At 34.2% G+C, this 71,090-nt stretch overlaps 8 protein-coding genes and 1 pseudogene across 21 annotated transcripts; 5 read left to right on the plus strand and 4 right to left on the minus strand.

The window, feature by feature from the left end:
* Positions 1-5,381: 5,381 nt before the first annotated feature.
* Positions 5,382-8,859, plus strand: LOC141711546 (putative polyol transporter 4). The gene is made up of 2 exons (XM_074514080.1): positions 5,382-5,800; positions 6,955-8,859. The coding sequence occupies exons 1-2, from the start codon at positions 5,584-5,586 to the stop codon at positions 8,322-8,324; spliced, it is 1,587 nt and encodes a 528-aa protein (XP_074370181.1). The 5' UTR covers positions 5,382-5,583; the 3' UTR covers positions 8,325-8,859.
* Positions 8,860-9,862: 1,003 nt separating this feature from the next.
* On the minus strand, positions 9,863-13,048 carry LOC141711547 (lanC-like protein GCL2; annotated as a pseudogene).
* Positions 13,049-14,194: 1,146 nt separating this feature from the next.
* LOC141711549 (lanC-like protein GCL2) lies at positions 14,195-16,950 on the minus strand. Of its 3 annotated transcripts, none has more exons than XM_074514082.1 (7): positions 16,705-16,950; positions 16,402-16,613; positions 16,152-16,193; positions 15,520-15,628; positions 15,315-15,431; positions 14,918-15,232; positions 14,195-14,727 (listed from the first exon to the last, which is right to left on the minus strand). In XM_074514082.1, the coding sequence occupies exons 1-7, from the start codon at positions 16,885-16,887 to the stop codon at positions 14,389-14,391; spliced, it is 1,317 nt and encodes a 438-aa protein (XP_074370183.1). In that variant the 5' UTR covers positions 16,888-16,950; the 3' UTR covers positions 14,195-14,388. The 3 variants fall into 3 exon arrangements, with proteins under 3 accessions (XP_074370183.1, XP_074370182.1, XP_074370184.1); XM_074514081.1 differs by having other exon boundaries at positions 16,152-16,199; XM_074514083.1 differs by lacking the exon at positions 16,152-16,193.
* A 1,127-nt stretch (positions 16,951-18,077) lies between these two features.
* On the plus strand, positions 18,078-34,220 carry LOC141711550 (uncharacterized). 11 transcript variants are annotated; one of them, XM_074514090.1, is made up of 9 exons: positions 18,078-19,283; positions 20,063-20,412; positions 24,112-24,182; positions 24,257-24,396; positions 31,085-31,133; positions 31,405-31,522; positions 32,599-33,600; positions 33,709-33,800; positions 33,958-34,220. In XM_074514090.1, the coding sequence occupies exons 1-3, from the start codon at positions 19,275-19,277 to the stop codon at positions 24,152-24,154; spliced, it is 402 nt and encodes a 133-aa protein (XP_074370191.1). In that variant the 5' UTR covers positions 18,078-19,274; the 3' UTR covers positions 24,155-24,182; positions 24,257-24,396; positions 31,085-31,133; positions 31,405-31,522; positions 32,599-33,600; positions 33,709-33,800; positions 33,958-34,220. The 11 variants fall into 11 exon arrangements, 8 of the variants coding, with proteins under 8 accessions (XP_074370191.1, XP_074370189.1, XP_074370192.1 ...); XM_074514088.1 differs by having other exon boundaries at positions 20,076-20,412; XM_074514091.1 differs by having other exon boundaries at positions 20,076-20,412; positions 24,123-24,182.
* An 11,605-nt stretch (positions 34,221-45,825) lies between these two features.
* Positions 45,826-47,245, plus strand: LOC141713805 (clathrin light chain 2-like). Its single transcript, XM_074517378.1, has 3 exons — positions 45,826-46,193; positions 46,630-46,783; positions 46,871-47,245. Exons 1-3 carry the CDS (start codon positions 45,826-45,828, stop codon positions 47,243-47,245), a joined length of 897 nt encoding a protein of 298 aa, XP_074373479.1.
* Positions 47,246-47,959: 714 nt separating this feature from the next.
* LOC141711551 (tetraspanin-19) lies at positions 47,960-51,936 on the minus strand. Of its 2 annotated transcripts, none has more exons than XM_074514093.1 (6): positions 51,502-51,935; positions 51,083-51,182; positions 50,165-50,245; positions 49,984-50,088; positions 49,337-49,532; positions 47,960-48,276 (listed from the first exon to the last, which is right to left on the minus strand). In XM_074514093.1, the coding sequence occupies exons 1-5, from the start codon at positions 51,651-51,653 to the stop codon at positions 49,338-49,340; spliced, it is 633 nt and encodes a 210-aa protein (XP_074370194.1). In that variant the 5' UTR covers positions 51,654-51,935; the 3' UTR covers positions 47,960-48,276; position 49,337. The 2 variants fall into 2 exon arrangements, with proteins under 2 accessions (XP_074370194.1, XP_074370195.1); XM_074514094.1 differs by lacking the exon at positions 47,960-48,276 and adding an exon at positions 48,296-48,913 and having other exon boundaries at positions 51,502-51,936.
* Positions 51,937-54,504: 2,568 nt separating this feature from the next.
* LOC141710552 (uncharacterized) lies at positions 54,505-56,051 on the plus strand. The gene has a single exon (XM_074513116.1). It carries the CDS (start codon positions 54,909-54,911, stop codon positions 55,905-55,907), a length of 999 nt encoding a protein of 332 aa, XP_074369217.1. The 5' UTR covers positions 54,505-54,908; the 3' UTR covers positions 55,908-56,051.
* A 1,255-nt stretch (positions 56,052-57,306) lies between these two features.
* On the minus strand, positions 57,307-60,206 carry LOC141711552 (uncharacterized). The gene is made up of 2 exons (XM_074514095.1): positions 59,902-60,206; positions 57,307-57,763 (listed from the first exon to the last, which is right to left on the minus strand). The coding sequence occupies exons 1-2, from the start codon at positions 60,170-60,172 to the stop codon at positions 57,537-57,539; spliced, it is 498 nt and encodes a 165-aa protein (XP_074370196.1). The 5' UTR covers positions 60,173-60,206; the 3' UTR covers positions 57,307-57,536.
* A 7,512-nt stretch (positions 60,207-67,718) lies between these two features.
* On the plus strand, positions 67,719-68,273 carry LOC141713808 (uncharacterized). Its single transcript, XM_074517379.1, has one exon. The coding sequence runs from the start codon at positions 67,719-67,721 to the stop codon at positions 68,271-68,273; it is 555 nt and encodes a 184-aa protein (XP_074373480.1).
* The last annotated feature ends 2,817 nt before the right edge of the window (positions 68,274-71,090 follow it).

The following is a 71,090-nucleotide window of genomic DNA, read 5'->3' on the forward strand; positions in this document are numbered from 1 at the left end:
TGAATAATTAGGTTTTGGTCTACATTGTATGAAGCGAAGACGCGCCCTGTATATGTAGGATGCGTCCATGATTGTGTAGGCTGTATTTTGGGTTGTCATGTAAAGAGATGAGGAGGAAGATATTGAAAGGAGGAGGACGCGTCCAAGGCGCAGGACGCGCCCTGATAAGTAAAAATAATGGGATGAGTTGTACAGGTAATAAGGTTGCCATGCAAGGAGAATATGTGTATTTTACAAGGGGAGGACGCGTCCTGCCTCCTGGAGATGCACACTTTGGGATGGTTGAGCTTGTTCTCATTCAAGACAAAGCAAATAGAGATACTTGGAAGATATAACAATATGTGGAGTTTGTAGCGTCAGGACGCGCCCAATCGTTCAGGACGCGTCCTATGTGTGAAGAATGCATGATGAAGAGTAAGTTTAAAGCAAGACAAGCTGGAAGGAGTAATGGAGGATTATTTTTACTAACGTATTTGTTGCAGGTACTCTTTGAAGAATTCCCTCCTTGAGACGGTCAAGGAGGGGGATGTCCGTGAAAAGTTTGAAGGCCTCCAGGGGTATGCCTGATGATTGAAGGCCTCCTCCTGTATTCAACGGGTGTCCTCGTTGGGGATGCGGGGTTAACTTTGGTGTGTGCTTTGGGAACTCTGTTCTTGTATTCAACGGGTGTCCTCGTTGGAGAACTTTGGAGTCATCCTGCACTTTGCACCCAAGAGCTTGGGATCACCTGTCCTGCTATCTGGTGGGTTATCCTCATTCGAGGGACAGGGACGCGTTTGGCATTTGGGGTGAACCGTGGCTATACCTGCGTTCGTAATTCAAGGGAGATAGCTGTAGCGGAATGTTATCCTTGCGCAGGGAGATGCATTATCCGTGAAGTCCTGCGATTACAAACGAGCCTTGGGCCTTCGCGGTTGGGCCTCATAGTTGGACATTCCTAAAGCTAGCGGAAGATGGATTCTGGACCGGGCCTGGGAATAAGAAGTCTAAGCCCATTAGATTTCTTCTTCCCCAAGAACTACGTGGGCTTGATTCCCTATAAATAGGGATACGTAGGAAAATTGTGAGGGGTCGGAAGCGAGAGCCATAAGGAGCCACCACCAACCCTAAGCAATCTCAACCCCCAATTTATCACAACCACCTAACTCCGCTCACTTTTCAGGCGAAGAACCACCATCGTAGATCTTGATTCCGGCGACGAACCTCAAACTTTGTTGATACCAAATTCCTCCGTTAACAAATTGGCGCTAGAAGGAGGGGTGCTGATCAAGATCATAATCTCAGGAGGAAGAGATGTCTCGTCACGATGAAAGTTCTTTGACGTAAGAATTGAAGGATAGCCACGGAGGAGTTGCATACAACGGCCACGAAGGAGATCCGTAAAATAAATATTTTTGGCCAGGGGGGTCGAAGGAGATTTGAATGTAGTATTCACGGCCACGAGGGAGATCCATGGATGATGATTTCCAGCCATGAGGGTTGAAGTTTACAACCATGGCCACAAAGGAGCAAAGTTGGATGAAAAATTCGGATTTGGTGGGTTAAGCGATTTGCTTACACTGTTTGGGCCGTATCTCGAGTTCCGTAAGTCAGATTTGAACGATCTTACAGCTTACGCGAAGCTTATTGAATTATCTTTAATTCAGAGATGATATGGATACGACAATCCAAGTTGAACAGCCCGTAAACAGAGGAAAACAGCAGCTACGAATTTTTACCAAAAAATCCTATTTGACTTAGAAAATTGCAAGAAACCCATTCCATTAAGAAGATTGGGAGAAACCTATTTGGTATAGAAGATTGAAGAATCCTATTCTAATTAGAAGATTGAAGAATTCTATTCGATCTAGAAGATGGGAGAATCCTGTTCTAATTAGAAGATTGGAGAATCATATTCCATTTAGAAGATTGGAGAATCCTATTCCAACGAGAAGACTGAACAATTCTATTTGATTTAGAAGATTTGAGAACACTATTCAGTTCAGAAGACTTAATCAGGCGCAAATTTGAGGACGATCGGAAGGAGAACACTCCAAGCAGAAGGCATTACTATCATGAGCTAGTCATCGCCTTTAACAAGATCCCTCAAGGTAACACTCAACTAGTTTTGTTGTATTTTCCATTACTTGTTTTTGGGACTTGTGCAGGAAGAGGATTGGGAAAGAAATTTGACATGGAGAAAATCCCCACAAACTCTTAGGACGCGCCTTGATTAAAAAATTTGGGGCTCAGATGACTTCCAGGAAATTCCAGAAAAATTCACCGACTGGACACGTCCGTCCCTCTAGGACGCGTCCTCCAGGTAACATTCCAAGTTCCATATTAACTGTGTTTATTGTAGGTAGGAAATCTTATCAGGAAAAAATCTCATGAGTTACCAAGTGCTGCATCTCAATATATTAAGGCGCGCCCTCTGCATGTGAAACATTCAGTGGAGAATTGCCCTCCCAGGGCGCGCCCTCAGAAGAAAAAGTCTATGGAAGTTTTCAATGAAGATGTCATGATAATCAGATGAGTTATAGTCACTACTTGAAGAATGGCTCGATTGGAACTAATTCCTCATTTTTCAAGACGCGCCCTTTCCTTAAGGCGCGCCCTCGAAAAAAAATATTGATAGTGAGGTGAACTTTTTTTACCACAAGGAGAATCTTAATATTGGAACTTCAAGAGAAAAGAATCTATCAGAGTAGAGGTACCATGAATCCTAGGACGCGCCCCTTGATTGTCAAGGTGAGGCCCCAGGACATGAATGAGCTCCTCCATCTAAGGATATAATGTTATATCCTCAACAGTTATAAGTAAACTCTCCAAGGCTATCTCTCTCAAGGCGCGCCTTCATTGAAATGCCCATGTGATCTTCCTTGACATTACATACATGATTTATAAAGAAGTAAATGCAGTACAATGATCTTCCTAGTATGCAACTTCGCACATATTTATTACCTAATGGGCCCTAGGTACAAGTCTTACTCACACCTATAGAGAGGGCCCCTCCTGGCTGCTACTATGATAATTTACCATATTTGTTTGTCATATTAATTTCTCGTATAGTTGTAGTGGTCTGGCTCTTTGTGACGCTGGTTATCACACAAAGTCATAGTGGAAGTCTTGGTAGTATGCTCACCGTCTAGAAGCTTGAACCTAAAATTTTTGACAGAGTGACACTGAAGACTAATAATGCGATAGTTGGGCATACAAGAGGATTCAATGGTAACTATTCCTTGTCCAGTTCACAAGAGTGCCACAACAAGGCTTCATGTCTAGTTCACGTGAGGAGAAAATTTTCTTTAAATTTCTAAAGGCACTGGCAGAGAAATTACATAAAGCAGACTGGGCCAACCTAATTGAAACCCACATTATATTCTGGACCGGATTGAAAAATGTTATTTAATTTTTTATTTGGCCAACCAAATATTTTACTCTTTAATCATACAAAAAAAAAATTTAGCACTCGCCAAAAAGTGGATTATAAAAAAAATCTTAATTTATACTATTTTTCCAAATTAAAGGATTGAACTCTGAATTACCAACCCGGTGTAATAGATGCAGTACATGAAAATGTTCATGCCATAATATTATTCTTAGTATCACTATTTTTTGATATATTCCTTTTGTGAGTTAATTTATTCACGATCCTTCTTTTGATTTTTCAAGTATATAGAAAAATATTTTTATATTATCAAAAGAAAAAAAATATTTATATTACATATTCCTTTTTTAATTTTTGGTGAAAATAAAACTGTATATTATAATCAACTTAAATTTTCACAACCAGAATCTCAAAATAGTCGCAATTAAAATGAAATATTGATCTCAATTTTTCTACTTATTTTTGATTAAAAATCGGGATTCAAAAAAATTCTCCACTAATATTTTTTCTTTAACCGGATAGGTCAGTGGCTGAAATAAGGACCAAGGATGGTGTATGGTGATGTATTTAGGGAGAGGAAGGTTGTGTGTGGTGGCTGAACTTATATAATGACTCATATATAATTTTCTTTATTATTTGTCAAGTGTTAATTCCTGTCTTATATAAGTGGCTACGTAACCTATATATAGGGATATATAAATAGGGATCAAGTACATCGAACCAATGAGCCAAGCCTTTGGCCCATCTTTTATCAACGACCCCAGCTCACCGTATTTTAGCGATGGAATCATGATGCGAGCTCACCGGCTAAGCTCGTATTTACTATAATTCCAAGCCCAATTCTTCTATTTATATAAATGGGGAGCTCACCGGCTAAGCTCGTATTTACTATAATTCCAAGCCCAATTCTTCTATTTATATAAATGGGGAGCTCACTGGCTAAGCTCGTATTTACTATAATTCCAAGCCCAATTCTTCTATTTATATAAATGGGGACCTGTTTAGGACCCATATCAAAAGATGGGTATTACAGAGTGAAAGCGGGTGTGAATAAATACAAATTTGATAAATTTTCACTCAATAAATTAGATAAAAATATTTTACCTACTAATCAATTTTTTTTCCTATTTAAAAATTCGGGAGCAACCCGGGTAAAAAAAATTCGACAGCAAGGTTTGAGTTTTTTTTTTAAATTTTCGGACAGTCCAGTTTACTTCATACTTGCAGTTGAGTTTTTGATTTTTTTTCCAAGAATAAAATGTCTGAAAAATGATCGTGGAGTCTTATATGTATCTAATTTTTTTTTTCTAAAATATACCCCCTCTATTTTTTATTATATGACGTTTGATTTTTCTGCACACACTTTTAAATGCTTTGATCGCATAGTTAAAATAATAATTTTTAAAATTTTCTTTTTATAAATTATAGTTTTAATTATATATTTTTATTCAAAAAAATAAAATTTTAAAAATTTTTATTTTAACTATGCGAACACTTAGAATTGTGTGCGGAAAAGTTAAACCTCGTATAATAAAAAATAGAGGGAGTATGTCACAAATATGAGTCGGCATGGTGTTATTTATGAACGTATATGCATACACTAACCTTAAATTGTAGGAAAGTTGACTAATCTGTTTATCATGTTCTTCTTTAAAAACAATTCATGACTATTTACTAATCACTTGACACTTGTAACCCTGTGCTAGAAAGAATCTTATATTTTAAACAATAAAAATAATAAAATGCCAGCTTTCTTAATATTCGCTAGAATTTAGAGAATTAGTAATATTTTTTAATAGTTTAAATCTTCAACTAATAATTTGCCTCTAAATTAAGTCGATAAACAATTGATCTTTGCATGTTTCAACCCTCTTGAAAATGTCACATACTACAATTCAAAACATATACCGACAGCTGTTTCTTAGAAAGCTCCTTGTGGTCTAATTAAAGTGTGGTCTGAAAGCGTGTGATTATTATAAATATAATTATCACTTGATTGGTCATTTAGACTTTCTTAATTCTTACATGACAAATATAATACCCCACTTGTAACTCAATCTTGGTCCACTTTTTATTTCAGATCTAAGACTTAATGTGGTTCATGTCTTAAAAGAGTTAAAACTAGATTTGTTAGACTTGAAACTCCATTTGTAAGAATCTCAACTTTTCTTGATTCTGGTTCAGAAGAGGAGAATTTGTCAGTGATCAGAGAGATGGGCTTGGTGGGCCTCCAAGAAAATGGGAATGGTGAGATGGGCTTGGTTAAAAGTAAATATAAAAGAATGGATTCTGAGCTGAGTGACTTTGATGATGATGTTGATGAAGCTACTCAAAATCATCATGTTCAGCTTGAGAGGAGCAAGACTACTAGGAAATATGTTTTTGCTTGTGCTGTTTTTGCATCTCTTAATTCTGTGCTTCTTGGCTATGGTAACTTCTTATCTCTCTACATATTTTATTACAATTCACAACTAGTATGTCTATAATAGGAATGTATGAGACTTTGTATGCTGTGATTTGGCTTATTGATATGCTTGGTGTGTGGAAGCCTCTTGACTTTCGTGGTTTGTACATGTTAGATCTAAAATAGGTTAATAATCAAGTTGACCGCTGCATAATTAGCAAAACTTCAAATTTATCATTGACAAATTTAGGGTCTCAAATAGGCCAATTTAAGTAGGTAGGTCTCAAATTGGCCATTTTTTAAGTCGGTCATAAGTTAACGACATCTCAAATTTACCACCGAAAATTAGCATTTTTGTGTAAAAAATGGCCAATTTGAGATACCAAATTAATCGATGATAAATTTGATATTTCGCTAATTATATAGTGGTAAATTTGATACTTAACCCGATCTAAAATTTTGACCTTGTCAAAATTGATGTAAGCAGTTATGATTGGCAAAGTGTGTATACAAAATGTGTAGTTTTTCATGATTTTGGTTTTTTAGATGATATAGTCTCAGCTCTCAGTTGTTGCATTTTCCTTTACGATTTCTATTGCAATTGAATTTAGCAACATTGATTTGTGTAGCATCCGTATACTTGTTTTCTTTTAATCTCAGTACTATGCTCTTGTACACAAACAGTTCAGCTGGATGTTGAAGTGGATATTATAAGCACCTACTTCATTTAGGAACTGGAGAAGTTCTTAGCTTTAAACTAATTAGTTTTGCATTTGAGAGGAATTTTGCTATATATTACCTCTATAAGTTGAACCTCGATAAAGTAATAATCAATAAAGTAATAACCTCGTTAAAATAATATTTTTCTCCGGTCTCAACATAATGGACACAATGTATATTTATTCCCGATAAAGTAATAACATCGTTGAAGTAAATATTTTTTCTTGGTCCCAACCATATTACTTTAAAGATGTTTAACTGTAGTTAAAAATATCTTGATCATTCATAATACCAAATTGATCAGGCTTTAAATCTTGTTTATAGGAAGAATTATTGGCTACCAGCTTAAAGCCAGTAGTTACCGTAGTTCGTAAATAAGAGGATCGAAAAATTTAACAGTTGTTCAGTGTACACCATTCGGCAATATATTTGATTATTGTTAACTATCATTCTTTTGCAGATGTAGGGGTCATGAGTGGAGCTATTCTATTTATTCATGAAGATCTGAAAATAACAGAGGTCCAACAAGAAATCCTTGTTGGTTCTCTGAGTGTCGTTTCAATCTTTGGTAGTTTACTTGGTGGAAGAGCATCAGATTCCCTTGGTAGAAAATGGACAATGGGGTTGGCTGCAATTATCTTTCAAGCTGGTGCAGCTATTATGACCTTTGCTAATTCTTTCGAAGTACTAATGCTTGGAAGGCTGTTGGCTGGAATTGGTATTGGTTTCGGGGTCATGATTGCTCCCGTTTACATTGCTGAGATATCACCATCCATTGCTAGAGGCTCCTTCACGTCTTTCCCAGAGATTTTCATAAATCTTGGAATTCTTCTTGGGTATGTATCTAACTATGCGTTTTCAGGCCTTCCAGCACATACAAACTGGAGGATAATGCTTGCTGTTGGAATTCTTCCTTCCATCTTCATAGCAGGAGCTCTGTTTATCATCCCCGAGTCACCAAGGTGGTTGGTTATGCAGAATAGAACCGATGAAGCAAAGTCAGTGCTAATGAATACAAATGAAACTGATGCAGAAGTTGAGGAGAGACTTGCAGAAATACAAAAAGCTGCCGGGACTACAAATGGAGATAAATATGAAGAAAAAGCTGTCTGGCGCGAACTGTTGAGTCCTTCCCCTGCCCTTAGGCGCATGCTGTTTGCTGGATTTGGCATTCAGTGTTTTCAACAGATTACTGGAATTGACGCGACTGTATATTATAGCCCCGAGATTCTTAAAAGTGCTGGTATTGAGGGCAACTCAAAAGTTCTTGCTGCAACTGTTGCGGTAGGAGTCTCAAAGACTGTGTTTATACTAGTTGCCATTCTACTTATTGACAGAGTAGGAAGAAAACCACTACTTTATGTGAGCACAATTGGTATGACCATATGTTTGTTTACTCTAGGCCTCAGTCTATCTTTACTAGGAGAAGGGTCTGGGTCTCTCGGAATTGCCTTGTCGCTTGCATCTGTTTGTGGGAATGTAGCTTTCTTTTCTGTTGGAATTGGCCCTGTGTGTTGGGTTCTGACATCTGAAATCTTCCCTTTAAGACTGCGCGCTCAAGCAGCAGCACTCGGGGCAGTAGGAAATAGAATTTGTAGCGGCATAATTGCCATGTCATTCCTATCAGTCTCACGTGCAATTACAGTGGGTGGAACATTTTTCATCTTCTCAGCAATATCAGCCCTTTCAGTTGTTTTTGTCTTCACCCTTGTTCCTGAAACGAAAGGCAAATCTTTGGAGCAAATCGAGTTGCTATTTCATAAAGAACATGATAGGCAACGAGGTGAAGTGGAGCTTGGTGATGTTGAGCACCTTGTTGCGAGCAAGTAGTTCTGTTTTTACACTATAATACTGAAATGTTCGTAGCTAGTATATAATCCCATATATAGAGTGGAGAAACGTATTCAGATTACAACGTTGCCAGTACCCACATTCCAGGGATAACTAGAGAAAGCATCATCGGAACAAGAACTGATCGTATTATGGCCGAATTGATCTTGCTGCTTACTCGTGACTCAAATCTATATATCTGAATTTTACGGTGAGTATGCTGGATATCACTTTCTTTTTCCTCCCAATATCAGATTACATAAGCAGATGATATCTCACCTGATAATACTGCAAGTTTTTCTCTTGTTGCCTCACAAATTTTACAGAATATGCCTTACCAGTACTGCTATCATGTGTAATTAGTTTGGGGGTTGAATCGGAGAAGTGCAGTGATTTGGTTGAAATGAAATAAAAGTTGAGAACAGAATAGTAAAGTGACTTATATTTTAATTTGTTTTTCTTGTTAAACTTACTAGCATAAATCCGTGCGATGAACGGTTCCCATTAATATTTTAAATTTTTATTTATCCAGTTATATTATATTTTAAAATATTTATATAAATATATAATGATTATAAATTTATAATAAAAATAATAGAATAACATGTGGTCGTAATTTAGTAGAATAAATAGACTATTTCTAGTAGTTTAACAATTTAGTAGTTTAGCAAATATATAACACTATTATTTATATCTATTAATAATAGGATAAGTTGTATTCGTAATTTAGTAGGATAAGCATACTATATTTAGTAGTAGTTTAATAATTTAGTAGTTTATTAGATATATAACACTATTTATCTATTTTTGTAATAATCAAAATTAGAGAATTATCGTTGAATCAAACCGTTGAACCAAATTATCTCTATTCCGGCTATTATAGTATAGTATAGATGTCGTTCGATATAGCTTAACAGTAAAAACTAACCTGGATTCAGCAAATTTCTGCTGAATAATAATGAAAGTTGTCCAGTTCCGTTCGATACAGCTTAACAGTAAAAACTAACCTGGATTCAGCAAATTTCTGCTGAATAATATTGAAAGTTGTCCAGTTCCGTTCGATATAGCTTAACAGTAAAAACTAACCTGGATTCAGCAAATTTCTGCTGAATAACATTGAAAGTTGTCCAGTTCCAGATGTGCCCGGAAAGTCTTGCAATCCAACAGTACTTTGGCCCGGAAACTAACCCTGGAATCAGATGGTAGCAATAGACAACTTTCAATATCAATACAATCCAACCAACCAAACTATCAGGCGGTGCCATAAAACAGACCAACAGTACTTAGCACAACATACATTGCTCTTACTACCTGATAAGAGATGAACAAAACATTAGGAAAAAGGGGATAAGTTTTAGACGCCTTACATTTAGTTGAATTCATAAGCCACAGCGGAACACTCAACTCTACCAAGACGACCACCACAGAAATTAGTTTTAGACAATGGCTTACATTCAGTTAAATTTAAAAGCAACAAGCGGAACAATAAAATTTACTAAAACAACCACTACACTTAGTTTCAGAAGCCACACGACACAAGAGTTCAAATAGATAATTCATAAAACATCTAATTAAGTTTTTAAAGTTCATAAGCTGGAAATTTGGCCTCGGTTGGTTGTACCATGTCCAGAAAAAGATAAGCCATGCCACCAAGTCCTTCAAAAAGTGAGTATGGCGCATCTCCTCCATGCATTTCTCCTGAAGATGTAAGCTTGTGAGATCTATCAAGTAAAAATGATGCAAATGCTTTGGAGCGGTAGAGGAACTCCTTATTTTTTGTCAGTTGGTGAAGTGTCAAGAACACATAAGCATTTCCACTGATACCATGGCAAAGGCCGACCCTTCTGAGTAGACCACGATTCCAGACGACCTCTGCCGCAGCTATGGCTGCTTCCAAGAACTCCTTGTCTTCGAAAACCTAGTTAGTTGTTTGCAGTATGTTATACGAAAATTGGGAGATAAAAAAGTTATAACTCTACCTTTTTAGGAAATCTTTCTGGCATCACTGTCCTAACGGGATTCTAGAAAATTGCATGTTAATTCATAGTTACTAAGAGCAGAACCCCAGATTGTCACGAGGACCATGCTCGGACTTTGTCCTTATTTGTAGACACGTTGATAATACTGAGAGTTCCAATTGGATTTAGAATTAGAAAGAAGCATATCTAACAACAATTTATATCTAGAATGTTTCTAAGCACGTAAAGTACAGCACAACCATTTCCATGAAAAGCAATCATTTTCTGCTTCCCAACGACTATTGCAAAGTCAGTAACCAATTGTCGTAGTAGTTCTATTTTCACATATAGCACAAGAAGTAATAAAACTTTCTACTCTCAACTTATGGATCGATATAAGCTCAATGATCACCTACAAGGTTAGTACTTTAAAATGCCGAAGAAAATATGAATAGCCTAATAATTTTTTCTGGAGCGGATGTCTGGATAGATTTGTGCTCCATAAAAATGTACCGGATCCACTATATGTATGTAAAAGGAACAGCATATATTCTGAAATTAAGCCCATGTACGTATATAAATTGCTAGTTTAGTTAATATTTACAGAGTTGGACTCGGCAAATAATAAATTGGTAGATTTAGCAGAAGATAACATTTAGTTTTACTTTCAGGTTTCAAGCAAATAAATTTTGCATATATAATTCGGCTTTCAAGGAAATAACTAGCGGTGGTACCTGCGCGGCTTTGACTAGTGTAAGTGCAACTCCTGGAGCTCCACGGCACCACTGCACAAGAACATCTCTCTCATCATCTTCAGCTGCAGGATAGTTCCCACTGGGCAGCCTATTATTAACCATATACTTAAGAGTGGCCTTAACATCCTCGAGTTGATCCGACTTTAGTTCTAGATCCATCAAGACATACATGATTCCTGCTAAACCATGGGCTGTACCCCAGAACTTCTGATCCCTAAATTCATACATCAGCGGGCACTTATCTTTCGAGCCCATTTTCCTTCCATTTTCTATAATTTCATCAGCAACTACACCCTTCACACACAGAATCAAAATAATCATTCCACTACATGTTACACTTGATCCATCCAAAAACAAACCGAGATGACAGATACAGCAGATTACAGTCTTACCATGACGGCAGAAGGAACCGTATCCTTGCCTATATGCTTATTAAGATATAAACATGTCCATAAATACCCTGCTCTCCCACGAAATAATTCATCAGAGAGATCTTTTGGCAGCTCAATCTGTTTTAAAGAAATATGTTTGTCGCTTAAATAAGTACATGCCAAATATTAGTAATCAATAGTAGAACCGCAGCAGAGGTGAAGATGCTAGGTACCTCCTTAAACTTGGTTAAGTAGTAATCAAGCATCTTACTGTCTTCCATAGCCTTAGATATAACAGCTCCAACTGCACAAACCCCAGCTCGTCCGAAAAATGTCACATGCCTATCATGAAAGAAAGAAACACCATGAATGTCACGTCCTTGTTCAACTTATTGCAGCAACTCGGGAAAGAAAGAAAAGACAAGATAGGGACATAGGACTTTGCAGGGGCGGATCCAGGATCAAAACTCCGGGGAACACCGATCATATTTTGTGAATACACCTTTATATTTTTGAATTTTTGGGGGCATTTTCATATATTTTCAAAAAATTTAATGATAAAAAAACATAAAATTTTATTTTAGGGGGACACGCGTCCCTGCTCCTTACTAGATCCTCCCCCGGGACTTTGTACTTATCTAATGGCAATTGGCAACAATCTCAATGTTAATGGTGCATGAAATACAAATAAAAAGCTCAAATTAAAAGCTCTTCAGGAAACACAAACAGACACAGTGGGAGACAGAGTTAAGAAATATAAACAAAGGTTACTCTGAGTGGGAAGAAGCAGAATCGCAAGCCTTGACAATCTGAAAAGCAAGTTCCAGATCACTCCTGTTGTTAGTAACTTGTTAGGATTTGAAGAGCAAAAAAGCAGTTCCAAGAGTTCCAGTATAAAGACTAAAGTCTTGGACATTTTGCCAGCTAAATCCCCATGTCTCAGTCACCACCTAACCAATCCACAAACACATAATTAGCTACGTATATTATGTAAAATAGTCTTGATCCCCGACAATCGTATGTATGTCATGCAGAAAACCAACAAATAGATCCATTTTAAGTCATAGGATCAAGAAATGGACGGCCAGGATAAAAAAAATAAGATTGTTACGGACCAGGATCCTATAAATAAAGAAAAGAAGGGGTGTTACAACCTAATCAATACATGACAATCGTATGTCACGCGTAAAACCAACAAACAGATCATTTTTAAGTCATAGGACCAAAAAATGGACGGTCAGGATTAAAAAAAAAATACGATTGTCAGGGACGAGGATCCTGTAAGTAAAAAAAGAAGGGGGTTACAGTTTCTTTAAGATCCAAAGCAGCTCGTTTGAGTCTCAGAAAAGGAGTGATAAGGCATGCAAAGAAGGCGGTTGAGAGACTCTCGAGTTCCTTGAGCTACTACGTCTTCTCCTTTTGTTACACCACTCTCCGTCGGCGTTTCAGCTACGAAATCCGGCATGTCATTTTTAAAATATCGATCAGCCATTGTCTTCTCTTTTTTTATTGAAAGCTCTGTCAGTATATTGCAGCTCCTCCGCTATATATTACTCATTATATAGTCGCTAGCGAAATGAGTCTAGTCCTGGTCTTCAACTTCAACAGTGGCCCCAGAAAACGTGCTTGTTTTGTTGTCAGAGTTTAAGTTACTTGTATTGCCACGCCGCTGGACACTAATCTTATTCTCCTGCTTACACGTGGTATTAACATCTTGAACTCATTTTTCTCCAGTGTTCTGAAAATCCCCGGTTCAACCGTTTGATTTCCGCCGATTCAATTTTTGAAATCCGGTTAATCTTTACGAATTTTTATTTATTGAAGCATATATAATTATTTATTAAAATTAAAATGCTATATTAATTTAAATATGAATAATTATAGAAAATAAGATGTAGTAAATATATATTTATTAATAAATAACTAATATGATCATAATAATATATTAAATATAATTTAATATTATAATATATCCGATTATTATTCTGATTAGTTCTTCCGATTAATTCTTTATTTTTAATTAATCCAAAATCAGTATCTTGATTGATCTTCTCCGATTCCCAATTTTTACAATATCGTTTATCTCATAAAATGCTCAATAACCTGAATTTCCAACTATCAATTCCGCAACTAAAATGGAAAAATAATGCTAGGTTTATCAAAAAAATTCAAAAAATTCTCAAAAATGCTTCACATAGTAAATGGATTTTTTTGAAAAATATTATAAAGCCAGCGTATAAAGATTTTTTTTGAAAAGCTAGCACACTCAAAGCGGAATATTACCAAGTTTTGCTACAATTTTTTTATTTTATCGATTTTCTTAAACTTATTATAATCGAACGAATACTCAAAAATCGAAGATAAGCCAATTCTGATTTAACTCAAAAAATTGATCGATTAGACGCAGCCGAGTAAAAACAATTAAGAATAAATGATTTTTCTCAATGTCAACCGGAACTTACACGAAATTTTAGCCCCATTGCTAATCAAAGAGTCAAAGAAATTCTTAGAAGACGTTTGGATTAATATGAATGGGAAATGAAATGAAAACAAAGGGATATGGTGATTTGATTTACCCAGAAATAAAATTATCATTCCCCGTCACTACATTTTCCGGGGATTACCATTCTCCGTCACTAAATTGACAATCCAAACCTTATAACTTGAATTTAAAGATCCCATTGCCATTAGTTAGGGACATGCCAAACACTTTCACTACTTTCACCAGTAGAATTCGTACGGATCCACATTTGCATAATAAACATTATACACTATATAATAACATATGACCAAAAGGATCAGTACAACTTTTTATACAACGCATACCATTCAGCTGAAGTTTGAAAGCATTACATTCAAGCCATATCCAAAATCTACAAGCAGAATACTTAAAACTCAAAAGACAACCAGAAAGTTAGACAAAAGCTTAAAAGCCATACAGCACTTAACTTCAGAATACAGTACACATCTGCTAGCTTTCTTAAAGTTCATAGCCTGGAAATTTGGCCTCAGTTGGCTGTACCATGTCCAGAAAAAGATATGCCATGCCACCGAGCCCTTCATACATCGAATACCGAGTATCTCCTCCATGCATTTCTCCTGATGATATAAGCTTATGTGCTCTATCCAGTAAAAATGATGCAAATGCTTTGGCCCGGTAGAGGTACTCCATTTTCATTGTCAATCCGTAGAGCGACAAGAACACATAAGTGTTGCCACTGATACCATGGCAAATCCCGACCTTTTTAAGTAGACCGCGATTCCAGACTACATCTGCTGCATCTATGGCTGCTTCCAAGAACTCCTTATCTCCAAATACCTGGTTATTTGTTGGGGCATTCCTCGACTATATTAGAAAAATTCAGCACGAACCGACATTGTAACCGCTAGTTTTTTACAAAATATTTCTCAGTAACATCAACCCAAATAGATAGGTCCTACTATAATGACTGTTGATTTTGTTCTACAAAATTCTGTTTTACTCTATGAAAGTATATTCGGTGTAGTACCTGAGCTGCTTTCACTAGCGTAAGTGCAATCCCAGGAGCTCCATGACACCAATGCACAAGAACATCATTGTCATCTCCTTCAACTACAGGATAATTCCCACTTGGTAACCTGTTATTAATCATGTACTTAAGAGTGGCCTTAACATCCTCGCGCTCATCGGACTTCAGTTCTAAATCCATCAAGACATGCATGATTCCTGCTAAACCGTGAGCGGTACCCAAGTACTTCTTACCCTTAAATTCATACATTAGAGGACACCTATCTCTGGAACCCATTTTCCTTCCTTTTGCAATAATTTCATCAGCAACCACACGCTGTCACATTTTCACAACATGAACTAGTCATTTTATCCAATCAAATAGAATCTGTATAATACATATTACGAAACAGTCTTACCATGTGGGAAGAAGGAATTGTACCCTCGCCTATATGCTTATTTAGATAAGAACATGCCCAGAGGAATCCTGCTCTCCCAAACAATAATTCATCAGGGAGGTCTTTTGTCAGCTCAATCTGCTTTCAAAAATACAGTTTTTCGATTACATAAGTTACACTCCAGACATTAATATAGGCACCACAACATAGTCAATATACCAAGTACCTCTTTGAACTTCGTTAAATAGTAATCAAGCATCTTAGAGTCGCTCATATGCTTAGATATTACAGCACCTAAAGCATAGACCCCAGCTCGTCCAAATAACGTCACATCCCTACGTTAAATTCAGATTTCAAGGTTAACCACGGGTCATAGATAATACTCCCTCACAATTTATATGTCTTGTTTGACTTTTTGTGGTCAAATTGACTCAACTTTGACCTTAAATTAAAGGTCAACCTTTCTTTATTTTGAAAAACCGAAGAATACGTATTAAAATAGATTACATGTATTTTCTAATAAGATAATTTTTATAATTTTTTTGAACATATATTATATGAAATTTTCAGTCAAAATTGGGTCAAGTTGACCGCAAAAAATCAAATAGGACATACAGATAAATTGGGACATAAGGAGTACTTATTACGTTCCCAATTCCCCCAAGACTCATTCGAGATATTTATGCTTTAACTTGAAGGAACAAAATTAAGTGAGCACATAATGAAATGTGTACTACTTTGTAGCTACCTTCATTTTCTTCATAATTCATAGTTTCATACACGTTTAATATTTAACTGGAGGAGTTCATACCCAAATCCCACAAATTTGTGAATGATTCACTATTATTGCTTACTAACCTGGTCATAAAAGAAGCTTTTTTGTGCAATTTCAATGACGTCCTATTCCTTCCAACCAAAGACAGGGTAAAATGTAGACAAGAGAACTATTTATCTACTTCCAAAGTAGTTAACCAAAGGGTAGCATGCTTAATAGAAACAAAAAACGCAGAGAGAGAGAGGGAGGGAGGGAGAGAGCGAGGGAGAGAGGGAGAGAGAGAGAGAGGGAGGGAGGGAGGGAGCGAGAGAGAGAGGGAGGGAGGGAGATTACCCAGAGTGGGGAGAAGCATCATCACAAGTCTTTTTTATTTTCTCAGAAGCAGAGTCACAGGCCTTAACAATCTGACAAGCGAGTTCCAGATCACTTGTATTATTCGTAACTTGATACGACTTGAACAGCAAAAAAGCAGTTCCAAGTGTTCCAGTATAAACAGTAAAATCTTGCACATCTTGTCTGCTAAATCCCCACGTCTCAATCACCACCTATACAATCCACAACACACATCATCATTCATAACCCTATAAACCTTTTACTTGCATATTATATAGAAAAAAAACCCTTTTTTTTTCTTACAGTTTCTTTAAGATCCAAAGCAGCTCGCTTAAGATTCTCAGAAAAGGAGTGATAAGGCATGCAAAGAAGGCGCACCAGTGATTCTTCAGTTCCTTGACCTACTACTTCTTCTCCTTCCTTTTCTGCCCCCGGAGTTTCGTCGACGAAGTCCGGCATGTCATTGTCAAAATATCGATTCGCCATTTTTTTTATCTATCTCGAGCTTTAATCACTTTTTTTTGACAGGTTTGATCGGTTAGTATAAGCTATATCCTATATATGGATATATGGATAAATTTTGAGTAAAGAGTACACTAAACCTCTCCTCCGGCTTACACGTGGTGTATACGTGTCTTTATACTGTGAGCCAGTAATATACTTAAAAACATTTTTATCAAGAGTAAAGTTCCGGGGAGTATCAGTGCGGGAGAATTCGGCATAGCTAAAAATATGGGGATTCGGATGTGAGAGGATTTATCAAATATTAATATATTAAAAATATATTTTTTATATATTTCAGTTAAATTAAATTAAATAATAAATTTCATAAGTATATTATAAGTATATTATCGTTAAAAATATATATTACTGCTACTTGATAATCCAACTGATGCATTTTAGCATATTTAACCAATTAAATGTTCAAGTACTTGTATTATCTTTTCTTACTCGTAGATGAGAGAAAAATTCCCAAAAATCCCCGTGCACCAAGGAATCTCTGAAAATTCGGTGTGCAGTACTGTAAGTGAGTGAATAATCCCTGGTTTTCGGGTAAAATATAATAGATGTGAGTGAACTATCGTAAAAATACGGATTAGAGGCTGAACTACGAATATTATAGGTTGTGAGATTGTGTGGCTGAACTATAACAAAATGTGCAAATAAAGGGATGTAAGTTAAAAATATTTAACACCATTAGCATCTTTTGTGAAATGTAACGAAGGTGAGTAACTAAACTGTAATTTAACCAATATAATATATAAACATACACATTTATAATTCGGAGAAAAATTATATCAAGATTACTTTTTTATCGAAAACCTTGGAGACCATATATGTTCTGCAATAAAAATATTATAAAATATATTATTTTGTGAAGTATGTTCTATAAGTATCACTAATTCATTAAAATTATTAAAGATTATTTAATGTTAATAAATAAAATGTCTGCAAACTTAACATGTTTTGAAAAATAAAATATTTTTGTAATGTTTTACATGCAGTAAATATGATATTCAAAATTTTGAATAAAATAAAATTTTTTATAAAACATGATTCACAAAATAATATATTTTACAATATTTTTATGCAATATTTAACTTGCAGAACACAAATTATTTCCAAGTTCTGCAGAAAAAAAGTGGTCTCCGCGTAATTTAACCCATATCATTATTAGAACCATTTTTACCTCTATTCTCTCCCTTCTTCCTCTTTCACCTCTCTTTTTCATTTTCTCGTCAATGGTGAACACCATTACACAACCCCATTAATCAAAACAATTTGCACAGTAGTGTCTTACTATCAAATTAAACCTATTTCAAATGATGGCCTTGAGTTTCTATTATTCAGAAATTGGGTTTCATCAACCGGTTGAGTTTGAGAGGTTAAAAGATGTTTTTGGGTTTTGAATAAATGGAGATTGAATTTTGTTTTTGGAGTTTGTTTTGAAATAAAAATGATTGGTGTTGCGGAAAAGGTGTTTGTTATAATGTGTCAATGAGGGCAATTGGAGGTGTGATTAGTTCGAAAATTTTGAATTCGAGAAAGTCGAGAGGCGGGGAATTGGGGGTAGAAGAATGTGAGTTTTGGTGATAATGCGGCGAACGGAGGTTTGATGAATTTCTTTTGTATGAATTCAACTAGTACTGGTTGGTAGTATAAAGACATATTTAGAATTTAAGGTTGAATATTCTGCAAGTTCACATAGTGCAAATCTTGATTCGTCACACAGTGCAAATCCTGATTCATAAATTCTGATTCATCGAGTGCAAATCCTGATTCATCACTAGTTAAACAAGCAAACATTGATGTCATATCTGTTGTGATTGATCGTCGTGATGTTCCAAATCGTGAAACCGCTTTGCAGACGACTTGTATCTTATGACATTGCTTCCGAGGAATTGAAACTTGACTCTTTTTTAACTTCTTCACTTTATTATGGGGGCATTCAAAAAAAATTATAGTTGGATGGTAAGCTCATGATTTTTTATGATATAAATGTTCGCAAATGTTCTCTTTCAAGCTATGATTGGTCCCAAAAACTTTGGGTTCCTCTTAAAAGTTTAGACAATCGTTCTTTGTTCCTTAGCCAACATTCTCTTTATGTGGATGCCAAAAAGTATTATGAAGAATCACGCAACAAGATATATTGCCTAAAACATGATACCTGCCTTGTCTATTCTTTTGAGAATGGCGAACTAGTGGAATCTAATTCCGGACTTAGATACTGGAATGGTCTAGATTATACGTCATCATTTTCCTTGTGGGTTGAACCTCTAGATCTTGTGCCGAAATATTAGCAGAACCACCTAACAACACAAGATGGCGATGGGAGAATACAATGGTTGTAGGCCAAACAAAGAAATTGCTCAATGAGAGATGTAAGTCTATTAAAGCTCGTCAAAGTATGTGCTAGTGATAGTTTGCCGAGTCACGTTTTATCAAAACATTAAAGGTGGTGTCTTTATATTATAAGTAATATTGGTTTTTCCCGTGTAATTTAATTTTTTTGCAAAAAACTATTACATGTGTTTTTTTGTGGCTTTGTATTCCTAATAAATTTGCTACTATACTGCATTGGATTTGGGAAGTCTTTTTACTCCATAAATGTTTGTTACTTCCTACTGTATTCCTAATCAATGTGGGACAGAGTTGTTACAATATATATGCATAATTTAACATATTTCAAGTAAATATTTTTATTCAATTATTGTTAGCATTGCAAATCTTTTAAGATGATGATCTTGTTTTATGTGTTTGAGTTATTTAAACTAGCTAACCTTTTAGCCCCAAATGTTACAATGCAATTCAAACATTGATATAAATACCATTTTCAATGATATCTCGCCAGAAAATATTCAAGAAAAATTGTCTTTTATGATCGTCGTTAACCGTTAACCGATTATTATATATTTTAATGTAATAGTTTATGCAAATAATTAGAGCAGACCCCCGTAGGCCTCCGAAAGGTGAGGAACGGCCCTGATTACAATGATGCGATCTGGTTGTTGTGGTGGCTTCTTGGTTTTAGTTAGTCTTGATTCAGATAATATCAGCTTCATTTACTGGATCAGCCTCCCTTTTATCGATTTTATTAGTCGTCCTGTTGAGTTTATCATGGTATATATGGCACTTCCTGTGTTATAATAATCCTATGCAGATTCTATTATCAGCTTGTTCAGAAACTTCTAGTGGTATTCATCTGCTGGAGCAGGTAAACTCAAGACTTGCACTTGGTGTTGGAGATGTTTCTTCTGAAACCTCTGCTGCTTTAAGTACGGGGGAGTGTACTAATCCTTTTTATAGAAATGTCCGATCAAGGATCAATTCTTCACCTCAACAAGATTCTTTATTCCCCAATGCAACTTTCTGGTCATCTAGTATTTCAGCTCCTCCTCAGGCATTGAGGCTTTTTCCTCGTAATAATTCTTTGTCACCAGCAGCAGAATATCCCATTCACTCCGTACCCTGGCCGCTGCCGGTGAAGGAAGAAGCAGACTGGTTTCTGAGGTGCGTATTAAAGTAATATGATTTCTTGCCATAATCTTTTCTATTGAATTTGTAGAGCATTAAGGAAAAATGTGATCTTTCTTTTGGAAGTGCCTAATACCATAAATTCAAATACACGTGCGCGCGCATGCACACGAACATGAGCGAGTTACATGCTAGTGTATATATTATGAGTAGTGACAGAGATACTAAATTGGGTATCAAAATTTTGTCTCAAATGATGTGATATTGATGACTTGTCAATTTGAGAGGATGTGATTGAGGGAATTTATGTGAATACAGGGAGGTCCATTATTATTAATTGAGTTATAGCCAATCAAACCACGACAAGCGGCATTTGGGGACCATTTTGGAGTACCTCTAGAATTATTCATATATTATATGGCCTATGATTCACTCATAAATCTTATTTTGTCCGAACTAATATACAAGACATGTAATAAATAATATTGTCCATTATTTTGAGTTCTTTGGTTGATATTTCATAGTATAACATAAGTCAGCTACATTATTACCAAATCTCATATCCCGTATGAGAAATTGTTCCCCTGATTTTTGATTTACTCCTTTTCCCACAATTTCTTGAAAAATCTCATTTTATCGTACCTTCATATGCTGCCACATTTGGGTTCTAATGATTACATTTTCAACAAATAGGGACTTGATATATGTTTCACTAGGTTCTCGTTCTCTTATGTATAGTTCTAAGGAAGAAAACATGTTCTATATGTACACATAATGTCTAGATTATTATGGAAGATTCACTCATCAATTTGATCTTGTCTGAACTCATATATGACATGTATTAATATCCAGTATCGACTATTTTGGTTGATCTTATTTAAAAGAGGTAATTATGTTACATGAATCTACTACAATAGTTTTTCATTACTATATTTCGTATATTATATCTGCAATTGTTCTCCTACCATTTGTGATGTGGAGCATAAAACAATTAAATTAGTTAATTGTTTTATGTTATTATTTAGATGTAAATATGTTTGCAATTAATAATTATACTATCTAGTAAAAAAAAATTTGTTTTCTTCAATTAATTATGGCAGTCATTGTTCTAAAAAGCGGGAATCGACATTATTCGGTATAGCAATCCTTTAGTGATTAATCGGATAATTGGTGATTAATCGGATTGATTAATCGGATATATTTACTAAAATATAAAATAATTAATTTATTAAACTAAATATATAAATTTAAGAAAAAAGTGCAGTAATCGGATTATAAAATCGAATTGGCGGAGCATATTGAAATGATTAATCAGTAAAATCGGTGATTTTTAGAACAGAGATGACAGTAGATATCCTTAAGGATTTAGTTTCAGGATAGTACTTGTCCTCCGAGTAATAGTTATTTATTTGAACTCTTGTAGACCAAATTATCTTTTATTAAACATTAAAAGAGATTGAAGTTAAATGTGCGCACAAATGTATTTTGGTCTCAATGTCAATAAAGAGTGTGCACTTGTACATGAAGGTTGTGCACATATCAGTTCCCTTATTTTATTATGAAAAAAAAAGTTGAATTATGAATTAAAATCTGCGAATTTTTGTGTTTTTTACTGATTCTCTCCGAAAATAGGTCTTTATCCCCTTATTTTACCCTATCCCAGATCCTTGGCCTACATCAATTTGCTCTACTCTTTTTCTCACAGTTATCTGAAAAGTCTTCGTGCAAATTTTGTTCTGCCTTTTCATACAATCGTATACTGTCATATTTGGGTTCTAATGATCATATTTTCAACAAATAGGGACTTAATATCTATACTATATTATAATAGACGAAATATTAAAAGTTTGGTAGTCGGTCGGTCAGTACTTGCTGAAATTACTTAATTACCCTCACTTAATTATTCTAATTCTAATTATTCGGTCCATCAATTCTAATTCTAATTGATGTTGAAGTCAACTTACTCTATTACTTTACCAATTTCAATTTTATTTTATATCGAACTCTATATCATTATAATTTATATTAAATTCAATTTCTTCTACCAATTTATATTTTAATTCATATCGAGTTCTATATTATTCTAATGTGTTACTTTGGGCTAAATTAAATTTAAGCAAATTAAATATAATTATTAAGATTTAGTTGATATATCATGTGAATTGGGTTAAGGTAAAATAATAATACTATCCATCCTCATAAAAAAATTATACTGATGAACTTGGATAAACAACATAATATATTTTATTTATCAAGGATAAAAAAATACATTATAGAGTTGATTCAGACTAACACAAAACTAAAATAAAAATACAATTCGACCACTAAAAATAAAAACATATATACTAATTATTCAGTCTAAAACAAAATTATTTTATTGATTCATATTTCAAAAAAAATAAAATTAAACTAAAAATAATTAGTTTGATTTGGTAGGTGTATTGAACATCGGGCTAAAATAAAATAATGTAAATCACTAACCCGGTATAAATCAAATTAATATTAGACTAAGTATAATTCATATCCTATTGATGTGAACTAAAAATCAAATTTTAATTAAAACATAAATAATTTTTTTTTTAAAATACACATAAAATTATCAATAAAACTATATCGTTCAATCAATAATATTGCCTTTTTCGAATACCTTTTGTAAAATTATAATTAATCGATTAAGTAATCACCATGCTAAAATAATATTTTTTAAGGTCCGAACATAATGGAGACATTATATTTTTACCCTCAATAAAATGATAATTTTGTTATAATAACATTCCCCCTTACCAATGCTATCACTTAAAATAAGTTTAAATGTTCTAAAAAGTTATGAACACATACGTCTACTAATATAATTATTATGAATTCATATCATTTAAAGTTTTAAATAAACAAAATTAAGAATTGAATTCAAAAAAAAAATAAAAAAATAATAAAATATTAAAAAAATCTATGCCATATGTGCATCGCACGAGTTTTAAGCTAGTATATTCTAATGTTTTCATTTGTGTTTTGTAAGAAAGAAAATACAAATCATCTTTGGTTAAAACGCTTTTTCTTTTTCCATTCTCCAGTGTGAATACATTGTCATTTTTTCTGAGAGAAGAGAAGATGTGTCATCTTTTCTATATATTCATCTGCTAATTTGGGTTGCAATTTTTTTTACTTGAATCTCATTCCCAGTTACTGTGAGAGTTAAGCCTAATTTTTGGAATTCACAGTAACTAATAAGTTCAATTATGTTGCTTGTGATACCATCTCTTCCAGGAGACATTTTGTGTTCGCGTAAGTTTGAGATGTAGAATCAGTTACACATTGACCGAATGTTGGTCTTATGTATGTAAAGTTTTCTTCCAAGTTTGTATGAAACTGGCACAATCTCTCCATGTCTAGGGCCAATTTTAAATATAAAAACAATTATTATAAAAAACTGCAAGGTCTTTTCTTAGGTTTGTAGAGTTTTCCTTCCTTTCCACCAAGGAATGTTTTTCCTCTCATTTTTGCAATTTCTGGAACAATAATTTGGAAACAATTATCTCATATTAATGCCTCTAAAAGTTCTATTTTGTATGCCAGTAGATTCGAGGTAGTAATTTTTCTTATTTGTCTTTTATGTGGCATCACTCTTCAAACAGCTCGCACAAATAATAATCATAATGATGGCGTGGACCGATAAAATTTAACACAAGACATTTGTCTTTCATTTATTCATTGTAGGATGTGATGATCCTTGATCAGTCTTTTTTCAGGATGGGTGATTGACAGGCATATAGGGATATGAGGCTCGATGTCGATAACATGCATACGAGGTTCCATTCTTAACTTCTTCGTCAACAATTTTCTGATCTCAGTTGCTTAATGCATAATTTATTTGGTTATTCAGGAACTATTGGCTCTTGAAGAGCGAATTGGAAATGTGGATACTGGAGCAAGTGAAGAAACTATTTCGTATCGTCTAAAGCAAAGCAAGCAGTATATGTAACATCTGATTTGGAGGAGCCGGAACCTTGCTGCATATGCCAGGTGCATCTCTTTTGTCACTTTATAGTTCATGTATCTGTTTCCTCCTGACAACAAGAGATTGAGAATGCAAAGGATACACAATGGGCCTGTATGGGAACAAGAAAATAAGTTGCTTATGGACTTATAAGCCCGTAAATATTTTTTGACGAGTGTTTGTCGACCCTACTTATAAGTCGGATTTTCAACTTATAAGCTGATAAGTTAAATGTTAGTAACAACGTACTTTTTTTCAACTTATTTTGATTTTTCGCCTTTTTATTAACTTAAGTTTTAAAAAATTTACTTTTAAATATTAATCTAATCTCAAATTCACAAAATAAGATAATTATATTTAAAAATTATTTATTTTGATTAATTTATGTAAAAAAAATTATGACTTATAAGTAAAATTATCCAAACACTTATATAACTTATAATGATTCAGCTACTTATCACTTGTAAGTTATTTATCTGTTTTAAATTATAAGTTACTTATTTTAAGATTTCCCAAATGAACCCAATTTGTGGTATCAAAGTATGTGTTTTGTAATGCATGTGTGATTGAGTTATCCTGATTGAATTGTACTTGTGTATCTAGAAAAACATTAATCTAGGAACTTACATTACAGTAGCATTGTTGCATGAGTGTAAATTTTGATTATAGATTATTTAGCAAGTGTCATTGATCCATGAGCACTAAAAACTTACAAAAATCATAATTTTAATTATTATACATATTTCACTGTTAGGTTATAATTACAAACTATTTGATAACTTCTTTATTAATAAAAAAATGTAAGCAGGATATTTGATCGGAAAGCATTGCAATATAAACTTGGGTTTGATATTATAAAAATCGAGAATCGGACCTAGTCTGACTAATGTATGATTGTTGCTGCCAACATAACTTGGGTTGGTTTGTTCCAACGGGTCAATGTATTGCTAAGTCGAAGCCGTAACAACCAACATAACAATAATTAATCGCAAGTATAATGAGTTGCAACAATAGTACGTAGTTTCTCGGAACAACCATAGTGAAGACTAGCAATTTCATGCGACTCCCAAGCCGTAGAAAATTTAAACATAGCTACGGTTTCGAGTATAATATTTTATGGGCCATCAATAAGATTAAAACTATTCTGCATTTCTTGGACCTGCGTCCAACCCATCATTCACCGTCTCCTTCTGCAACACAATGTTGTCCCTGGTTGAATATAGGGATTTTATATCCCTTGAACTCTCAGAGTCGAGCATTGGTAAATGTACCCATTGTCGGCTGAGACCTAGAACTACTTGAAGAACCTTTTTGGCCTAATGAATGATTGATTATGAGAGCATTCACAGCCCTCGGGGTCAACTCCCCCAGGACACTTACGCATTCCCCGTCACGTCATCCGAAATAATCCCATAAAAAAAGTGACCCCAATTTATCCAATGTTAAGCCCATTTCCCACATTTGTGTAGCACTCTTGTATTATTATTATTATATTATATATCTAATAATTGTTTTTATTATTTGATTTTAATTTTAATTTATTAGTATACAAATTTTAATAATAAAATTAAAGTGATTAATTTTTTTTAAAATGTCAGTAAAATAAAAAATACGACCCGTAATTAAAATGCATTATATTATTAAAAAACATGAAATTGAAAACAACACACAAGAAAACATAAAATTTAAACGTTACAATTTAACGATTCTCGTTGAACTGCGAGATATGCTCAACCAAGTCATTTTGTAGCTGACGATGTGCCCGTCTATCACGCATCTGCATACTGTTTTGAATATATGTTTCGTACGGGATAGAGGGTTCTTCACCTAAATTTGGTTGCGATAAACCATTTGTTGCATCGTCATAGGTTGGGAATGAACCAAATTGAGTGACATATGTGTCCCTTTCATCTTCAACAATCATATTATGTATTATGATGCATGCTCTCATGATTCTCCCAAGATCTTCTTTGTCCCAAAAACGTGTTGGACCACGTACAATTGCAAAACGAGACTGTAACACACCAAACGCTCGTTCAACGTCTTTTCGTTGGCTTTCTTGATATTTTGAAAATAATTTTCTTTTCTCACCTTGTGGACGTGGTATCGTTTTAACGAATGTTACCCATTCAGGATATATTCCATCAGTTAAGTAATACCCCATATTATAATTATTTCCGTTGATAGTATAATTTACCTCTGGAGCACGACCTTGTAGGATATCATCAAATACCGGTGACCGATCTAAAACATTTATATCATTATTTGATCCGGAAACTCCAAAAAATGCATGTCATATCCATAGATCAGATGAAGCAACCGCTTCCAGGATAATTGTTACAACTCCTTTATGACCGCTCATGAACATTCCCTTCCATACTTTTGGACAATTTTTCCATTGTCAGTGCATGCAATCAATACTACCCATTATACCGGGAAAACCACGAGCCTCACCCATCTGCAATAGACGTTGCATGTCATTCGCGTTTGGCTTTCGTAGGTATTCACCCTCAAATATCGTAATTACATTTGAGACGAACTTTTTCAAGCCTTCAACCGCGGTGCTCTCCCCAATACGAACGTAATCATCAACAGCGTCAGCAGATACACCGTATGCCAACATACGCATTGCCGCAGTGCATTTTTGTAAAGGTGATAAACCTTTTCTGCCACTGCATCAATCCTCTGTTGAAAGTATGGATCAAAATTTGAAACAACATCCACGATACGAAGAAAGACATGTCTTCCCATACGGAATCTTCGTCGAAATATATTTTCTGGATATACAGGATTTGGTGAAAAATAATCATTCACTAGACGATGATGACCTCCTTCACGATCTCTGTAAATATTTCTTCGGGGTGTGGATGTTGAGCTATGTCCATGTATTTTATGAAAGAGCTCGAGTTGACGATTTCTTTTAGTGTCATCGAAAAACTCTTCTTCAAATTCTTCAATGAATTCTTCAGTGAAGCTTTCTAGTGTGGGTGTTTGATTCATGTTGATGTGAATTGAAAGAGATGATACGTCTAGTTTATATAGAAGGTAAAAACGAATATATTCTAGCTTCCAATGGCTAGTTTACAAATAAATAAAAACAAGCAATAACTTCCAACGGCTAGTTTACAAATAAATAAAAACAAGTACTAGCTTCCAACAGCTAGTTTACAAATAAATAAAAATAAGCACTAGCTTTCAACAGCTAGTTTACAAATAAATAAAAACAAGCACTAGCTTCCAACAACTAGTTTCTTGCCATAATTTTCTCAAGTAATTTTGTATGAGCCATCCGCTGAGCATCATTCATTTTTTCACTATCCGCCAAAATGACTTGTAAATCCATTTCAGCTTGCTTCGCCTCAAGCTCCCTTCGTCGAGTCTCAATGTCTTTTTGACGAATTTCATTCACGGTTTCCATTATAGTCATTTTCCTCAAATCATTAACTTCGAAAGCTTCATATTCTTCAACTTCTGCTGCTGTTGCCTTCCCATTTTCCTTCCTTTTAGCTGCTTTTGTACCTTTAGGACGAATCAGTTCAAATTCATCAGATGTTGGCGTATCATTATTTCCCTCCGATGAGTAAGTTCCAGAACTACTTAATTTAATTCTTTTAGAACTTTCACTAGTTCTAGGAGTTCTCCACTTGGGTTGTCTACGAAGCTCACGCCAATGATTGTCAAAGTTAGACTTCTTCTTGTAATATTTTAAATGAAGTGCATTAGCTTCCTCAATTATGTTGTCCAAGTTCGAACCGCTCCCGACTCTTCGTAGAGCCTCATCATGACACGATCCAAATTTTTGAGCACCTTCATTTATTCGTTGCCACCTTTTTTTCATTGCCATAACTCCTCTCTTAATAACACCAGGATTATATACTTCACAATATTGACGAATTCGGTCCCAAAATGCATCGGCTTTTTGATCTGTACCGACTAATGGATCGATTGACACATTCAACCATGCACTTATTAAGAGTTTATCTTCAACCCACTTTCACTGACCAACTACTTCTCGTACCTCTTCAGCTTCCTCACAATCATCATTTAAATCAATAATATTTTCATGACCAAAGGCCGGAACTTGCGTTTCCGGCGAATTTTGAATATTGATAGGTGTTTGTTGCGTTTCAAATTGTGGATTTGAAAATGGCGGATTTGAAAATAGCGGAAAAGGAAACTGATATGGAGAATTTTGAGGATATGAAAATGGAAATTGAGAATTTTGAGAATTAAAAGTTAAATTTTGTGGGTTCAGAAAATAGGAATTTGGATATGGATATGGAAATTGAGGGTTTAGATTTTGAGGATTTGGATTTTGGTTTGAAGATGGGGGATTATTTGGATTCATCTTTTGCTAATTTTTTTTTTTTAGAATTTGAGAATGTAAATAATAGGAGTTTGGGGATTGGTATTTATAGGAGAGAAATATATTACCGTTTATATAAACGTTAATATTACAACGTTAATATTTTCAACGATAATATTAACGTTATATTCACTTGCGGAGCTCAGTAATCAAGAGTGTGGCAACAGCTTTTACAGGTTTTATTATAAAAAACTGAATTGGTTTTCAAGTGGCCAAGCCCGGCGTGGCGTCCCTGGACCATTTCTGTCTAAAGCACACAATGCTGTCTAGTGTCACAAAAGGTTGGACAAGCCATTTCACGCGGCCCCAGGAGCAAAGCAGCCCCGCGCTGCACTTGCTCTGAGGGGCGAGCCTCATCCGAGAAGCTCAACCAGGTCAAGAGCATATTGTCCTGGTCTTAGAATTTGACCCCTTCTAAGTCCAACCGTGTCGGCATCTAGAGCTTGTGTACGAACTATTAGACCAGCCTTGCCCAAGTGTCGCCCTTACACTTATGCAACAAATATTAGACAAATATAAGAGTAAACACACAACTTTACTAACAAAGACCCCTTCTTTATTAGTAACCCAATATTACAACCACACTAGCCCCTTGCTAGTATTACAAAGCTTATCATTCACCCTCACTAGACAAGCTCACTTGCCTCCCACTTGAATGCTCTCACTTTACTCTCAATTCTCACAATCTCTTCTATTTTCACTACTAGAAATAGTGCCTACGACATCACCCCTTTAACATCGGTCGCTTTAAAACCGATGTTAATGGTGTTGTAAGACATTGGTATCTTAACCAACCGATGTCTATAATCGTTTTTAAAAAAAATCCCGCTTCTTTCTTTCCCCCGTTAATATACCAAAAAATTTGGGTGGTAGTCTTATATGTCACTTTTGTGTAAATAATGGTCCAAATTGTCATCTCTGAAAATTAAGGCCCTATTTGTCACTTAATAATTGAAGATTGTCTAGCGTTTTGATTTTTTTTTCTCAAAAGTAAAACGGAACTCCGTGAACCGTTTTAACACTTTGATTTTTTTTATATATGGGCAAACGGAACTTCGTGTATCGTTTTAGCACTTTGAATTTTTTTTATATGGGCAAAACGTTAGATAAAGCAGCGTTTTGGTACAAATGTAGCAAAACGTCATATAAAGTAACGTTTTTACCTTTCTTTTTTAAAAAAATAAACAAAACACTATATCTTGTAAATTATTAAATCATAAATTAATAAAAAAATATTTTAAATTATTTTCTAAAACGCAAAAGGGGATTGCTAAACCCTAAAATGTTACAAATTATTAAATTAAGTTAGATCCTTAAATTTTATAATTCTTTAATTTAAAATTAATATTTCTGGTTCCAAGGGTTTAGGCCCTAAAGGCCCTAAACCCTAGATTAAATTAGGGTTTAGGCTCTAGGGTTTAGGGCCCTAAACCCTAAATCTGTGTAACATTTATTAATTTCTTTTAAAATGTTTCTAAAACCCAAAAGGGGATTAATGAACCCTAAATGTTAAAAATTGTTAAATTATGGTATCATTTATAAATTCTAAAAATATTAAATAAAAATAAATATTGAAAAACGTAACATTAAATGATGTTTCCAGACCCCTAAATAATACACCAAAACAAGCTTAAAATAAGAAAATAAAACAGACTAAACAGAAAACACAAAACGTGAGTTGAAGTCACGTTGCTACATTATAAAAAAAATAAGAGGCAAAACGTTACACGATGTAGCGTTTGTATATATATTTTTTTAAATTTAAAAACTAAAAATGGAAGACGATGTTCCGTTTTGCATGTATTAAAAAAACGGCAGACGATGTTCCGTTATGAGGTGACATTTTGGGTCTTTTTCCCCGAAAGTGACAATTTGGGCATTATTAACTCAAATAGTGACAGTCTGGGTCTTTATTCAAAAAATTCTCCCTCTTTGACCAAAAATTTTATTCTCAGTTTCCCCCTAACCAATACAGTTTCCCCCCTCTCTCCCTCATTCTCTCTTCTCTCTTTCTCATTCTCTCTTCTCTCTTCTCGATTCTCTCTCACTGTCTTCTCTCGTCTCTCTTCTTTGTTCTCTCTTCTCTCAGTCTCTCTTTTCTATTCTCTCAGTCTCTGTTCTCTCTCATCTCTCATTGTCTCTCTTCTCAATCACTCTCTCTAAACCTAATTATACCCTCTATTTGTACAAACCTTTAATTAAACTCGATTAATTCCTAAATCAAGCTCGATTGGTGCTAAATAATCTTGAAAGAAGTTGGGTCTACTCGATTTGTGTGAGAAAAGTAAGTTTATTTCAAATTTATTTTCAAATTTCATGTTTTTATTTTAATAGAGTTTTGTTTACAGGTCTCTGGAGCTTTGTTAGTGTTGAAAGAAGTTGAGTTTGATTGATTAGGTAAGATTAACTTCTAATCTAATCGATTAAAAATTGGTGTATGTATTGTTAATCTTGAAATAAGTTGGGTTTACAGATCTATATAAGTTGTACTGGTGTCTGGTGGCCTTGTTATTGTTACTGCTAGTGTTGTTTCTTTATTTTTTTCTTCCATGTTTTTTCTTTGTTTTTGGTTACCATGTGAATCGATTTGTTTTTATGTTCATGTACAAGTAGTTAGTAGAAGATTTGGAATATGATTATTTTTTGAAAAAAAAAACAAAATTTGCAGGAGGTTTGGTTGGAGAAGAAAAAAAGGAGGGGTGTGCATTTCAATATCATGGAAAGGATTAAAGATAACCGGTATAGATGATCATAGATATTGAAATCATCTCTTCTGTTGAATCTAGGTATTTGTTAATACTAATATATGGAAGTGTTTTAAAGTTTATATTCTAACATGAGAACATTTACGTTGTTTACTTGCTATCCGCTAGATTTCAAAATTAAATCCTGAAACTCTTCTTATACTGATATTTATTTTCTATTTATATGTGTAGATTTATATGTGTAAATTGCGCTCAGATGTCTGAGCTTTGAAATGATTCCAAGAATTTTAAGTTGAGCTGAGTGCTGGCAGAATCTTAATTTAGTAATTTATGAAATTGGTGTGTAGTTGGATCACATCGGTCTGTAAGTCAGCATGTGGCAAATATAGGATGTTTGAAGTCTTAGTCAACTGATGTACTTGGGCAGGACCTGCACTATTTTATTATGTTTGATTTTGTTAGCAGTCACTTGTGAGAGGACATGAAGACAATGACATCAAATGGTGAATCTGATGCCATTGCTACACATGTATGTTTTATATTAGAAACACCTAAATATTGGTTTGACATAGTTTTCATGGCGGTTTGTTGAGTTATGTGCGATGGTGGAAATTAATCATGTTCATATTTTGATAATTCTATATTTTTTTCTTACATAAATGCATTGAAAGTTTAAACTGTACAAGAAAGTAGTTATATAATTAGATATATGGTTATGGTTAAAGTTTAAACTAATAAATATCAACTATGGGATTGAAGTCTGTATGTGTATATGTAGATATATTTTGGCCCATGTGCTAGTCTTGTTACATAAGGAAGACTGCGCTAAAAAGATGATCGAGTGATTTCAAAGCTCAGCTCAACTTAAAATGAATTGAATGATTGTTTGTTTCACTTCTCTCCATCGATCAATATTTGATCCTGTAACCCCTTTACCTCTACTATTTCCCAGTGCTTATTTTTGGAATTTTATTTTCAATCAAACTTACTATTTTAAACTCACCTTTGTATATATACCACTGCCTTGTGTAATTGTTCAACTCACGATTAAGTATGATTCCGATGATATGCTTCTAAACTGAGAATTGTCTTTTTTATTATAATAGTTCTTAATCTGGTCTTCTGATTTTTAGTTTCCCCCTTTTCAACCGCAACAGCCTATATTGAGGCCTCATTCACAACAGGCTTGGTCTCAGCAGCTGGAGCTTCAGGCTTATATATTACATATACAAACACATCCGCCTTCATATTGGGCTCAATCACAGTCGCAGCTGAATAAGCCTCAGCCTGAGTTCCGAGAACAGCCAATGCAACCTTCACATTGGGCTCAACACGTGCCTCAGCAGCTTCCCTCTCTGTTAGAGCCTCAGACTCAATCTTGGATGCAACAAGCTTTGCCTAGGCCTCATATACGACAATCTTCAGTTGAAACTCGACCTTCCCAGAAGTTCCAAGAAAAGGTGCATTGGGCTCTATCTAAGCCCCGAGAACAGCCACAACACCCTTTGCATTCATCTCAGCCGATGCCTCATATTCCCCCTTCCTCGCACCCCCGACCTTTGATGCAAGAGTCATTTCCTATTCCTTGGAGGCAAACATCTTTACCTGAGCCTCATTCACAGCCAGAGAAGACTCTACCTGAGTCCGGAGAAAGGGTGAATATTGGTGAGCACTTTAACTTTGGAGAAAATGCTGATAATCATGACAATAATGTGAATGTGGAGGAACCTGCTAGTTTTTGGACCGCGTGTCCATATTTCTTTCATATGTATGAATATGCTGGTATTTATGTTGATTGTACACTCTTGTGCCAAAATTGTTGAAAAGCATTTCATGCTGCCAAGCTTGAAGCCCCGCCGGTTGTTTTTGACGAAGAATATGCTTATGTATGCTGTTGGGGATATTTCCCAATTGGGATTTCATTGTCCGAATTTGAGAAACATAGAGCAGATGCTTCGAATTGGCAACCATTCTCAAAGATGTGGAATATTCCTCGAGGAGTTAATGCCTTTCCTTTTCCTCAAGGGGGTACTGGGTTTGCTTTTCCCCATGAGGGTAATACTAAAAAGCCGAAGAAACCAAGGAACTCAGGTCCTGGGATTTATATTGCTGATGATGAGGAGTATATTTTTATTATAATAGGTTATCAGAAATACAATGTAATGTACACTTTTTATTTTTCTAATTTTCCTTATATTTACCTCATATTTATCTGGTATAATTATATTGTGGTTTGTGAAACTTATATCCCTATTTTCGTTCTGCAGTTTGTTGCAAAGAAGCTTGATAAAAGACTTTTTGATCTTGGGGCTGTTGCAATAATTGAAAGAGGTCTTGGAGATGACCAACATCCTTCAGGGTAATAAGTTATTCCTTGCAGTTGCAGTAATATATAATGACATAATATGACGTCCTTAATCATTGCATTCAGCTCTTTTAACGCTCTGATTACATTGTATTTTATGTTTCTTTCGAAAAGACAATTTAAATGAATATATGTAAATTTTATGATTTAGTAAATGGCTTGCAAGCTCAAGAGGGAGCTGTACGTGATGCTACCAACTTTGCTTCAGCTGATACTTTTTATGGTTTAGCAGCATATCCATCCAAGGAGAATTGCTTGGGGAATGTGGCTTTAGTTAGCTAGATAGTTTAGGAATGTGATTGTAAATAGATAGTTTTTGATGTTGATGTAGATGTAGATATAGAAATATGTTGGTTGAATGTTGATATATAAATTTTTTGGTATATATTTGTTCTCGTTTAAGATTGTTTTTTATTGATATACCTTTTATTTTAATTAAAGAGTACAATGTATCTTGGATAGATATAACATCATTTAGTTATTAACTAACTGATGTCAAAAATTAGCAAAACACAACAATTTTGACATGACAAATGATATAAATAGGGACTTTCACATCACTAACCTAAGTGAAACCGATGCGATATGCCATATTTAACATTGCTAACCTAATTGAAATTGATGTGATATGCCATATTATACATCAGTTTGCTAAAAAAACGATGTCTATGTACATTTTTAACATCGGCTAAAAACCGATGTTAAAGACCCCTATCTTTCTCTACACATGCGAAGACATCGGTTTGAAAAAAAAAAGACATTGCTTTATAACCGATGTCTAAGGGCATTTTTATAGTAGTGTTTCTACTATGACTCTCCAAATGAGGGGTCTCACCTATTTATAAGCTCCTCCACCACTTGGAAAGAATTCTAGAACATGTACATCCCACGTGCTTTTAGATTATTCCACTAACTAACTATACATTATTATTCTAAAATTTACCTATCTAGAATATACACAAGTATATTTAGGAAATCTCTAGAAAGCTCCCAAGCTCTTGAAGGTTCCGGAAGGTTCCACCAAGCTCCACTAAGGTCCGCCATCCTCTAGATCCTTCTTGAATCTCCAAGCGCCTTCTAAAGATTTCTACAATATTCTGCTATATTCTAGAGTCAGTCGGGTCATTCCAGTCTTCTCTAGAATCTTCCGCGCTTAAAGAGGTTAAATTTTGTCGGGGCATGACAATATACTGCAATTGGACTTTACCATTGGAAACTTCTAAAAGCTTTATGCCGGCTAATGCTTCGTCACGCCTATGCACTAGGGGTGTTCATGGGTCGGGTTGGGGGCGTTTTTACGACTTAACCCAATTGAATCGGCTTGAAATTTTTCGACCCAACCCGTAAAATATAAAATCGTAACCCAACCCTATCTATCGTACATCGGTTTGGGTCGGGTTGGGTTGGTTCGAACGGATTGAATGATTATATAAAATAATAATTCAATACTATATATAATTGCTAATTCAAATAGTAGAACTTACGATTATAGTATTATTCTTTAATTATGATTAAATTGAAATTTTAGTAATATATATCTTGTCGTAAATCATATACACATACACGAAATGTAACTATAAATAAAAATATTTATATTGTATAATGTACAATTGCATATAATATATAGATTATATTTAAATTATCGAACGAAACTTAAGTTAAATCGGGTTGGGTTTGGTTGGCCGAAAAAATCTTGAACCCGTACTCAACCCATTTAATGCGGTTTGAAATTTTTTTAACCCAACCATACTCGAGTTTTTTTAAATGGTTTAATTGGCCTAAAAGAAGGTTAGGTTGGGTCGGTTTGATCGGGTCGACGAACCCATGAACACCCCTATTATGCAATATGCGGAGTTCAGAATTTAAAGTTGAGTGTATTATGTTTCTTTTCTGATATCCTACCTGTATATGTTTCCTCTCAATGTTGTCCCCGCAATCTCTTTTCCGCTTTCCATTGATACTAACTCAATGATGTTCCCAAGCTTGAACCATTCTCTTAATACGCCTTCTACTCAGGCTCAGCCGTTATGATGTTCCTAAGCTTAAACCTTTCTCTTAATAGGATTTTTACTGAGGATCAGCTGGTTGGTGTTCTGTTAGGAAATGAATAACACACAAGGGGTGAATGTGTTTTTGATGTTTTTAGGCTTTTCTTGAATGTTTATGGTTGAACAAAGTAAATTAAATTTTGTAGAGAAGATGTGTTAATGCAGTAAATAAGTATAAAATAAATAAGAACACAATCTTTCCAAAACTCACTTAATTTTATATTAAAATCAAGATTGTTTTGCTACAAAATTTCTAGGCTCTTTGTTTAGAAAGAGCTTAGCTTCTTCTTGAAAGAATTACAAGATTTTCTATCTAGATTGTTACAACTAACAACAGACCAATGTTAACTTTATAAATCAGTTAACTACTAGTTTACACAGTGTAAAATAAGATATGCTATTATCCTTTACTAAATTGTCACTTGTCATTTCCATTTTAGGAAAAGTGAACCTTCTATTTCTGGCTTAACGTATCTTTGGGATCCTGTGATTATCTTGATCTTCTTTTGTTAGTTAATCTTCACCTTACACATCCTTCAAACTGCTTTTTGTAGACTTGTTAATCCAGTTGGTTGGATTGTTTGTTGATTGTATATCTTGAATATTGAATTGATCTACATTTTATACTTTGAGAATTTACCTCGAGATCTCTAGTTAGGCATATGGAGATCTTGACATCTCGATAAGTATATTGACTTATCGAGATCTCTAATGCTCTAGTGAATTTGACTTATAGAGGTCTCTGTGTTCGAATGAGACTTTGGCTTGTCGAGATCTCTCAGCATCATGTCTTCACTTTGACTTGTCGACAACTTAGAGTTCTGTAGTGAATTTTGATTTATCGATATCTCTGAGTTCTCTAGTGGACTTTGACTTATCGATAACTCAGAGTTCTCTAATGAATGTAGATTTGTCGATAACTCTGAGTTCTCTAATGAAGAAATGACTTTTCGATATCTTTAACCTTCATGTCTTCTTGACTTGTCGATATCTCTCTGTGTTCTCTAGTAGCTTTCCTGACTTCTCGATAAGTCATTTGGAGTTCTCGAATGACTTCTCTATAACACTAAATCCGTGACTTGTAGAGATCTTGACTTAGAGAATTTTTATCCAAACAGATTTATTCAACTCCAAACTTCTTCAAAATTCTTCCGAGGCATGATCTTCTTAATCTTCTTCCAGATAGAATCCTTAGGTTTGATACTGTTTAAAGAAAAAGACTCCAGTCTGCTCATTTACATTCTTACAGACTTTAAAATGTTACAAGTACAAATACAAACTAAGATAACAATACAACTTACTTAGGGTTGTCAATATGACTTAGTCTTGTTGAGATACAGGCATGTCTTGCACAACATATTCAGAGTTCTCAGTTCAACACTTTACCTCCTGCAGTTGGCAACATCTCTCGCTATAATGATATTGTCATCAATAATAATATTATTATCACTATCTCTCTCACCTCCGATATCAGTTGTTAATCCCAATGATAAGGGTAAGGGTGTTATGGAGGAAGATTAGTTTATGCCTTATCAAGTTAATGCTAGCCAAGGGTCTTCTTTTTATTTATTTAATCAGTCTCAGCCGGATTTGCTCCCTTTCCAAGCAATTGGTTTTGAAGTTCCGGGCCTTTTTATCGCAACACAGAGCTCGAAGTTATTATTTTGGATGACTGAGCTCAATCTCGTTTTCTTAGTTATGTGCATTATAATGTAGTATTTTAAGTTATCTCTCAGTAGTAGTTTATCATTTCTAATGTCGCTCTTTCTGGATTCTGTAGATGCCGTTTGGCATTTCTTTCTAGATAATATCACGCTTATCTAAAAAAATATTCAAACGTATTAGAAGAATATAGGGCGGTTTTTAATAATTTTCATTGTTTTGAATTTTAATCTTTTTTTAAAGGAAAATAATTCAAAAATAAAAAATACGGCCTCTATATATAATTAAAATTGTACAAACTCAAAATCATATCAATGTTGAATCATTTCTTGTTGAATAGACAACCAAGCGACTTTTCAAAGAGATATGTATATATTGTTATACTTCAATTATTATTTTGAGCAATCGACCATTGATGTATTATCAAAAAATCCCTTATCTGTGAATTAATATTACGAAAATCCTGCGGATCTATTATCACAGACATGATGAGGAGCTAAACTCTCACAATTAAGGAGAAACTAAACAAAATGCAAATAAATTGGAACTTATTGAAAAAAAACTTTTTTACCAATAAAAATCAATGAAAACCCCCTAAAAATTGAGACGGCTACTCGAATTTTGATCTTAAAACTAAGTTTGGAACTTAATTAGCTAATTGTTTTTAAAAGGGTAAAATTTATTGTTACTGACTTCCATAATTTATGAAAAGATTTATTCGGTAATAAAAAAGTCATCATATTGATGTTATAAAGTAGATACGCGAGCTTGATTTAAATTTGTTAAATATAGCCATTTTGGGAGTCACTTGGTAGAGCAATGGAATATAAAGTGTAGTTGTTAAACCAGTGTGAATGTAGTGCACATTACTGAGCAATGAGTTTCCACTAATTTTTACAGTTTTACCATCTCATCGGAAGAGGCGATTCAAATATCCATTTTGCCTCTCCAACGGCAATGACAAATCTTTAACCTCCAAAAACAAAATCGATAATCTCAAGACCGCCAATGATGTGGCTAAATCCAATGCATAAGAATCAGAGACAAATTTTGCATCAATACTTACAATTCTAGCTTTTGTGTACACAAGTATAGGTAAGTGCAACAACAACTATATTTCAAAATATTAGACCTAAAGTTCATGACTATTTTCAAGGTTGACGAGTGCATCATTTAAGTTCTTTCATCAATCATCCCCAACACTGAGCTCGGAAATAGAGTTGAGTCTCGAATAAGTCGAGCACTTCAACAGCTCGACCCAAACTATGAACGACCTCGCCAATCAAATAGTAATGTCAAAAAGAACTATTAACATACAATAACATGCTTCAAACTCTTATTAACATACTTATCAAACAGAACTAGAAAAGTAGCAATTTGCTTCGAACAACTATTTAATTCCTCCTCGTATCAGCAGCATTCGCTCGATAAATCTTCCAGATGAACTCCAGAACTTCAATATCGGAGTCAACAAGCTGGATCAAACATTCGGTTGCCGAGTCCTTAGTGATCAGCGTATCCATCTCTCTAGCTTTTAATAGGAAGTTCTTGTATTCAACAAAGCTCATGGAAAATCGTAATTTATGATTGTTCTTCTTAACAAAATTTATCCTAGAAAGGAAATCTACTGTTGTGACCAAGACGCAGTGAGCTTGCTCTTCGAATATCAGCTTTACAGATTCTTGCTGCGACTTTTGCATAGTCACGAACAGGGGAGATGCCACAATTCGCTTCTTCATCAAATAACCAGTCACCTTGTCCACGTCAAACCTCGTTATGCAGCTTAAAACAGTCGATGGACGATGTCATCCTCATTTCCTGCTTTACTTCAACACTTTGCACAGCTCACTCAGCTTATGCTTGTCTTCGATCTCAAAGAAAAACTGAGTTACAGCAAGACCAGGGGTGGGAGTCTCATATACTTTGCATACCATTTTAGAGCAGCCATTTCAGCTTTGGAGGAGTTTTCGGCCTCATACTCTTCTATACTCTTTACCTGATAGTCAGCCTGTTTCTTCAATTGCAGCCGTTTGTGAACAGACCATAGAGACTCTTTCTTGTCCTGGTCCTTTTTCTCTACTTTTTTCTCGCTTCCTTTTTAGGCGTGCTGTAGATTAAGTACTAGGGAGTATTCTTCTTTACAGTTCTCTTCTACACAGGAGGACTGGCCTGATTTTGTCCGTCTCCTTGTTCATCAGATTCTTTAGCTAATTCGTCATCACTTTGGGAAAAACCACCACGAAAGTGAAGCACTTTCTGATTCGGCAGAAGAAAATATCTCAAATATATTACAAGAGAGACGATTTGTAAATAAAAACCAAACTATGAAAGTACAAGGGAGTGCAACTTTAAAAATTAAACTATTTATTTATCTTCATTTTTTTGCACGAGTATTTATATTTATTGTAATTGGCTCAAAAAACAAGACAATAGAAATAACTAGAATTACAAGTTCACCTTCAAATTAGTTGTGAAGAGAAATATATAACATGAGATTAATGAGGGTAAAAAATGGAAGGGCGGAGATCATGAAATTCTTGGATATCACAAATATGATAATTATGTCATAAACATAACAACAAGTCTTACCGTTGCATTTATGTCATTGTTGTAATATTCCTTATTTTCAGAATAATAATAATACCTACTGGATGTTGTTGATACCATCAACAATATCACGGATGTTCGCCGTAATTATGGAGTGACTCCTCCGTTCGTGAATTATTTTCCTCTTTCCGAAATTTTTCAATCACGTAAGACTTTCCTTTCTAAATCAAATTCATGACATAATTGTATCGTGGTTTCGAACAACTTCCAATAGCACTCAAACTTTGAAAATATTTACACAAAGAATTATACCTTATCGTTGTTAAATCACCAACCTCAACAAGAACGGGAGATTAATAACGTGAAAACCCCCCATTTTTATATTTGACAAAATTTGTTGGTATTGTAGTTTTTTGTTTCTTGTCAAAATAGCGGAGGATATATTTGCAAAAAAATCCGGAGTGTTCAAATTTTTTACAAGCACGGTCAATATTTTCATCCATACGTTTAACCATCACCCGATAACTTTTTCTACAATTCTCCGAAATATAATACTTCTTCACTAAATACAATTTATCTCTATGAGACACAATCATCCACCAGCTTTTCGTGAAGAACAATACGAGAAAATGAGTAATTTCTCTAGTACCAATGTGTTTTCAGCTTGCGCTAATCAGGCAAATATTACGGGTATATATACTTCTGCTGAGAATATAGGTGGATTCCCCGGATGTCCGGTAAATTATACTTTTCCAGTCATGAAAACTATTGATACAGATTTGCGGAAGGAAGAAAAATATCTTAGGAATTCAAGAGTTCCAACCCGATCACAAGAAAACGTGCCCAGTAAAAGTTACTGTGTCCCACGGCTGAGTGGTCATGGTATGCAAGGAATACAAATTCAGGTGTTGTCATCAGATAGTAAAAGAAAAGATTATGTTCATAATGTGAGTGTTACTAAAGTTGTTTCAAAGAATATATCAGCTGCAACTCACAAAATGGATATGAACATGAATAACGAGAAACATGTACCTGAAACCTTCTTTACAACTCCTTACCACATAGGATGCATTTTTTCTAAGCTCTTCTTGAAATTGCTGAAACATTTTTTGTGTAAATAGACGAAGCATAAATTTCCAATCCGGAATTAAATAATAATCTCATTTGCATGTATTCGATCTCATAATCGGCTTTAACCTCGTTAAGGTATTGAGTTTCAAAAGCCCTTTGTGAATTCTCAATGAATTCTTTTAACCCGGTTGAAGGTTTTACATACTCATCAAAGAATGAATTCATGGATTCGCTTCATGAGGTGGTGGTCATTCCGGCAGAGAAATGTTGTTATGTGTAAGCGTGAATTCATTGATCTTTTATGGCATACAGCTCGTTTAGCCAAACATGTTCCTCGAGTACATACTTCTCAACCAAAACCTCCCACTTATCAACATATTCCGTTGGTGACAACAACTTGTATAAACAATCATTGAAATTTGCCTTAAAATTCGGATATTGTGTGTACAGAATCGACAATTTTTCGGGAAACTTACTACTTATGTGCCATGTTTTGTATGTGCATGTTTTGTATGTGGAAAAATCTCGGCAATAACATTTCCCAACACTATATCTTGATCCGTAATGATTATTTGGAGAGGTTTGTTCCCAACGGCTTCCAGCCATGTTTTCAAAATCCATTTGTAGGAAGTCTTTTTCTCATCCCTCATTAGTGTAAAACCGAAAAAGATATTTTTGTAGTGATAGTTGACCCCCGTAATAGGTATAAACGGCATACAATACATATTGGTCCTATAGGTTGAGTCAAATGAAACAACGTCTCCAAAATTCGAGTACGTATTCAATGATCGATCCTCAACCCAAACCAAACCTCTAACTCTATTTTATTTATCCAAATGAACTCGATAGAAAATTTTCCAAAATTTATTTCTTGTAAATTTCGTAACAAGGCCATCCCACTATCCGCATCACCGGAATCAAACACTCGGTGTCTTATATCACGAATGACATTACGAACATATTGATTTGAAAAAACCAAGTTTTTCCACACCACCCCATGTTTCACCAAAAAATCTCATCACTTGAGCGGTTTCAATCCCCGATTTATTAAATAACTCAATCAGTGCTTGGGTTGTCGAATCAATATTTTTTTACCTTTGCATGAATTGTACTTTATCCAGAACTACCACATGATCATGCTTCAATTGAACCAAAGTTATTTCCCACTTATCATTTTTAATCCAATGAGTGACACTCATTCGGGCATTACAATTTGTTCTTGAAATTACATCTTTAATCCTCCTTTTTTTCTTTCTCTCATCTTCAACATTCTTTTTTGTATAACCTAATCTCCAACCCTTACGACAAATATACAAGCGCGAAGATACACCATTTTCCTTTAAATATATATGGGTACTCCTAATAATAATCTCAAATCCAATGCTTCTACCATAATTTCTATAGAAATTTTCAGTTTCATCCAAAGTGTTAAAAAGCATCCCAACACAAGGCACAACATTATTCATATTTGATTTTGAAAATCTATGACTTTTTTCTCAAAACTCATATCATAACCATCATCTACATTAACAAACTTTTTTTTCTATTAGTATCATCAATATCATCACTAGCATCACTATCATCATTTAAATTCATTTTCTCCTCTCTGTTAAAATAATCATCAACATCACTATTATTCATTTTTTGCTTTCCTTTTCTCATTGAATCACCTTCTTGCTCTTTTTCCATATAATCAACATCATCATCCAAATCCATTTTTTCTTAGATTTATATCTATTAGTATCAACATCTATCAATTCATTAACATCTTCTACAATAAATTTACAATAAATCGGATTTTTTTCCACATGTGTAAAATGATCAAAATCATCATGCTCACTAGATGAACTTGAATAACTAAACAGGTGCGAAGCCATTAAAATAGGAAGAGAAAACACCTTTGATCTTGAGTTATAAATGAAAAATGGTGAAAAACTGAGGAGAAAAGTGTCAAAAATATGAAAAAGAAGAAGTTGGTGGGCGTGCATTTAATACTCCTTCCACAATTATTCAATGCGGAAGACTTATAAAAGACCCCAACCAACGCGCCACAGAAGCTTCCATAATAATTTATTGTGGAAGGTCGAGATTATTTTTTTTAAATATTTTTTTTGTAGTAATTTTTTTTTTGAAAAAAATTAGTCATATTTGATAGGAGTTGTTAATATTACTAGGATTTTTGATATAATTTTTTTATTTTTTAAATATAAATATTATTTACTTTACCTTTAATTACAATAAAATAAGTATACTAAAAAATAAAATAATATTTAACAAATATAATTTTAATTTTAGAATATTTTGTTTTTGATATAAAGTGCAGTTAGAAAAGAAAAATATACAATTCCTCATTACAAAAATTTTAACACTTGATAACTGCAAATGATGTACTTTGAATATAAATTCTATCATTTTTCTTTGTAATAGAAAATTTTGTATATTTAAATTTGAAATACATAAGTATATTATCAAAGACTTATTATGTTCACATTTATATTTTTATAAAAGTATTTTATAAATTTTGTAGAAACTTTTTTTCTTAATAATAAAATTATATTTTTTATTAAATAATACTCGTTTAAGTAATACTACTATTAGATAATTTGGAAAAACGTATATCCGAGACGGTTTTTGATTTATAAACTAATCATAAACTCATGGTCTCATGAATCAAAAACCATCACGTGTATGAATCAAAAATCAGTCGCGGTACGCATTTCTTAAAATAATCTAAAAAAATCAAGAATATTTATATTATAATTATATTATTTCAAAATACATAATTTTATAAAATTAATAAAATAATAAATTTTATTTTAATTAAAATATTTAATAGTGACAACATAATTAAAACTTAATACAAAGATATTGTATTTGTTTGATAAAAAATTACGTAAAAGGCGACTTCTGCAATGAATCATTACTGAAGGTGACCTGGTTTTCGCAATGTTTATTAAAAGTTCATTGCTAATATATAAAAAAATAAATGCATTGCTAAAAAGTGTAAAGTCTTTGATAAGAATGGTAATTTATACTCTTTATTAATAAGTAAAGCAATATATAATTTGGTGCTAAAAGTACCAAAGTACCAAAATACCAAATTTTGGTACTTAATTCTATTCTCAATAAACTTTGTTTTTAAGACAAATCGACTTCTATTCTTTGTAAATTTTATTTTATTTTTAGTTAGTATTCATCCAATTGTCTATTTACTTTATAAAATAAAAATATTTTTTAAACGATTTGTAAATTTTATTAAAAATTTATTAAGTTGCATTAAATTAAGTAAAATAACTTATATTTATTTTTAATTTTAGAAAAACTACAAACTACCAAGTAAACTACTAACATGAATTGACTTATATTATTTGTAAACTTTATTTATTTATAAATTATATTAAAAAATTATTAAGTTACGTTAAATTAAGTAAAATAACAAATATTTATTTAGCAAAAAAAAATATTTACTTTTATTTTAAAAAACTACTAGCTACAAAGTAAACTATTAACACGAATTGAAATCTATTCTCTATAAACTTAATTTTATATAGTATTATTTTAAAAATAATTAAGTAATAGAAAATGACTTTAGTAACATTTATTAACTTTTAAACTGAAGATTATTGATTTAACGATTATATTTGGTACTGTCTATCACAACGTTTATTTACTTTAAATTAAAAAATATATTTTAGCAATAACAAATTTATGGGATGTATTTAGATTATATTAAGTAATATTAAATTAAGTTTAATAACATATATTTACTTTTAATTTATAAATTAATTTTTATCGATAATTAAGTAATATTAAATAAATTATTTTGAAAAGGCAATTTATAAGATAATTATCAAATTATATTAATTAATATTAAATTATCTAAAGAACATATATTTGGTTCATAAGATAAAGATACAATTCGTTTCACAAAAATAAAACTAATATATTAGATCTCTATATCAATTAAAACAATGCAAAACTAGAATTATAGTGGAAAATTTCATAACTGATTCGATTTTTTTTAAACACATAGCTATTTTTTGCAAGTACCAATTTAATATTGATATTAATATATTAATATATTAATTTTAATTCGTGTTTTGCACGGATTATGAATTTTTTTTTACAAATATTAATTCGATATTTTTAATCATGGCCCATGTTTAGCACGGGTTATCAATTATTTATACTAATAAGGAAATCATGTTTAGCTCCTAAATCTTGGTGCTCACTAGAAAATTATACAACTGTTTTTAAAATTTTATGTAATAAATCTCAACTGACAAAAATTAACTTACACTCCTGTAAATTTGATTTTCCTTCAATTTTTATTTGTTGCTGAACATCCAAACGTCAGTTTATTTTAAAATAATCGTATTAATAAGTTAACATGTCAGATCTATATAAGTAAATAATTAGGTGCATGCATAACTAGAATTATAAGGTGAAATTTTAGATTTAAACTTAACTTCGATTTTTTTAACTACATATTATTTTTAATTTTGGGCCCGTGCCAACTAGTTAGAGATTAACACAGTAATAGGCCAAAAATAGTTACCCTCTTTATCGGCAAAATTTTGGCATTTGAACAGAGATTACCAATTAATTACTAATTGCATTCCCCTTTCTGATCTAAATACTCCACAAGAACCGAATCATTACACATAAATTTTTAAACACAGTGAAAGAGAATGGAGGGATTTGATGATTCAGTATCGGTGAACAATGAAGAAGAAGTAGGCACCGGGGAAGATGTTGATCCAGGTTCAAGTCCCCAACAGGCTTCTCAAAGCTTCGAGTACGAGGCTGCAGGTGCTGATGATGATGATCACGAGTCTAATATCAACATGCAGACGTCTGAAAATGATGGATACTCTGCCTCGCCCTTGGGATCATCTGGTTCTCCTGTTGTTGCTAATTCTAACGCCAATGCGGCTGGACAACCGTATGATCTTGGTGCTGGTACTGAGGGAATCTTTACTTCTTCTAATGATGGTCCTCTGCTTCCTGAACCCAGTCATATGCAGGAAGAAAGCTCTGCTTTTCGTGAGTGGCGTCGGTGAGTGAGTTATTATTCACAGACATTTTTGATCTAAGGAAATGCAATTGGATTGTGATTTTGATGTTGTACTTGATATCTGAGTCCCTAGATGGTAGTGTGTGTGCACACATTGTGCTTATGTTCTTCTCCTTCATTAGAGACGTATCAGGCTTCCTAGTATTCTTCATTCAAAAACCGCATGAAGTTGAATTGTATGTGCTATTTGTCATAATGTAGCTTGCTTATGTGAATGCTTGATGCAGGAGGTTGTATAAGTTGCAGCTAGATATGTTCACAGTCTAGTGACCTACATTCCACAATATGATCTCTGTTGGATAGCATGTTCCCCTGCAGTTCTTAAATAAAACATCAAAGCCGTGATTAACTTTCATTACTGCATTTGTCATGACCTCCGAGGCAGCTGCTTTTTACATGTTACGGTGTGTGTGTGTAGGCAAAATGCTATCTATCTTGAGGAAAAGGAAAAGAAGGAGAAGGAAATGAGGAATGAGATCATCAAAGAAGCCGAGGAGTATAAGAAAGCTTTTACTGAGAAAAGAAAGGTCAATTGTGAGACGAACAAGACACATAACAGAGAAAGAGAGAAGGTAAATTTCTGAATATCTGTTTTCTTGTTCTATTCTACTATATTGTTTCATTTTTCAGGCAGTAGATGTAAGTTGTGGTTGAAACAGATATACCTTGCCAATCAAGAGAAGTTCCACAAAGAATGTAACCAAAATTACTGGAAAGCAATAGCAGAGATCATTCCTCGCGAGGTTGCTAGTGTTAAGAGACGGGGAAAGAAAGAAGAGGAAAAGAAGACCTCAATAACAGTCGTGCAGGGACCAAAGCCCGGGAAACCAACTGATATGTCCAGAATGCGGCAATTGCTTTTGAAGCTGAAGCAAAATCCTCCACCTCATATGCTCCCGCCTGCAAAAGAAGAAAAAGATGAGAAAGATTCTAAAGATGCAAATAGTCCAAAGGATGGGAAAACTGATTCTTCGGAACCAGCAAACGATGGGAACAAACCTGGTACTCCTGATAAATCTAAAGCTGCTGCTTAGGAGGCAACTGAAGGTAAGCAAGTTAAAGAAACGGAATGTGTCTGAACTGAAGTGCATGATTCTAACTAAGACCTAAACTATTTTATACCTCGATTACCATCATATATGAAATAAGAGTAATTACCAGCTCCGCAGACTGGTATTCTTTAATTATTTTCGAAAATGTATTATTCTTTTATTGCAGTTTTGATACTTATATAGGTGTAATATACGTTTGTGATCTATAAGAACTTTGTATTACAAATTTGAGTATCTATGTGCCAGTATCATATGCTGATGGTGATTGGGATAAACTTTTGACAGCAAATAACTGGAAATGTTAAGCAGGAGGTCAAAAGGGCTTACTGGACATCATGACTAATATTGCACTGTAAAATAATTTATTTTTCAGCAGAAATATTGCAAGGCTGTATTGCTTACACCACTTCCAGATAAATCATAAAAGAAAAAAGATGTTTGCCCGTCTTCTTGTTTCAACCTCGAGACATTACATTTTGCATGGGAATTGCTTAAGCTAAACTACAACATATTCATAACTAACAAATCACGGGATATACTGGTAGCTTGGAGCATAATCTACCCCCACACCATCACCAAAATGGTTACCGATTCTATACCCGACCCAAATATTGTTGTCAGGGAATTCTAAAATTAGCTTAAATAAAACTATTAAGGATATACTTAAATGACAAGACACTTGAGCAGGTATATCTATATATAAAAACAAGGATAATCTACTTCAACATTGCATTTGTAAAGTTCATTGCTTGAAATGGGAAGCCACAACAGTAGTTTATCAAGATGCTATTGTTACTGTATAGCAGGTAGATATTTACACCTTATGCACATTACATTTTGAATTTACTTGTTTTTGCTTTAACCAGAAAATCAAGCAGCACAGTTTCCTGGTAAATCATTATAGATCATCCATTTCCTTGTACGCTGACTGCAACCTTTTCTCACTTAAAATTTCTTTACCCCCTCGTAGCTGACTGCGACATTCATTCAATTGGAATCTCTTTACCATTTATCTGGAAAGATGATATAAACAAATAAAAAAATATCAAACAAAATCGAGTATAAAGAATGACCACATGAATTCAAAATTATGTATATCTGAACATCTTAAAAGGAGTAGAGCAACGCAACAAGTTAAGCCAGTGGATTGACAATAAATGAGGCTTAGCCATGGGAGCTACGGGGGCCATGAATCTTTAAAAAAAATATTCTAGTGAATTGCATTCATTTCATTGCCTTAAATTCAGGAATATTAAGATGGATTTTTAAATGTATACCAATGTAAGATATCCAATATTCAATTGGTCTTCTGTATTAAATGTACATGGTATTGTGTAAGATATTAATCACTAAGGTATCAAAGGATTGTTAGAAACAAATCATCACAAACTCCAACTGCTAAAAATTGCAAAAAGATAATATTAGAAAATGGTCACATATCTTTTATCTTTTTTATAAAAGCAGAACCTTTAATCCCATGAAAGAGCCATCCAGAAGTAACATTCTTCATGTTGTGCAAATAAGATACTCAAGAGTCAAAACCAATGTGCTGATTTTCTATTGTCAAAGTGAAATTAGGCAACTAGCAAAGGAAGGTATGAGACAAGATCAGACTTAATTACTGGGCGAATCATTAGTTTTATTTCCCCCCTACAAGCAAAACAGAGTCCAGAGAATGAATCATTAAACTAAAATTTTTAAAATATTGACAATCGGAGAATATTGGGAATTAAAAAGAGATTTCATGTAGCAGAAAGGAAAACAGAGGAGAAGATGAATATAATCATAATTCATAAGGAGTAATGTAAAATGCACGTGCAACAAAATAGAGGAGAATGAGAGAACAGGGTATAACAGGGTCTGGTGAGGGTAATATGTACCACTACTTAGGAGATTAGATATTCATCTTACTTTTCAGATTGTTTCGGGTGGATTTTTCCTCGTAAAGAAGTGCACAAGAACCATTAATGTAAACTAAAATCCAGGTTTCATTGGCTCAGTTTCCTCTTGGTAGTTTCTTTGGTGTAGTAAGTTTTTTCAGTTATCTGTAACACTAAATTAAGAACATCATACCTTATTTGCTAACTCTTATGTTCCATGAATCCTTCCTAGATCCATAGAGAGGGTCCGTAGCAACATAAGAAGGTTGATGGACGTAATTTTTCAAGAGTGGGACCCCTTCTGGAGTGTAGTCATCATCGCTTTCATAGGATGATTCACGATGTGGCCCAAGAGCTTTGAGGATCATAGAAAACAACACGCATAATCCCTGTACATGAATAACATAATTAGTTAATTACAACGCAGGGATTTCGGGTTAGTACATCAGTGACTCAGTTTCACTTATTTTATCTTTTATCTATAAGTGTTACAGGAACAACTATTTCAACCTATGATTATGATCTTTGATCTTGAAATAAACAAATTATTTCAACAGAAACCCTAATTCTATGAAATCTTGAAGATGTCTGAATAAGCAAGCCTAAATTGTCAGTGTACTCCACATCTTGCACAACGGCATTAATAGGCTGTTCAGGATACCTAATTCTTCAGGCTCTACTTCACCACCAACTTGTTAAATTTTCATTCACAAAGTAAAAGTCAAAAGCATTTTTCGGTTGACCATGCGTGTTGGTGTACAAATCAATAGTATTCCTCCATTCTTTCAATATAAATTTTTTGTGTACATGAGTGAGTGAGTGAGAGAGAGAGAAAGAGACCTGTATCACCACAATGGATATCCCAATCCATTTGCACATCTCAAAGTTTTCCTTTATAAAACCTTTCAAGTCATCCAATTTACCAGTTGAGTCCTTCGGGAAGTCCTGTAAGTGTGATAAATTAGTGATGTCACACAGAGATACAATTTAATTAAAAGAAAAGTTCATAGACACAACGTACCTCTTCCCAGTCCCGGTTAAAAAATACATCTACAGTAACTGCAGCTTCCACCATGAGAAGCAGAAAGACAAAAAACATGTACTAATCTCAACTTAAGGCCGACAATGAATTCATAATGTTCTATTAAAGAGTCTAGAATTATTTGTAAGATGAAAAATCTTGAAAACAAATTTAAATGAGAAAAGATCCAAAGAGAGATCGAAGAGGAAAGTATAATGCATCTATTCTCAACATCACTTTTTTTTGCTAATACATCGACATTCACTTTTTTTGCTAATACATCATCATCATTTTAAGACCCACGTAATAATCTATCTATGCATCTATACATGTCAATCGATGTTTATTAGAATGTAAACATTAACAAGGAGTAGTTGTACCTTATCAAGTTTTTACTTGCTTCCGAGTTATAGGATCAGTGTAAGCTTCATCATATTTCAAACAACATGTTATCTGATATTATTATTTACTTATTGTGTTTAAAGACATCTGTGTCAAGTTATCGTTGTTCTTTAAACCCTCTCCGTCCTTGCCCTGCATCGAGCTAAGCAGTAAGAGCGAGTCCAATGCAATGCTATCGCTGGTGTCACTTCTATAATTTACAATCAGTATGTAAAAATTTTCAACTCCAAAGGGGTTCTATATTTGGATGCAAATATGCATATATGCATCATTGGTTCAAAATTTGAAACCAATAATGCATTTATGCATCTAGCCACATCATCAAACAACTACATATGAGATGCATATTAGTGTGGTTTAATAAAAAATTAGGCCAAATTATAGCAATGACTATAGCCATTTTGCATCTTGCATTGGACTTGCTCTAAAAGGTTTATTAAATATATACATATTCCTAAACATTGAAAAGGACCGAATGGCTATCATTATCTAAAACCAGTAAAGAAGAAAGGATACAAGGAAAAGGCAGCATCCATTAACAGTCTCCGCAGCAATGTGACCGGAGCATGTAATTACACACAAAGAAGCACCAATGCCAAAGAATGTATATATGAACCTACATAGCATTAAAAAGAAAACAAAAAACACATTATGTAAAAAATACTATCTGGTAACTTCACTAAAAAATTAAATTCTATTAATTTTCCTGTTCCTCAAAAGAAAACAGTAGGAGAGGGAGAGGTTGAGAGAGAGAGGGCGAGGGAGGGGGGAGAGAGGGAGAGAGGGAGAGAGGGAGAGAGAGAGAGAGAGAGAGCGAGAGAGAGAGAGGGAGAGAGAGAGAGAGGGAGAGAGAGAGAGAGAGAGAGAGAGAGAGAGAGAGAGAGAGAGAGAGAGGGAGAGAGAGAGAGAGAGAGAGAGAGAGAGAGAGACCATACCAAGGAGGAGGGAAATCAGAATCATCAATATTTTTGTGCCAAACCCTAAACATCCACAAGGCATACAGGATCATAGCAAGCCCCACCATTGCTACCACCGAATTGACCAGCTTCAGCATTGATTGAAAGCAACTCCTAACCATTCTCCCCATCTTCTTAATCCCAATTCAATTCAATTGAATTAGTTTGTAGAAGAAATCCCTAACCCCCTTGGATTTTAATTAGGGTTAGGGGAAATTGGGTTCCGGATCCTAAATGATGAATTTTGACCCGTTGCGAGAATCGTCGATAACAGCTTGGATTTAATTAGTAACCGAACAAGGCGCTCCTTAACTTTAGCTAAGCTAGGAGCTAGCTGTTAAATGTCCGGCCGGCCTACTTCAACAGCTCGTGTATGGTCAAGTCCAGCTATGTCACTCCTTTGTGTTTTGTCGATTAACGAATGAGTTGAGTTATATTTTAATCTAACGTTATTTTCTTATTTTGATTATTAGAGAATAAAAATAAATATATATTTTTTATTAATAAGTTAAATTATATTTTATTCAAGCATTAAAGTATTGAATTATCGAAATACCAAATTTTGTTATTCACCTAATATAAATTGACTTTTTCTACTTAAATTTTATTTTTAAATAGTTAGTGTTCATCAAATAATATTAATTAATATTAAATTATCTAAAATAACAAATATTTGGTTCATGAGATAATTCAAATATATACTGTTTGTTAACAAACGAAACCATGTTTTTATATTTCAAAACAAAAGTAACGAAGTATCAAAATGCCAAATTTTGATACCGTGACACATATTAACTTTTATTTCCTCTAAATTTTATTTTTTATTAGGTAGTGTTTATTCAAACGTCTATTTATTTTTAATTTAAAAAATATTTTTTATCAATAATTAAGTAAAATCAAATAAACTATATTGAAAAGGCTAACTATAAGATAATTGTCAAATAATAATAATTAATATAAAATTATCTAAATTAACAAATATTTAGTTTATAAGATACTTATATAATTTGTTTAACAAAAATAAATATTAATATGTTAAATTTCTATGACAAGTGAACAATGCAAAACTAAAATTATACCGGGATATTTCATATCTGATATGATTACTTTTTAACTATATTAGTTGTAAGTACCAATTTAATATTTCATATTAAAATATTAGTTTTGATTTGTGTTTTGCACTGCAAATGCTAATTCTATATATTTAATTTGTTTTACACGGATTATCAACTATATCTATACTAATAAATGAAATTATGTTCTAATTGAACACAAAAGCGTCAAATTTTGGTAATCGCTAAAAAATCTATGTAATTATTTTTAAAAAGTTTTATAATTAAATCTCAACTAATAAGAATTGACTTTTATTTTCTATATACTTTGTTTTCACTTAAATTTCTATTTGATATTTGTTCATTCAAACGTCGATTTACTTTTAAATAATCGTATTATTAAAGCTAACATGTCAAATTTAAATAACAAGTAAATAATTAGGTGCATAATTAGAATTAAATTTATAAACCATATTAATCAAATAAAGAAATAGACAGTGTAATTTCATAATTACAATTGTCTTCGATTTATTTTAATTACATAATTTAAGATTATTTATTTGTTATATTTTGATATGTGTTTTACACGGGTTACCAACTACTCATTATATACATGTTAAATTATTGAATTGATAAATTAGATATATAAGCTACTTATTCCGGCATTCAAAATTTATCCTATTAAAGTACGATCACGACTTCTTCTTGCATAAATAAAATTTAAAATTTATTTAAATATTAGCAGAACCTGTGCATCGCACGAGATTTAAACTAGTATCCATTAATAAATCAAATTAAAAAATCTGTTTATTGATCAAAAATAATTTTTCATATTTGAGTCCAATTATTTTAGTTTATTAATAAAAATTATAGAAATCTTAATATATATACCCGTTTAGAAAATGTTAAGATAAGTAACTTGTGAATTATTGTGAATTAAAGTGGATAAAGGACTTATAACTTATAAGTCATAAGTAGATTAATACTTATAAGTTATATTAGTGTTTGTATAGTTTATTTACAAGCAAGATTTTTTTTACTTAAATAAAATAAAATAAATAATTTTTAAATATAATTATCTAAATTTTTAACTTTTAAATTATAAAAACATTTTAAAACGTATATATTAAAACTAAAGTTAATAAAAAATAATAAAATAAGTTGAGAAAAAGTATGTATTTACTAATATTTAACTTATCAATTTATAAATTAGAAATTTTGATTTATAAGTTGAATCGATAAATACTTATTGATAAATTGTTACGGGTTTATCAGTCGTGATTCGACTTATTAAAAGTTAGAGCCGAACATGGCCATTATATATGTTCGACCGGCTTTTAAACATCACAATGAATTCCAATTTACAATTTTGTAAGTTATAAAATGCATTTCTTGAATATAATATTCCAATTTACAACTTGTAAGTTATAAAATGCACTTCTTGAATATAATAATATTTTTTTATATAAGCACGAAGTTCTCCATAGTGAGCTCTATAGTCACCGCCTTTTTACATTGTAAAGGTAAAATTCATATCAATTAAATTAAGTGGACCCTGCCAGTTCACATATCAATTGAAAATTTGAAACATATCGTCATCATATACTGCCAGTTAACATCGTAAGAACATAAATTGATTTCATTTTTCATATCAGCGATTCACTTCCATAAATAGTGCTTTTGCAAACAACTGTACTACCTAGTATAAAGAGACTTACATTATCCACTCTTTAGGTAAAAAAATTATTTTGTAAGAAAAGAGAAAGACAAACATTGAGAAGCCCTTGTCGAGGTATTTTTCCTTGTGCAGTGTCCCCACTTTTGAGAACTTCAACTTGTAACTAATCACTCTATTCTTAATATGCGTAATTTTTTCAATAAAGACACATAAATTGAGAAGAGTACTATTTTAATACCTATGATCTATCTTACAGTTTTGTTTTTGCTACAATTTTGTTTGTGTATAGTAAACTAACTGTACACTCTTATTGTCTTTAAATCAGTAATAATCTTGCTCTTGAATTGTTATTGCTTAGTTCTGTTTCGATAACATGTTTTCTGTAAATTCGTAGTGATTTTGCTCTTGTGCTGCCATTGCTTGGTTTTGTTCTGATAACGTAACTGTCTATAAATCCGTAGTGATCTTGCTCTTACACTCCCATTATTTGGTTTAATTGTCTATAAATTTGTAGTGATCTTGCTCGTGCACGGCTATTGCTTGATTCTGTTTAGATAACGTAATTTTGTTGCACATATGTATATACATACACATTGTCATATTTGTTTAATAATGTTAAAATTATGCTCATTTGATTATAATTCTACGATGTGCAGATGGGTAGAACAAAATTGAATATGGAACTCATAAAGAAGGAAAAGGCTCGAAATACTACTTTTCAAGTTAGGAAAGCAAGTTTGAAGAAGAAAGTTTATGAGCTCTCAACTTTGTGTGGCATCAAAGCAATGGTGATTGTTTACCGGCCTAAACAAGTTACACCACATGCTCCAACTCTTGAACCTGAGATTTTTCCCGACAATCGTGATGAAGTTCTTGAATTAATAAACATATACAAAGGCCAGTCATCTGATGATCGCAAAAAGAGGACATCTTTTCTTCCATGCTTTTTTCGAGAGAGGACCAGAAAGGCGCAGCAAGTCCTAGCCAGGCTGCGTAACACTAATGTGCAATCCAAGTATCCAACATGGGATTCGAGGTTTAGCAGCTATACTGAAGAAGATCATAGGAGAATTGCTGCATTTCTCGAGAACAATATTGAAAATGCAAAGGTGAAACTGGGGCAGTTGAAAGTTGATAATCTTAATAGTAATAATATCTACTGTGCTTATTTGCAGCAGCAAAGGATGTTGACAGAGGACAGGATCATGGATTTTGAAGCAGGAAATCAAATTAGCAAGTTTCTAATTACTCTCGATCCACACCAGGCAGGGTTTACGCGAGTGCCTGTTCCAATGCCAATGCCAATGCCAATGCCAATTCAACAGCAGAAATATCCATTTATAGACCATTTCCAAAATCAAAGAATGGTCAGGTTTGATCATGATTATGTTGGAGGCGCACCAAACAATGTATATAATGCTCATTTGTCGAAGTCTCTGTATAATTACTCGATGATTGCAGAAACAGGGGACAGTATGACCTATTTGAACAATATGGTAAGAGACCCCCCAAATAACTATATTGAAGGCAGGCAACCAATTGCACAGCACCTCGAATATCATCGTATCACACCAGGGTATACTCCTCATCAAATGGTTGCAACTTCTCATCAGGATGACGTTCATGCTCAATTCTATGAAGATTACAAGTATTAAAGTTATATAGTTTGGATATTTTCTTCTATGGTTCTGGCGTTTAGGTTAGTTAAGAATAAGTAGAAGGTGCTTTGGATTTTTATCTAGTATTTGCAGAATTTGGTTTTAGAGACTTCATATGATTTTCAGTTGACACACTTTGCGGCAATTATAAATACTACTCTTATGTTTGTCTTAAGTGTTCTATGTTACTCTTATATGTTACTCTTATATAGTACTCTTATATAGGAGTAGTGCGTTAGTTTTGCCTTGCTTGGGAATTAGCTGTTATGTTCTCAGCCTGCGACATGTCTCCGTATGAGGCCCCTGCACCTCTTCCTCTTCCTGGTGTCGGGGCTGGATTATTTGTAGCTGTTAAGTTCTCAGCATGTGACATGTCTCCGTATGAGGGCCCTGCACCTCTTCCTGGTGTCGTGGCTGGATTATTTGTAGCTGTCATGTTCTCAGCCTGTGACATGTCTCCGTATGAGGCCCCTGCACCTCTTCCTGGTGTAGGGGTTGCATTTTCTTAGCCTGTCTCGCTACCTTCATCGGAACCCACTGCTTTTCTCCCTCCTTGATATGCTTCACCTTCAGATTCTATTAGTTTCTTTTGTTTACTACTGTACTGTAATTAACCACCCACCCTCCCCCAGATTTTCTTGGATGATCAGATACCACATCGAAAAGAAAAACAAGTCCTTTCAAGACTCTCTTTATAAATAGAGTCTTAGGACACAAGTTTTATTAAGTCGAGGAAATAAGAGTCATCTCTTTCATTCTCGGTTTCTTTAGTCTTAAATTTTTCCAATATTTCGATGATAGTTCTCGGGCTCAGTTCAAGTTCGCTAAGAGTATATTCGATCTATCGCTTATACTAGTATCTCGTTTAAACACGAATGGTGCGGGGCGAAACTGCTTTAAGAAGACAGTTTTCTGGACCCGAGATTAAAACTAATCTATGTTTGTCAAACCCTTCTCCTAATTCTCATATGCTTATGTGATTTAAGAATTTGTTACCCGCTTGTTCCCCTGTAGGGCTGTTCACAAACCGAACTGAGTCGAGTTTTGATTGAATAGAGTGAGCTTTATTTTTTTTTCTAACGAACCGAGCCGAGCCAAGCTTTCTTAACGAACAAAAATCGTGTTCGAGCTCGAGATCGTTAACTAACGAGCCGAACACGAGCTTGTTCGCGAACATAAACGAGCCAAACCGAAATGCAATAAGTTACTACTTCATTAAGAGATATGCTAGATTTCTAGAAAATATTCTTAAATGTTTATTTAGCATGAATTAGTTAGATGTGTATCTTAAAATTGGAGAGAGCTCACAATTTAGGGTCATAAGACTCATAACATTGCTCTTTCACTAAATATACTCCTCACTTTTGCCTGGAGCATTTAAAACTAGATTAGAATATCATGGAATTCTGATCAGACAACTTCTTTGTTCTATAATTATACAAATATAAAACAAAAACTACAAAAACATGTTTGTATAAAGAATACATCAGACCCTCTGGGCGTGTTACCTTCGAACTTTGGCTTTAACCCAAATAAGATTTTAAACATGTTTTTGCCAAACCTAATCAAGCCGAAACTGTTCAAATAATCTACAAAACATGGATATGGACCAGACTCCATCTGCTATTATGTTTCAAGATCCAAGTACATTCTGTAAGCATTTCTGTCGGAAGAGTAATAACGCTCCACAAGACTATCAACTTGGAACCCAAACTTCTTGTAAAGATTCAAGGCAGCAGTTCTTGATGGGTCTACATGAAGTGATATTCTGTGGACATTTCTAGCTCTGCATTTTTCTATTGCTGCAGTTAGCAGTGCCTCTCCATGGCCTTGTCTCCTGTACTTCTCTCTTACTGATTTATGGTTTACAAATTACAAGCAATAAAATGAGATCATTACCAAATGATTTAATTCACAAAAATAGCAAATCTAGAAAAAAAATTCTTATAAAAAATTATTACTTCCTAAAAGACTTTTATCATTTATAATGGAGTATAGTTTCACGTTCCACCATAATGAACTGGAATGGACTGATGATATTTATATAATTACGCCTGCCTACTTATATGCTTAACATGCCGTCCAACAAACGCTACAAACTTTACCCTTGAAAGAGCAGGTCTAAAAAATGTGTATGCATGTATAAGCATATATGACGTCAATTTCTAATTATTAATTAACATTATCACGTGAATGCTCTGCGGCAGATAGTTTGGGATTGTTCAACACAATCTTGCTTCCAGGGAAAAAAAGAAGGAACCTTGTTATTTGGCCTACCTACTTTAACACACACAGCACTGATAACCACCAAACAGGAATGGTTTGAGGTATTTATTGTTAGTCCGAGGTTTCTGATGATGTATTATCTCTGATGATGCATTATCTCTTGAAGGATTCTACAGCAAATCAGATTGATAGTTAGTTAGATAAGTATTAGAGTTTTGTTTAATGTTAACTTAGTTAACTGAATAATCTTTGACTTATCTTTTCTAAACAAACTCTATTTTGGATAAACTTAATCTATTTCAAATTTCTCTATCTTTATCAGGTTTATCTTTTCTAGTAACAAACTAACGGATTGTTATACTTATTCAAATATTTTAAAACTTCAGCTTATCTAGTATTATCTTTATAACAGTTTGAAATACTATCTTATCCGTTATGTTTTTACTATTTATAAACGACTTGATGTTTTCAGAAAGAATACTTTTCTCTTTGAGTTTATCCATCTTATTCTTTCTTTGAGAAAAACAGCCTCTTAATTAAGTCCATTGCTTCCAGTTAATTAAGAGATATAATCGAGTTGTAATCTTTCACATTCTATTCTTTGTACTCGAAAGGTGCATTGTATCACTTGTCCCGGGTTGTGGGAGGTTGATTACAAGAGTAAGGCCAAGTAGCTGTGTGCTAGGGAAAAGTTTCTTTCAAGTGGGTCAAGTTTGTAATCAAGGAAAGTTTGTAAGTACTTTGTTTTAAGTGGATATAATACTTTCTCTATGCTAGTTGGCATGGGGACTTGGATGTAGGCCATAGACTAGGTATAGAGGCTGAACCAAGTGAAAAACTCTCGGTGTTCTTGCATTTTTTATTTCCAGCATTGCACGTTTAATTTTCTTTTCTGCAATTTACATACTGCTGTTAAATAGGGTCTGTCTCATTTAGATACAGTCTGTCTCATTTGCAATAGAGACTGTCCCATTTGTGAACAGTCATACTTTAACTGTAATTCGATTGTGCCTACGAATTTCATTTATCTGCATAGGATGCAGGTATCACTTTGAGAGCGGCTTGGCCTAAGCATGTTAGTTCTAAAAGCCTCAATGCATACCTAAGCCTCAATGCAGTTTCAATTAAAATAATTACCCTATCAAAACCATTCATCGCCTGCATATATTGCTAGTTTGTTACCTCTGTGATACCTACAGAAAAATCTATCTAACTTTAATTTTGACTCCTTACTAAGCAACTTAGCCTTGAAGCAATGCTTATACCTAATATAAACAGTACTAAAGAATCTCGCTACAACAATTTGCCAAAAACCTCCAATTCCGAAATGTACCCCCAATAGAAATTTTTACGCAACTTCAAAATACAATCTCGAATTATCCAAAATTATAACCACAATAACTAAGGCAACTTCAAACTAGTAATCTCATTATATCAATTACTTTACCACCATTAACAATCAATTATGAAAGCAAAACACGAAATCTTGAAATGGGCTTCTAATATATTCACAAAATTACATAAAAATCTTAAGATGGGCTATCAAGTATTCACAAAAAGATCAAAACTTAACATAAAAATCTTGAAATGGGCTATCAAGTATTCACAAAAAAATCAAAACTTTACATAAAAATCTTGACATGGGCTATCAAGTGATCACAAAAAGATCAAAACTTTACATCAAAATCTTGAAATGGGCTATCAAGCATTCACAAAAAGATCAAAACTTTACATAAAAAACTCGAAAAGGGGCAAAAAAAAATACCTGCAAGTTTGGTAATACAGGCACAAAGAGAAGAAGGCCAAGAAAACATGACATAACCAGCAACGTTGTCATCATCAGCAGCAGAAGAATCAAGAATGTAAAGCAACCCACTGTTCTTTTTGGCAAGTTCAGTTTGGAAAGATCGAGCAAGAGATTCGTGTTTGGGAAAAATCTTCTTTTCAATTCGGACAATTTGGTCAACTGTTTGGGCCCATTTGTTTGAGTTTGTTCGGAGCTCAGTTATGTTCTTGTCTTTGTGGCCGCCGGGCATGAGTGATGACTATTTGAAAGAGGGCGACGGTGAAAAATTATATAGTAGCGTGTTTATAAATAACTTACGAATTATTAAAAATATAAAAACAATTTAGAATTTTAATAATTTTTATTTCAATTATTAATTTCGAGAAAACAAATTCTAAAATAAATTATTTTTTAAGAAAATTACTTTCCTTCATCTTCTAACTTGAAAATATATTTTTAATCGGAAATCATTTTTGGATAATTATATAATTTTTCTTCACAATTACAAGATAACGGAGTGTTATGTTGAATTGTCGACGGCACCATATTAAACTGATTTTTTCATAAAATAATTACGAGTGCATCTTTACATATACAAAGTAAATACAAAGTAAAGGAAGATTGATTTTGATATATCGAACTGTAAATTTTGGGATGACGATTCGTTTGGTCATATTCGGAGAAGATGTGCATCGAATCCGATACCGATACAAGAATGGACGATTTAATGTTATCGGGTGCGAAAAGAAAAATAGAACCAAGACAAACTTGGGATAATTTATTTATACTAAATATACGAGCTATAAACCTTTAGGGAGGATACGATATCATATATAATATTTTGAAGGCGTCAAAATTAGAATTACGGTCTCGTGAATTAACTTATGAGATCGATGATCTTGTATTTTATTTTGAGGTCTTAGTACCATGAACTGTAAATTTATTCCCTTATTTTCATTGTATTACTACGCCTAATTTTTTTGTTGATATATATTGTTATATTTATGCATAATTGTTTCTATTCATGTTAAAATTCTTATACATGCTAGCCGATATGGTGTGATATTTTTTAACTTTCAAAACATGAATTTATTCGATTTTTGGGACAAAAATTCTATAAGAGTCCTTAGGTAATATTGAGTTGTATAAAAAATGCCTATATATATCGAATCAAAGTAACTTACAATAATTATTATTTGATATAAAGTATTGTATCATATTTATAAGTATAATGTATTCCATATTATATGCATATAATAATCATTATTTGATATAAAGTATTGTATCATATTTATAAGTATAATATATTCCATATTTTATGTGTATAGACGCACTAGCCTAAACTTTTTCTGAAAACAACTACTTCATTCTTTTATACGATTAATACAAATAGTATACCCACATATAACAGTTTAACAGCCCACACTTTTTCGAACAATTATTCTAAATTAAATATCAAAAATAAAACTCAAATTCATAAATTTTTAAAATAAACTTCAAATACGATGAAATTCTTAAAATACAATATCAACCAAAGAAAATATTAATATAATAATAAAATTTATATAAACACATCTACACATATAAATGTCTAAAAATATAAACATTATTTTAGGACGCTTGTGCAATCCTTCTAATAAAAATATACAAAAGTAGTGAGCTACAAAGACCCATAAGAAAACTAACTACTCCATCCGTCCCAATTTATCTGTCTTTTTTTATTTTTGATGGTCAAATTGACTTAACTTTGATCATAAATATAAATTTATTATTTCATTATTTTAAAAAACTGAAAAATACATATTGAATTAGATTGAACATGCTTTCTAATGATATAATTATATCTTATATATAATTAGATTAAGGGAGTTAATATGGCATGGTTTGATCATCAGGAGTAGAATAATAATTTTAGAAATTGTAGTATCAAGTAAATAGACACAGGTTCGACTTTACACAACTACAACAATGAACTTATTATATTCTATAATATTCTATATATGATTAGTATAAATGAATTAAATTAATCTGATGGTGAGGACTAAAGTAATAGTTTAACTATTTGGCTAAAACAATAATTCTAAATGTATAAAACATAACGTGTATACAATAGACACCAATATTAGAGCAGACACAAACGAAATACATAACACATAAGGAAAATAATAACTATTTGGTTAAAACAATAATTCTAAATGTATAAAATATCGTGTATACAATAGACACCAGTATTAGAGCAGACACAAACGAAATACATAACATATAAGGAAAATCAAGATTTACACATGACTAAAGTAGAAGTTTAATTATTTGGCTAAAACAAAAATTCTAAATGTATAAAACATAACATATATATAATAGACACAAGTATTAGAGCAGATACAAACAAAATATATAACATATAATTCGATGGAGTGAAGTAAAATCAAAATTTATACTTAAGAACTCAAAATTGATACTTAAGAACTAAATGTTCTATAAAAATAATTTAGAGCAAATCTTAAAAGCAGACACAAATAATTTAGAGAAAAAATAATATGATACTTAAGAGCAGACACAAACGAAATCATCATGTACATCGCACTGGTATGAAACTAGTATTTATAAATATTTTCAATAATGTGCTATGTGCAATTTTCAGTCAAAGTTGGATTCAATTTGACGGCAAAAAATTAAACAGGACAGATAAATTGGAACGGAAGGAGAAATATTACGAGGATCAAGCAAGTTTTCATCCGTTTCACTTGAAGAAGATATCGAAAACGGAACACATAGAGCTTAATCTTTCAAAGATGACAGAAACAAAGAAAAAAACTAGTATTGTCGAAACAGTTGTGTGCATATCTGCTGAGAAGCTTCTTCACTAGCTTGACTCGATATCTCTTATCCCTCTTATCTTTTTACAATCACTGCTGTTTTTTCTTTTATACTCCCTCCGTCCCAATTTATTTGTCTTATTTAATTTTTTACGGTTAAATTGACTCAATTTTGACCGAAAATTTCATATATATAGTATAATATCGAAAATACTTATAAAATTTATATCATTAGAAAAGTATGTTTAATCTACTTTTATATTTATAATTTATTGAGTCAATTTGACCATCAAAAGTCAAACAAGACAGATAAATTAGGATGAAGGGAGTAACAAAATCAATCACGGCTGTTTGTGTCGGTATCTATACACGGACAAAACAAGCTATTTATATCAGCGTAAAAACTAAAGTTAATGTCATATACACAGTGTTGAAATTCTGAAAATGAACAAATTTTTCGAAAATATTACAAGGCGAATATGAGTTGCATGCATTTAAAGCATCAAACATGAAGGAAGTTCGTAATTGTGACATCGACTCTCAAAAGAACTCGTATTATGGAAGAAACAAACTATTCTGATGACCTTAAAGAGAAGGTTCATTTTAGGATAACTCTCGGTGGAGTAGCGATAGACACAGAAACTGAAAGAAATAGATGAAAAATTGACTTCAATGACAGGATATATGTAAGTAGGGGTGAGCATTCGGTTCGGTTAACCGAATACCAAACCGAAATAACCGAAATAATTGGGTTCGGTTACCGAATCGAAATAATTCGGTTTTTAATTCGGTTCTGATTTTTTATGTTATTCAGTATTTCGGTTTTTTCGGTTTTTTTACCGAAATATCCGAATTACCGAAATATAATAAAAAAATATATATTAATATATATATATAAATATATTTATTTATATATTACTTATTTTTACCTAGTTGCTTTTTTTCACTTGAATTATCAATTCCCCGTTCCCAACTTTACTTTTCCTCTCTTTTTATTTGTTATATTTAATTACTATTTGCCTAATTTAGATTTTAATGTATTTAGTTTTCATGATCTTCAATTTAGTTGCTAAAATAAAAAACTAAATTAACTAGTTAGAGTTACTTTTATTGTAATCAAGACACCACATCATAATATTCAGGTGCATGAAAGTGGAGTTAAGAGTATAAGGTTAACTGTTGTACAATCATTAATCTTTATTGTAATTTATTAAATATTTTATTATTGAAATTTTAAAAAAAAATTCCTAATTCAGTTTTTTAATTCGGTTTTCGGTTTTAACCGAAATAAATATTTTGGTTCGGTAAATAACCGAAATTATTTCGGTTCATTATTCGGTTCTGATTTTTACCCTTATTCGGTATTCGGTAACCGAATTACATTTCAGTTCGGTTACCTAATAACCGAATACTCAGCCCTATATGTAAGCATAAAGACCTATAAGTAAGGGAGAGCACGGTTAAATTCGTTTTTTGTATAAAATCGGAACCAAAACCGAAGATATTTGGTTTTAAAAATCAAAAACCGCAACCGCAACCGAATCACCAGTTTCAGTTTCAAAAGTCTCGGTTCGGTTATAATTTTTCGGTTTCGGTTTTAAAACCGACAAAAGAAAAATAATTATAACTTAAATGAAAAAAAGTTTCGCTTAATTAAAAACGTTAACTACATGCAGATATAGCTTAAGAATACAATGATACACTAATTGCAGTACAGAGACCCTCAAGACTTGTTGAACAGAGGGAATAATAGACAATGCAGGGGCTTCTAACATCCTAGCAGCCTAAAACATTTCAATGACCCTTAAAAATTGATAACGTCCTCTGTAAACCGACAACTTATGTAGTTTTTAATCTAGGTGCATCTCCTAAATTTATATTTTTAAATTATATTTATATTTTAATGATGTATATATATATTACATAATATATATTTTATTTATTAATATATTATAATAATTGGTTCGGTTTCGGTTTTTTCGGTTCGGTTTAACTGCAAAACCGGAACCGAACTATTAGTAACGGTTCGGTTTTTCGGTTTCTCGGTTTTAATTCGGTTCGATTTTAATCGGTTTAATTTTAGTCGATTTTTACCGGTTTCGGTTTGGTTTCGTTTCGATTTTTTTGCTCAGCTCTACCTATAAGACAAGTCCAACATTTGACTTGTATAATTGCATGCAGTTGCAAATGCTGTAGATTATTAGTATTACACTAAGTATTCAGTTTTAATGACCTCTTCGAAAAATCAGATCAATTTTGGAAAACTTAGCAATGCCGGATTGAATATCAATTATAATTAACTTCCCAAAAGCACTTTAATAGGTGAAACGTAAGGATAACTTCTAAAAAACACGTAGTCCTTCCTGCAGATGCTCACCACTGATATAACTTTGATATTCACCAATGATTCAACACGAATACAGGGCATGCACGGTTGCCCTTTCTTATACCTTTGACAATCTGCAGCAGCTGCAGCAGGACTGGTCATGAGCATGAAACAATCTTCTGAATGACAAGATCTTCATAACTGTTTCTCCTATTTGCATATCAGTAGAACTACATTAATTTATAAGGATGTCATGGTGTGTCTTTAATTGTCCCAAGACAGACAAAAATTACTAAACAGAAGATAACTTGAAAAAGCAAACATAAATTATATTATAAGCTATAAAAACAAATAAATTTCTCTAAAACTGTGTTTGATGAATCCAGGCTCTGCCCAATAGAAGAAATTATGATTGCGACCCACTAATAAATTTTCAATCCTGCCAATGGATGAATATTATTGTTGGACCAGAAGAAGAGGGCCCAACTCAATAAGGCCCATTTGTATCAATAAGCTATTAGTTATTAATGTAAAACTCAATAAGGCCCATTTGTATCAATAAGCTCATTTGAGACTTAGTATAAATAAGAGACAACAACCTCATTAAAAGAGGTTGGCAAATTAAGTAAAGAAAATTACTCCTTATAATTTAGTCTTATATATTAATAAATATTAAACGCCCATCATTTGACGCTAGAAAGCTTTACTTTATAGATCCAACCAAAGTATGATCGTGGAAGATATTGATCCGGCAACAGTCGGACCAACTCAGGTGAAAGAGCCAATGGCGGAAACTGTCACCAATCCTAAAAGTCACGAGGCGCAAGAGCCACCCAAACATTCGACTTTGAAGCCGAAGTGTTTATTCCCCCGACCTGAGGGAGCTTCTCATGATCAGTCGCCGAAGTTATCAGATGCAGATCAGCGAGACTGGAAGAGAAAGTTCAAATCGGATCAACGACAAAGGATCCAGACATCCAAGGGCATGCGACTTCACCTTGAAAAGGTTGAAAGGTTAAAGGCTCAAAACAATAAAAGCCCAGAGGATTTACCATACTCCGATGAGGAGCTTGAGCTCCTAGAACGCGAGACGCAAATGCTTCAAACCAAGCTTGAATGACAGCGTGAAATTCATCATCTTCGTCGAGAACTTCAGCAAGCATCGATTAAAAACCAAGGGCAAGACGATGATCACTACATCGATGACGAAGACGCCGACTACGAGTATGCGTCGACAGCGCACAATGTCGTCTGCCGACGTCTCTCAGCGAATTGAGTCCACAGAATCTATCTCCCATGAGGAATTTTCCAAGATGCAAGAAGAAATCGCTCAGATGCGCACCATAATGAGAAATCAGTCGGGGTTTGAAACTGTATCTGAGAGTCCCCTGTCGTTGGTTCTTGAAAAAGCACGCATTGACAGGACGTTGGAAACGCCTGCCCTCGATCATTTCGACGGATTTTCTGACCCGTTAGCATTTCTAAATACTTTTGACGGTCGCATGGCCTTCTTCGGCCACTCGGAGATCGCTAGTGTTAGTTTTTCTCCACTTGCCTCCAAGGCACGACACTCTGATGGTATAGTATAACCTGCCACCTCGGTCAATCGACTCGTGGACAACTCTGAAGAGCAAGTTCCAAGCTCGATTCTCCAGTAACTACAAAGGAATCAAAGTTACAGCATCCTTGATGACAATGCACCAACGTTCTGGTGAAAGCCTCCGGAGTTTCTTAACCCGGTTCAGGGAAGAGAAAACAAAAATTCCGGACTTGATAGAGCAGATGGCCGTCAATTTCCTGACAGCAGGCATCGATAAATCCAGACATGGGCTACTCTTAAAGGAAATTTTTGAAAAGAGGCCAAAAACCCTTCAAGCCGCATTCCAGATAATAGAACATCGCATGATGCTCCAAGAAGCAGTAAGTTGCATACAATCCCCTCGAAGGCCGTCAAGATATGAACGGCGCCGCAGCTTTAGTCCGTTATCCCCCGCACGGGAAAGGCGCTGAGAACGTCACCAATCACCGCCACCGCGCACATCTGATCTCCCTCCGAGGGATAGAAGAGAAAGAGATTGGCAACCCCACAATCGATCTGAGAAAGAATTTACTAAACTTAACGCCGAAAAGGCGACAATTTTAGCAATCTTAAAAACAGAGCCAGACTACCGTCCTCCAAGACCCATGAAACCTGGCAGACCCCCAAGCTCTAGATATTGTGAATATCATGAAGACACCGGCCATATAACAGAGCAATACTTTCAACTCAGCAACCTCATTGAAGGAAAGATTCGCCGATGACAACTTGTCCACTATGTACAACAAGATGATGCGCCCAGACGCCACCATCGAGATGAGGACGACCGTGTAATTGACGTCATCTTTGGCGGTGTAGCCGCCGGGGGCCTCTCTCACAACTCTCGCAAGCTTTATGCTCGAGAAGTTTTTAATGTCAATCCCTCGACAGCTAAACGCCCTCGAGCGAATCCCTCCCCGGTCATCTCTTTCTCTGATGATGATTACTGTCCCGGTCTCATCGAAGGTCACCATGATGTCCTTGTCATCACCACGCGTATGGGAAACAACACAGTTAAGAAGATGCTGGTCGATAATGGTAGCTCCGTCGACGTCCTAATCATCATGCTTTCTCCCGAATGGACATCGGAGATCGAAGACTTGAGAATTCTCGAACACTGTTGTACGGGTTCACAGGCAATGAGGTCCATGTGGTAGGAACCATCTACATGCCAGTGCTTTTTGGCTCTCCACCGTGTCAGGTTTGGAAGGTGGTCAAATTCCACGTGATCATTGTCTCCTCTAGTTTCAACGCCATATTGGGGCGAACAACGATCACTGCACTCCGTGCTATAACGTTTATCTCTCACTTGAAGATGAAATTCCCCACAGACTTTGGTGTAGGAGAAATGATTGGTGACCAGGAAACAGCAAGACAATGCTACTTAACCACCGTGTCTACAAGAAAAAAGGCTGATGAAGAATTAGACGTCAATCAAGTGCTCGATATCGACCCCAGAGCCCTTGTTGATCCGCCCACTAGCAACTCTTGCTCTCCTGTCGAGGAAACTGAAGAAATTGAAGTGTTTGAAGGAAACTATGAGAAAACTATAAGGGTCGTCAAAAATCTCCCTGAGCCGATAAAGAAAGACATCACATGCCTTATTAGGGAGTTCTCTGACATATTCTCCTGAGATCCGAAAGACATGCTCGGAATCCCCGAGGTCGTCGTCCGACACTCCTTGCACATCAGCAAAAGCCTCAGACCAGTGAGGCAGAAACACCGAACATTTTCCGCCGAGAAAAGAGCGGTCATCGACCAAGAGATCGACTGATTGCTCGAAGCTGGATTCATTGAGCCAGTACAATTCCCCACATGGATCTCGAATGTTGTCCTGGTCAAAAAAAGTAATGGAAAGTGGAGAATGTGTATCGACTACTCAGACGTAAATAAGGCTTGTCCCAAAGACTTTTACCCATTACCAAACATCGATAAACTCATTGATGCGACGGCGGGAAATGAACTCATATCTTTTATGGACACCTTTTCAGGGTATAACCAGATCAAAATGGACTCGCAAGATTGGCAACAAACTGTATTTATCACACACCGGGGGGTTTTCGGCTACCGAGTGATGCCTTTCGGTTTGATCAATGCGGGGGATACTTTTCAACAGATGATGGATAAAATATTTGCCTCGCATATCGAGAGGAACATGCTGATATACGTCGATGAATTGATTACGAAATCAAAGCTTTCCCCCGACCATGTGTCAAACCTTCGCGAAATATTTGAAAACGCAAGGAAAAATAATATGCGATTGAACCCAGCTAAATGCTCATTTGGTCCCACTTCCGGGAAATTCCTTGGCTTTTTAATAACACAAAGAGGTATCGAAGCAGATCCATCTTAGACAAAAGAAATCTTGGAAATGGAAAATCCAAAATCCGTGAAAGATTTACAGAAACTAACTGGTTGTATCGCTGCACTCCGAAGGTTTATTCCCCAATCGTCAAAAAAATGCCTCCCCTTTTTCTCAGCAATGAAAAAAATTCCAAGTCCTCGCACTTTGAGTGGAGTGATGAGTGTAAAAAGAACTTCTCTGAGCTAAAAGCATTCCTAACAAACCCACCCATCCTCACTCGGCCTTTACCAGGCGAGCCGTTGGAGGTATATCTCTCAGCCTCCGACGAAACTGTAGCGGCGGTACTAGTTCGGGTCGATGAGGGAAAAGAAATCTCAGTGTACTACATTAGTCACTCTTTTCGGGATGCCGAAGTCGGATACCCGCAAGTAGAGAAGTTGGTCTATGTCTTAGTTATCGCAAGTTGAAAACTGCGACACTATTTCCAGGCGAGGGAGATATATGTGCTTACGAATCAACCCCTGAAGAAGATCCTACACAAGCCTGACATGATGGGTAGACTTGCTGTGTGGATAATTGAATTGAGTCAGTTTTACATCGAGTATAAGCCTCGAACTGCGATAAAGGCCCAGGTCCTTTCGGACTTCGTTGCTGAATGTCAATTCCAAGCTAAAACCCAGAGTCCCGACGAAAATCATTTAAGACCATGGTTGTTATTCGTCGACGGATCCTCTACTGCCGACTCGGGAGGAGTGGGAATTATCTTAATAAGCCCGGAGGGATTCAAAGTCCAGCAAGCTCTAAAGTTTGAATTCCCAGCTACAAACAATATCGCCGAATATGAGGCACTCATCGCAGGCTTAAGACTGGCGACGGACCTCGAGGCCGAGATTATTGACATATTCGGAGATTCTCGACTAGTCTCTAAATAAATAAGCGAGGAATTCAAGACACACAATGAAAAAATGGCTCGATATCTGGCACGAACACAAGAGCTACTCAAAAAGTTCTCCTCATGGAAACTTTCGGATGTCGATAGAGAAGAGAACCAGTGGGTTGATTCTCTGGCTATGTTAGCATCCTCTAATTTACCTATCAATCTCAATCCGATATATGTCGACGTCTTAACGGCTCCCGCCCTCGATGAGTTTTCTATCAACCATATCCAGGATAACCCCGACTGGCGAAAGCCATTCCACGAGTACATTATCAACAACAAACTCCCTGACGGGAAACGCGAAGCTCGCTCACTCATGTTTAAGGCAAGAAATTACTGTGTAATTGGTTTGTCGCTATATTGGCACGCTCTATCCGAACCTCAGCTCCGATGTTTGATATTAGAAGAAGTCCATCAAGCGATGGTCGAGGTACACACGGGAATCTGTGGTGATCACCTCGGAGGAAAAAACCTAGCCCTTAAAATAATCAGACAAGGTCTATATTGGCCCACAATTCGGAAAGATTGTGAGGGATATGTTAGAAAGTGTCAAGCATGTCAACTACATGGAAGTGTAAGTCATCGACCCACGATAGAGCTCAATTCAATCATCTCCCCATGCTCCTTCTTCCAGTGGGGCATTGATATCGTAGGACCCTTTCCAAAATCTAAACATCAGTGCCAATATATCGTGGTCGCAGTGGATTATGCTACAAAATGGGTCGAGGCAAAACCCCTTTCAAAAATCAGAGCGAAAGAAATGATTGAGTTTTTCATGGAATATGTGGTATTTCGCTTTGGAATTCCACGAATCTTAGTTTCAGACAATGGCACGCAATTTATGGGGCGCAATTTGAGAAAGCTTTAAAAGAGTTAAAAATCCAATATATCAAGGCCTCGGTTGCGTATCCACAGGCCAATGGGCTCGCAGAAGAACCATCCTGCAAGGGTTAAAGAAAAGAATTGAAGAAATTCCCCGCTGTTGGGTTGATGAGCTTCCGAATGTGTTGTGGTCATACAGGACGACCCCCCGAAGCGCGACAGGTGAAACCCCTTTCTGCCTAGCGTATGGCGTCGGTGCAGTCTTGCCAGTTGAGATAAGCCTAATTTCCCCAAGGGTCGAAGTTTTTGACCCTTCCCTCGTGCTCGAGGGCTTGCGATTTCACAATGACTTGCTTGAAGAAGCAAGAGAGGAATCTCAACTACGC

Source organism: Apium graveolens, chromosome 3, assembly GCF_009905375.1.
Source record: "Apium graveolens cultivar Ventura chromosome 3, ASM990537v1, whole genome shotgun sequence".
NCBI lineage: Eukaryota > Viridiplantae > Streptophyta > Magnoliopsida > Apiales > Apiaceae > Apium > Apium graveolens.

What these genes read in the sequence shown, in the direction of transcription:
- LOC141711546 (XM_074514080.1), top strand. Translation starts at nt 5,584, where the DNA reads ATGGGCTTGGTGGGCCTCCAAGAAAATGGGAATGGTGAGATGGGCTTG. An exon ending in TTCTGTGCTTCTTGGCTATG is followed by an intron (nt 5,801 to 6,954) that starts GTAACTTCTTAT and finishes ATTCTTTTGCAG; the next exon opens with ATGTAGGGGTCATGAGTGGA.
- LOC141711549 (XM_074514081.1), bottom strand. Translation starts at nt 16,887, where the DNA reads ATGGCGAATCGATATTTTGACAATGACATGCCGGACTTCGTCGACGAA. An exon ending in ATTTAACGAAGTTCAAAGAG is followed by an intron (nt 15,432 to 15,519) that starts GTACTTGGTATA and finishes TTTTGAAAGCAG; the next exon opens with ATTGAGCTGACAAAAGACCT. An exon ending in CGCTAGTGAAAGCAGCTCAG is followed by an intron (nt 14,728 to 14,917) that starts GTACTACACCGA and finishes ACAAATAACCAG; the next exon opens with GTATTTGGAGATAAGGAGTT.
- LOC141711550 (XM_074514085.1), top strand. Translation starts at nt 31,923, where the DNA reads ATGAAGACAATGACATCAAATGGTGAATCTGATGCCATTGCTACACAT. An exon ending in CTGATGCCATTGCTACACAT is followed by an intron (nt 31,971 to 32,598) that starts GTATGTTTTATA and finishes CAACCGCAACAG; the next exon opens with CCTATATTGAGGCCTCATTC.
- LOC141713805 (XM_074517378.1), top strand. Translation starts at nt 45,826, where the DNA reads ATGGAGGGATTTGATGATTCAGTATCGGTGAACAATGAAGAAGAAGTA. An exon ending in GCTTTTCGTGAGTGGCGTCG is followed by an intron (nt 46,194 to 46,629) that starts GTGAGTGAGTTA and finishes GTGTGTGTGTAG; the next exon opens with GCAAAATGCTATCTATCTTG. An exon ending in ATAACAGAGAAAGAGAGAAG is followed by an intron (nt 46,784 to 46,870) that starts GTAAATTTCTGA and finishes TGGTTGAAACAG; the next exon opens with ATATACCTTGCCAATCAAGA.
- LOC141711551 (XM_074514093.1), bottom strand. Translation starts at nt 51,653, where the DNA reads ATGGGGAGAATGGTTAGGAGTTGCTTTCAATCAATGCTGAAGCTGGTC. An exon ending in TCTGATTTCCCTCCTCCTTG is followed by an intron (nt 51,183 to 51,501) that starts GTATGGTCTCTC and finishes AATGCTATGTAG; the next exon opens with GTTCATATATACATTCTTTG. An exon ending in TATCCATTGTGGTGATACAG is followed by an intron (nt 49,533 to 49,983) that starts GTCTCTTTCTCT and finishes ATTCATGTACAG; the next exon opens with GGATTATGCGTGTTGTTTTC.
- LOC141710552 (XM_074513116.1), top strand. Translation starts at nt 54,909, where the DNA reads ATGGGTAGAACAAAATTGAATATGGAACTCATAAAGAAGGAAAAGGCT.
- LOC141711552 (XM_074514095.1), bottom strand. Translation starts at nt 60,172, where the DNA reads ATGCCCGGCGGCCACAAAGACAAGAACATAACTGAGCTCCGAACAAAC. An exon ending in CTGTATTACCAAACTTGCAG is followed by an intron (nt 57,764 to 59,901) that starts GTATTTTTTTTT and finishes ACCATAAATCAG; the next exon opens with TAAGAGAGAAGTACAGGAGA.
- LOC141713808 (XM_074517379.1), top strand. Translation starts at nt 67,719, where the DNA reads ATGGACATCGGAGATCGAAGACTTGAGAATTCTCGAACACTGTTGTAC.